The following is a 72,089-nucleotide window of genomic DNA, read 5'->3' as shown; positions in this document are numbered from 1 at the left end:
GTCTTTTCTTGGATTTTCTGTTTGCACTTAGTCACATATTCACTTTAAGATGTTTTTTTGTTCATGTTTTTGTTTTTTGTTTGTTGCGGTTGCACCCGATTCAAGAGCTGAATGGCTCACAGGGCTATACCTAATAAATGAACTTGAACTTGAACTTGAACTCTTAGGTTTCTTCGGTAAAGTCACGTAAGTGAAAAATTAAATAAATAGTAAATAATAGAAATAATAATAGAAATAAAATAATAAATCACGACGTTTCGGAGGCAACACAAGTCTCCGTCATCAGGCGGGACCATCACAGCTGAATTTACTGTATCAAGTGAGGAAAAATCCAAGATACGGGTCCTTAGTTCAATAAATAAAATATACTTTTGTATTCGAGGTTGAGGCTGGAGAGCGCTGAGTGACCACCCTGCATACCAGGTGCTACAGGCAGCTGTATGCTGAACTTCTTTCGCACCGCACGAAGCCAACCGCGCGAGATGCGAGCAGCAGAGGGCTACCACGTGGTGGGCAGCAGAGGGCTACCACGTGGTGGGCAGCAGAGGGCAGCAAACCCCATTGCGGGACTGTGCTTCTATGCCCCCCCCCCCACCTTCACCTGCGCGCGCTGCCCATCGTGGTGAAGTATGGTCAAACGATCGGCGAGTGGCGGTCCTCGTCCAGCAGTGGATGGGCAAGATAAGATAAATATGTACTGTACTTGCACAGGTCACCGCTTACCCTGCAATCGGATTCAATGGCACTCGGTTGATGATAATTATTATTATAATATGTATTAATTATAATAATAATTAATTATAATAATAATTTATAATTATCTGCCAGGGCCAATCCACTGCTGGGCGATTGCCACTTCAAATCCCTTCACCCATCATCCCCAGCAGAGTCGCCACTTTCTCCATCGTTCATCAGCCACGACCATGCCACGCTTGCTGATGTGTTTTTTTATTTGGACATCTGTGCAACAACAAACAACAAAAGCGCTTCCGAGCTAATCGGATTCCTCCGGTCTAAATATTTTGATTCTGATCGTGGGGCGCCCTCTGGCGGTCGCGTCTCTCCGGACCAACGCGACTCCGAGAGAATGACGACGAAAGCCTCGTCGGTTCTTTCGGTAACGTCACGTAGAAAGAACCAACGAGTTTGGATTGCAGCAGTCACGGAAGCTTCAAATCAAGGACGACGAATGCCGCTTACCAAGGCGAGTGCCCTCCTCCGCGCGGTGTCTTGGGTCGGCACGCCGGACTTGCAATGTCCGAGGGGGACGCGGCTCCGACTCTATCTCTCGGCGCGGCAGGTGAAACAGCGGGGCGAGTTCGTTTTGCAATCCCAAAGCCCGGTCCCAGACCACGCTCCTGTGCCAGCCCACCGGCTAAGCAGCGCAGCACGTTCGTCGGATCGGGAGGTCGCGTGCGGTGGGGTAAAGTGTGGGCAACGCCCACCACTTCCAACAAAGCTTGGTGAGCGTTGGAAGAGTAGACCAAATACAGTCTGCAGATGTGGGTTCGGTGGAGGTGGGGCCCCTTTTCAGCAGCGGTGGCTGCGCCTCTCCCCAGCCGCACAGGTTTCACGCGCGCCACGGTGACTCGAACGAGTTCGATTGATTTGAGTGTCGAGTGGCACCGGCGCCGCCGTCTATGGGGGCAGCCCGCGACTTACAACTCGACACGATGGTGAATGTGAATGAAACAACAGCCTTACAATTACATGTCCTTGATAGGCGACGTTTCAGGCAATAGCCCTTCTTCACAGCACATACATACCGATGGAGTGGATGATCAGAGTTGTCGGCCGCATGTGTTTACAGTGGCATCGGATGAGGACCTACTGGACATCTCTGAAAAATAGATTCTTAGATCATCGGATTCATCCCGTCTAAATAAAGATTCTGATTCTGAATGACATGTTAAACATTATTCCCGATTAACTGTGTGTACATTGGTAATGAAATACCCACCCACACAGAGACCCATAGATTCCCACAGAGACTCACACAGAAATACCCACACCCACACAGCGACCCATAGAATTACGCCGAGACCCACACTCACACAGAGACCCATAGATTTACAGAGACTCACACTCACACAGAAATACCCACACTCACACAGAGACCCACAGACTCACACAGATACCTGTAGGCTCTCATACAAAGCGAAATGTCAGACATCATGCCGAACAACACGCGCGGACGCAAATGCCATTCCACGAGCCAAACCAGTCACCCTCCTCGCCACGTGGCACCGTCGGTACAGAACGCGACTCGCCATGGCGACCGTCGTCGGCTCAGCCGTTCCCTTGCACGCGAGTCCAGGAGGACGCCCGCCGCGCGCTCACGCGGGGCATGTGAAGAGGTTCCTGCGGTGACCTCCATCTCCACCCCGGGGCTCTGCGACATCGCTCAACGCACTGCCCAAGTGACTGCCGCGTGTATGATTCGGTGAAAATGCGCAGCCCAGCAATAACCCGCTTACGGCACTGCTGGCAGAAGCGTCTCCACGAGAGGACGCTCTCAAGAGTCGCAGAGCTCGAGATGTCTCCCCCGGGGGGTCGAATGGAACACGCGGCGCCCTCTGAGATTGCACGCACTCGGTGTGCCGTAGACCAGGGCATGCAGCGTTGTCGGCAGCAGCAGCAACAGCTGTTCGTTGTAATCATCGCGTGAGTTCATTCAGAACGGGAGAGTTGTTTTATATCGTTTAATTCAAAGGGCACCGTTAAAATGCCAGGGGATGCTATAATTAAATGCAGGCAAGGTTACACATCTCGGTTATGTGAATTCTAATGGGGTTCCTTTTTAATGAAATCGTAGTTCATCTTCTTGGTTCTTTCGGTAACGTCACGTAGAAGGGAAATAATAAAATAATTAAAATAAAACATAATAAAATACAATTCGCACGACGTTTCGGCCACAACGCAAGCAGCCGTCCTCAGGCGAAGAACAGGTCTGTCGGAAAGACAGCGACTGCTGCTTGTGTTGTGGCCGAAACGTCGTGAGAATTGTATTTTATTGTTTTATTATTATTTTATTATTTCCCTTCGTACCAAGAAGATGAATCCCTGCAGTCACGAAAGCTTCAAATCGAAAAATGAAATCGTAGTTGTCGCTAATTGCGCGGATATGCCGTGCAATTATGTTTGGGTATTAAGCTGCGTTCCGCCATGAACAGGCAGTGGATTTGACTCTCATCACCGTCTCCTCGCGAAAGGTTCCCGGACGAACCTCAACTTACGGTTCTGGACCACGCACGTGGCCGCCCCCTGGTGGCAGACTCACGCGCGGCTCGCAGGGCAGGTGGGTGCCGAGGCGCCTCGTGGCGCACAGGGAGAGCTGCCGCTGGGGTGCCGCTTTGAAGCCGCGTTGACATGGGGCACGAGGTGCAAGTCGCTCGTCCGTGCCTCAACAGACTGTTGGGCGAGCGCCTATGAAGGCCGGCACGGCACACGAGGGGGTGGGTGGCCAGCACCACGCCCGACCGCCTTTGTCTCCCCAATGGCGATGTTTACACGGCACACCAGGTACGTATTTGATGCCGAGTCGACCTAGGGAGGGCCCAGGACCGGTTGAGATAACGGTCACTGGTGTTGGCCGTGAGCGGGAATCAAACTCGGGTCGCCGGCTAACCGCGACACCACCGCTCCCCATCAGCAACACAATCCATACACACTGCCAGTAATAAGCAGAGACAAGAAGACGAGAGAAAGAGACATCGTTCAATTCCCCCTTTCAATCGGTTGTCTGATACTAAATATTCTCTTAAATGGACAACTTTTCATATCTCTATGTAAATATATCTTTTAATTAAATTGGAAATTGATAATCCCTTGTGATGGAACATCTCGGTTTGCAGGGGTGTCCGAAAGCCAATTTCGGACTTCATCTGGAAAACATTTGTCGCGTTCCCTTTCTCTCCGTGCGCCACGGTGTACGAAGCGCACTCTCAACCCTCTCTGGTGCCTCTGCTGTGAAGAAGGCTCATTGCTTAAATCGTTGCCGATTATTGTTTTGCCTCTCTTATTAGGGTCCCGTCGCGCCGAATTTGACCTTTCGCGAAGATTCTGTTCCCCCTCCTTCCTCCCCTCCCCCCTCCCCGATCGGCGATTCGTCCCGGGCTCGCGTTTCGTCGCACAACAACAACTCGCGTGATAAAGGGCTCGTTTGAAGAAGTGAAGATAACAGCTGCCGCTGCTGCTGATAAAAAAATTCCATGCTCGCAGTTGATGCACTGCGAGTTTGCAGCTGATGCTGAACCGTCAATGCTTGCAGCTTATGCAGTGGTGAGTTTGCAGCATCGAACAGTCGATGCTGGCATCCGATGCGCTGCGGCGAGTTCGCAAGTCGAGTGGAGCGGTGGTGCAATGGCTCCCGCAGTGCGCTCCGAACCCCGCCGCCAGGGTTCAATTCCAGGCCGCGGCGAAACATCCGAGGCGCGCGACCCCTCCACCAAACCTCACCAGCCCGCACCGACCTCCGTGCTGAACCCGTGTCGAGCCACCCCCAAAAGAGCACGGAGGCTTTCATCCAGCAGTAGAATGTCAAGAGACTATTTAGATTATTCGATAAGCTTTTGTGGGTAAATAGCAGCTGGATCCAGTTGTGCAGCCTTCCTGCAAGGGTGCAGGCGGTGCAACTCCACCGGGGCACAAAGGCCACAGAGGGGGCCCAGGCGCAGGGTTACAAAGAGGGGGGGGGGGAAATCGGACAGTGGTGGTGGAGGAACATTTCATTCGGTGCACCGGCGGCGCCCGTGCCACCAGCACCACGCCACTGGCTGGGTCAATCATGGCCCCTAAGGACCAGCTCCCGAGTTGGGCATCGCGTCTCTCTCTTTCTCTCTCTCCCCGTGGTCGCGTGGATTCTTTTCCAGGTCTTCCAGTTTTTTCCCTCCACATTTAGACTCAACATCGCGCGTTTAAGAGTATTTGGCTGCTATAAATGTCCACGTGATAAGCCACTTCGCTATCACTTGTGGGCAGGTCGCTTCTGAAAAAGAGCGACATCGCTCCGTGGGCCTTACCTGCTAAAATATATTTAAAGTTTTTTTTGTTAATCTGGGCTGCACCACCTTGGCCCCAGCCGCGAAGACGTCCAAATATCCCTGGAATGTCTTCCCCGCACCTCCGATTAGTACGGTCGGAAACGTACGGCGCTAAAAAAGTTCAACACTCACGCACACACACACACCTCTCAAAACTCTCCACGTCAACGACAGCTCGCAGCAGTGGTGCCCTTTTATTTCACTTGGACAACGGGAGCGACGGTCACGACCCCGTGACAGTAATACGACAACCACAACAACTAAACCGTAGGACGCGCGCGCGGAGAGCAAGCCCAAAGGGTATTCATCACCGCTACACCAGGCCAAGCCGCGGAGACGCGGGTGGACAGCGTGCCCCCCCCCCCCCTATTACAGTACTGGGACAAGTGTGTGTGTGTGTGTTAAAAAATATATAATATATACATTCAGCCACATGCTTCAGTGCCAACACCAAAACATGCCAATACAGACCGTTTAATGTAAAGCATCATATCATGTTATTATTAGCATCAATTAACAGTTAGTGAACGAGTACATTCCACAGGGCAAACACTCTACAGGGTTACGCGCGCACACGCTGGACGACGGGCAGTGGCGTGGCTATCGAGTGCGCAGGCGGTGCAACTGCACAGCGGCCCAGGCTACGGAGGCGGAGGAAATTGGACCCGGAGGGGCGGGGGGGGGGAGGTCCCATTTAACTCCTTGCGCCAGCGCCCACGCTACAACCACCGCGACACGCCACTGCCCCCGCCGCGAGTGCCAAGTCAGTGTGCTACATCAGTAGTTGTTCGGCACCACGTGCCGCCTCAAGGGAGACGCAACCCAAAAGGACGTGACCAGCTCCCTCACCTCGTCGCTACACGACCTACGGTGGCTACGGTTGGTTTTTTTTGGCGGAGACAACGGCATCGTCTCGCTCCGCCCGAGGAGCCCGGTTCAATCAACGGCGGGCGGCTGAAACCGCGAGAGTCCCACTCAAGCCAGGAGCTCGGCCGTGCTTGGCTTCCAAGCCCACCAAGCCGGCCTCCTCGTGCGGTCTCAAATCCGTCGGCATTACTGCCGGCGACTTGAAAACGCTTCATGTTGTTGTTGTTGTTCTCATCAGCGGAGACTTCAGACTTGAGGTGCCGTGCGTGGCTACAAGGTAAAGGAGCCGTTGCGTTTTGAGCCGCGTTGTCCTCTCTCGAAAAATCTCCGACGTTTCCGGGCCACGAGGGGGCGGCGCTTTACATTCACGGACCGCCCGGCTCCAGATTCAGATTACGCCGCTTTTACTTAAGCGACAAACAAATAAACAAACCACACACACACAGACGACCGCCGCGAACGACGGACAGCATTGCTGCACTCCCAACAAACCGGCATCATCCCCGCGCCTCTGATGAGCATGGCTGGCTACGGGCGGTGCTACAAAAAGAAAGTTCAACACGCGCACCTACGTACGCACGCGCACTGCCACTTTGCTGCACCCTCGCACGGAGCATCACGCACACCGCCACAGCTCTTGTCGACCGTCTGCTGGACGAAGGCCTCCACACGATCACCGTGCGTGGTCGTGGGGGTCACGTGACCACCCTTCATGGGTTTGTGGAGGTTGTGGGGAGCGGTGGGGGGGGGGGGGTTGTTGACGTGAGAGCAGAGGAGCAGAGAGGAGTACCAACAACGGATGATGCTTCACCGCCCTCTGCTGCCCACAACGCAGCCCCCGCAAGCCCCCACAAGCCCCCCCCTGCCAACCTGCTACGTACCCATGGTGGCGGTCACCCATCCAGGTGTGGGGCGTTACTCCGGGTGACTCACCACGAAGCACTCACGCTGGATGACTGCACTTGGAATGGAGGCAAAGGGTTAGTCGTTTGGACAGAGTTAACTTTGGTTGTAGTTAATAGTTGCCAATGGCACTGCATAGCTGAAAGAGTGTATAAAGGTTTCACACAGTAGCCGCTAGCACAGACTCTGTCTAATTCAGTACAGAAGTGCAACAGTCAATTATTATTATTCTTCATCATCACCACATGCTAAAGACAGGCACAATGCATACAAGGTGTCCAGTCATGCTGGGGAGTGCTAAGCCACGCGGGTTGATTTAGAGTACACACGGCATCGTATAGAGAGCAGCGATTATAGCGGCAAGTTTCACATGGCCAGGGTCGGAAGTAATAAGGCTACAACCCGACTTGCCTAAAGCCCTGTTCACTACAACCCTGTTGAATACAGCCTCACCTCGCCTACAGCCTCACCTCGCCTACAGCCTCACTCACCCCAAGCCTCAATAACCTATAGCCTCACACGCCCACAGACAGAGTCACACTCCAACAGTCACACCACTAAACACCCGCAGCCTCATGAGTAGAACCCAGTGCGATTGCCAACGGGACTTCTATCTCCCCAATCCTCACCGCTGCCACCCCCTCGACCGCCGTCACCGCCGTCGTCGTCGTCGTCATCGTCGTCGGAGGAGTCCTGCGTTCCGTTGGAGGTCCTCGCGCCGTCACCGCGGCGACCTCGCGACACCGCCGGCCGGCCTTCCTCCGCGGCGCCAGACGATCCCCGGTTGCCGTTGGCGACGGTCACCTTGGCGACCCTGTCCACCAGGTCGTCGGCGGCGGAGGAGGAGCGCGGCCCGGCCGGCGCCGTCACGGCGGCGGCGGTGAGGGAGTCGAAGCAGCCGATGCAGACGCGCAGCGGGCGCGACGACTGGCTGGGCAGCAGGAAGCGCCGGTCGGAGCAGGCGCCGCACACCACGATGCCGCACTTGCGGCAGTGGTGCCGCCGGTTGAGGGCGTTGAAGCGCGAGCGCTGGCACCGCATGCACGCCGAAGCCGACGAGTCGGGCACCCACCACGCCGCCGGCTCCGAGCCGTCGGCGGGAGACGCCGCCGCGATCACCGCCGCCGTGGAGGAGGAGGCGCCGGCGCTGCCGGGGCCCGGCGAATTGCACGGCGCCGGCAGGGGAGGCAGGCCGCGCTTGGTGCGCAGCTCGCGCACGCACCGCTCGATGTGGCTGATCCACTCGGCGCGCTCTGACTCCGTCGCGGCAAACACTGCGGAACGATGGTGCGGTGAAGACCGGGACGGTGCGGGGACGGTGCGGGGACGGTGCGTGACGGTGCGTGACGGTGCGTGACGGTGCGTGACGACGCATGAGCGGTTCTCTCACCGTGCAGGCGGCGTGCGACGTGTGTGCAGGCGTTAGGACGTCGCGTGACACTGCGGGGTGGATCACACTGCCTCTCCCGCTAGTCTGTCTACTCCAGGCCTCTCATCGCTATCTCTCCGCCTTATTCACACTCACTCGCCCACACCTCACCCTCACCCACTCTCTCAGTCTCACCCTTACCCGCTCACTCACTTACGCTCAGGAGCTCACTCACAAACCCTCAACTTATGCCACCCTCAATACTAAACATCACTCTCCATGAATCTTACTCTCACTAGCACTCTCATCCTAACCCGCTCACCTACACTCACTCACCCACCCACTCACCGCCAATCTCACCATCACCCCCCTCAATCCCCACCTCACCGTGACACCCCCCCCGCCCCCTCCTCACCCGCCGCCGCTCACCTTTGAACGACTTGGCGGGCGTCTGCACGAGCCAGCCGTTGCTCAGCTCGCCCTCGTCCGGCAGGGTGCAGATGGCCACCGCCTCCAGCGCCAGCACGCGCTGGTTGGCGTAGCGCCGGCTCCCCAGCACGGCGGCGCCGTACACCACAATGTCGTCGAACAGGAAGAACTGCCGCGGCTTGGGGCCCTTGCGGCACAGCTTGGTGAGCGTCCCCTCGCCCACGAGCACCCGGCCCGGCGCCATCAGCGGGCGCCCCGCCGCGCCGAAGCAGCTCTCGATGCGCGCGATGCGCCGGCTGTTCTCCTCGCTGCTCGCCAGCGGCTCGGCCATGCCGGGTGGCGTGCCGGGTGGCGTGCCGAGTGGCGTGCCGGTGCCGTGCCGGGTGCCGTGCCTTCCGCGGCGGAGCCTTGCGGCGAGGGCGGCGAGAGGGGCGGGGTGGGGGCCGCGTTTGCGGTAAGCGCCAGGAAAATAACGGGAACTACCATTTAATGACATTTATACACACACATATATACACAAACACATATACACAAACACACATATACACAAATGTCCAGAGCGGTGAAAACGTGTTCAACTTTGTAAACTGAGATATGCAACAGCGGTGTCACGAGTAGGGCACTGGACTTGCGATCCAGAGGCTGCCGGTTCAAAACTGGACGAGTTTCTTGAACCCTCCTTCCTCCCTCACTCCAGCCCCCCGCCTCCGTCCACCCAGCGGTACAAACGCTTGCACCACGGTCGGTCAGTGGGTCGCGTGTGGTGGGATAAGCGGTGGGTAGGTCGACTTACTCAAAAATGCCTGGTCAGTGTGGAGGAATAGACCAAATACCCTTGACAGTACCCACCAGAGGAGGCTCTTCCGCCAGCGGTGGCGTGAGCGAGCAATTGCAGGGGATGCACCTTTACCTTTTGGCTGAGAAACGAGGGCGAGTTTGTACGCTTGCACGAGCCAATCGGTGCATTCGTTACAAAAAACTCCATCAGTTTATGAAATCGCTCACCGGCTTACGGGTTAACGCTTTACAACCCTAGTTTGTAGTGATTGCCACGGCTTCAGGTCCAGTCGCACCGCCTGCACACTCAATAGCTAGATCGCTGGTATGAGGGGTGGGGTCGTGCGAGCACGGGACGTGAGACGGTGGCGCTGTGTGTCTGGTGTATGGTCACAATAGCAGTGTCAAACAACAACCACTTGCTACTCATGACAGTGATGAAGTCACCGCAGAGTTATTCCGAACGCCCGGTCACGCGAACGCACAGAAGCAGGAACATAAAGAGCCCCGTGTAGCTGACACAGACTGTTGGGGCAAGTACCATAAACTTGGCGAGTGCACACAAACAACAAAAGACAAAGATCTCCTGTACAGCCTCAACAAACTGTTGGGGCGAGTGCTGCTAGCGAGAACCTATTAAGGACTGCGTGGCACACGAGGTGATGGTGTGGCGAGCACCACGTCCGGCAGCCTTCGTGTCCAGTAGCGCATCAGGTACTCGTTTACAGGCGAGCCAACCTGGGGAGGCCCAGGGGCAGATACATCGCCACTGGTGTTGGCTGCGAGTGGGAATCGACCTCTGGTCGCTCAGGTTTGTGGCGCAGCGTGGCGCTCGCCGCCGTCTTCAACGATGCGCGTCATCGTCCGCCCGGCACCACGGCTCGGGCCCGGGTTGTCACGCAAGCCAAGCCTGCGCAGGCTCGCCACACGCGGGTCTTGGCCGGTTCGCAACTCTGTTGACCGGGGCCCGGTCACGACGCCGAGCGATCAAGCAAAGCGGGCGGACCGTAGGACGCCCTACGAGCAATGGCTTCCTTGTTGAACGACGGGCGCCACCGTTACTTGGCGGAGCGCGTCGGTCGGCAGCGGGTGCCGCGATGGCGGGCAGCGTGCGGGCGGGAGACATCGACGTTCGGCTGAAGACTCGGGTTGGCGCCAATCGTCTCCGGTTGCGCGGCAGTGGCGGCCTCCCAGCGGGTGCGTTGAGGGGCGACGTTGGTCAGATGACGGCAAGTCGGCCGTAGGGCTCGCGAGGCGACGGTGTCCACCGGCGGACGTAGCCGCGTGTCCACGAGCTCAGGTGTAAGGCCCATTGAGCTTTTTAAAGCTGGTTTTTTTTCAGGAGCGACCTGGCCACAAATGATAGCTCAAAGAAGTGGCTTAACGTTTATTGCAGCCAAATACTTTAAATGCGTGATTCTAAATGTGGAGGGAAGAACTGGAGGACCTGGAGAAAATCTACGTGACCATGGGGAGAGAGAGAGAGAGAACATGCAAATTCCAAATATACAGCAGGCGTCAGGGTCGGGATCAAACCCACGACCTCCTGTACACCAGGTGAGGTAGTTAACATCTCGCCATGGCACCCAATAGCAAACACCTAATGGCAAATCTACACGCACATAAAATAAACCATGCGCTGCTAAAGTTCCTGCCACATGACTTCCTGTGCAGGAAATGGAGCGGCGCTGCTGCTGTTGCTGCTGCTGCCGGGAAATGCGGCATCCAGAACGAGATGGATTCCGGAAACCGGTCACGCCTCATCACACGGCGAACAAACCGGCGCCGGGACACAATATGGACGCATTGTGTGGACGTGGAGGATGTGGCAGTTCGGACGCAAGCCTCGGTCTATAAAAAAAAAGGAGGAATCCTATAGGCCAGAGAGAGAATTGAAATGACGCCAAGCGAGAAGTGTGAATGGGAGACACCTCACACACAGAGAGATATCAGTCACAAGCAGTCAAGAAGAGGGAGGGGTCTTGAGTCTGGACTTGAAGATGGGGAGGGTTGTGAAAGTGGACACAGCAAGAGAATGTGCCTTCTGGAAGCAGCAGAAGAGGAGGAGCGACCACCCGTGGAGCGAGTGTTGGCCGACAGACGGCATTGACGGAGGGCCTTGCTGGGTTGCTGGAGCTGTCGGTCATTGGCAGACGAGGAAAGGAATTCCTCGGGCCTGGACATTACAAAGAGAGGGCTGGGAATCGACGGCGCGGAAGGCCAAGGGAAGAGCGTTCCGGCCAATGGGGACCACAGAGGAGAATGAGCGACCTCCCACTGACTGGGGTTTTGACAGCAAGTCTTGGACGCTGGAGCGACGAGTCGGTGGAAGGGAGTTGAACCGGATGAGAAAGGAAGAGGTAGGCAGGGGAGAGTCCGCCAAGAATGTTGTCGACGGCGCATTGTACCATCCCCCATGGTTCGGTGGTGGGACCCGCCGTACACTCAACCACAAGAACAACAACAAGAACGTATGATGTTACCACACCCCGCAAAAGCCATTCATTAAATCACATCCCTCAAGGCATAATTCTGACTTATGGTAGCACCTCCAGTTTGCACGGCTGGCTACGTACAGTGCGAAAGAAGTTCAGCATACATACAAACATTACTGTTGTAATTGCCTCGCAACCATTACTCCTCCTTACTCGACAACTCCTAAATCATTATAACAAACTAGTAACTACTATTCTACTCACTATAAAAGATAAACACACCCCCTGTAGTTTTGTAGACTCATGGGGCGAGCGCCTACGAAGGCCGGCATGGCACCGACGGGGATGTTGTGTGGTCAGCACCATGTCCCGCCACCTTTGTCTCCCCAGTGCTGATGTTTAAACGCCACACCAAGTCATGATAAGTAGGGGACGCCCAGGACCATTTCAGATATACATATCACCAATGTTGGCCGTGAGAGTGAATCGAACCCAGGTGTCCTGGTTTGTAGTGCAGTGATCCTAACCACTACGGCCGCCACCACGCCCCCATTGTGCATTCACACTCCACACAAGAGACCACACACGCCTGCCCAGCCGGTCATGTCACAATCGGAGAGAAATGCATGCCAGGGGGCAATTTAATTATAACGCTCATGTACCTGCCCGAGTGCAGTGCAGTGCACATAAGCAATAATTTACACCGTGTTCAATTAAAGTAAAGATCCCCCACATAGCTGTCGCAGACCGCCGGGGCAAGTTCGAGCACGTATTAAATTTGCCACGGCACACGAGAGGGTGTGTGGACAGCACCAGGCTCGGCCACGTTTGTATCCCCGGTGCTGATTTTAAAACACCGCACCTGGCAATCACTCGAGGCCGGGTCGATCATCGGAACGAAGCGGTCACGGTTGCAGTGACGGATAACGGCCAAAATCGCTTGCAGGCCGATTCGAGAGCGATGCGCTTTACGTGGTGGCACGCCACATGAAATAAATCCACGAGCAGTAGATTCCCACACCTGGTTCAAACAAAATTCCGGTGTCGGTCGTCAATCACCCCAGATCACCCCTTGCAAGTGAGGCCCGTGTGTTGACATTCAGACACGCAAAGCTGTATTGGCAGATTGTAATCCCAGTGTGGTTCTCCAGGTCGGGCTGCGTTCTTGTGAACATTTCATCTCCCGAGTTTCGGCCACGGGCCACTGCCACCCGGCATCGCGCGGCAAAAGCTTAAGAGAAGAGATGCTAAGACGCGCTACTCAACCTGGAGAACTGCGCTTGGAGCGTGTTGATGTGGATCGTGTTGATGTGTTGATGTGGATCGTGTTCATGTGGATCATGTTTATGTGGATCGTGTTCATGTGTTGATGTGTTTTGTCTTCGTGGGCTGTTTGCGTTTCCTGGTGAAACCGAGATCAATTAGATTGGTTAGCATGGGCGATAGCCACCAACATAACAAGAGGAGAATTTTTTTGGAATTCAGTAAAAAATAAACAATATATGCACTGTGTGGTGAATACGAGACAGTGGCCCTTAATAAATGACGTCACGAAGCGGTCCTTGAAGAGACGCCGCAGGATGCCGAACCCTGGGTGAGCACCATTTGCTTTTCTGGCGATCCGTTCAGGAACTTGTCACGAGTTAAACGGCCTGAACCCATCGGCCGTTTCAGGTGAGGCTGCCCTGCCCTTCCCTACCCATGGCGCGCCTCGTAAACTGCACACACCCGGGCACAATGCTCCTCCCCTCCAGCAACACTTCACGTCCCAGCCCAAGTGCCGCCCGTTTTCAAATGCGCAATGGGGTCCGCGCTCATCTCTGTTAGCGCCTCGGAGCCAAGTGGTCATCTTCGTCATCGTCGGCCGAGCTCTATCCACTGCTGGACGAAGGCCTCGCCAGGTCGTCACCATCTCGTGGTCCCGCGTAGCTCCAAGGTGGTAACCGTTATCATGGTGGCCCGTGGTCAAGGCCCACGACGGAGTGGAAATCCAAAGAGAGAAACAACTGAGAGGACATCCGGCTGTGGAGGTGGACCAGGAGGTCGGGGCGTGTGCAGCTGCTGGGTTCGTACGTTGCGGGACCGTGACAGATGGCAACAACTTGGTGGGGCCTTCGTGCAACAGTGGATACATCGCATCTGATGACGATTCTTTTCAGGATCGTACAGGGTGCGTCAAAAAATGTTCTACCACTTCTGAGAATTTTCAACAACACCACGATAAATGTACTGCCCCCGGGCTCTGTAGACCACCTGGAGAAGATTCCAGGCACGCGTTGACAAAAAGTCAGAGTAGAAACTCTGACTTTTTGAAGCTATTAACATACATTTGTTATCATGTTAGTGTATCAGATCTTTTCCATTAAAAACGATAGTCCCATATAAGTGTTAAAACATTTTTTAAAGCACCCTGTATGTTAATATACTTACGAAAGACTTCAAATGTATCGGCACACTGTGTGCTGTTCATCTGCCCATGTGGAATACATAACTCTCTGCTGTGTTCGTGTTGTGCCGTCCTAATTTACGTTCCCGATGTCGCGTTATTTTCCTTCCCATCCGATTGTGGGCAAGAGTGGTGGTGGTGGTGCATATGACCCAATCGCCGACCGTGGGGGGAAACCACCAAGGCGCTGCGCAGTTGGCCATTACGTCAACCCGCAAACGCAGCCCATGTGCGTGCACGTTTGCGGCGAATTAAGCTGTGAAAATAACCAAAGGGAACAGTATGATCCACAAGCCACGGGCAGGGCTGGTGGAACTCATCCTGGGGGCCTGGGCAATGCTCCCACATGCCGCTGGCAACACCCTCACCTGCACCCGTAAACAAGAGCACGTGGCACCCACACGGCAAACCCTCCCCACCCCCCCACTGACTCCCACTGCAATCCGCACTCAGCGCCTTCAAGATCCTCCTTGGACGCAGCCCTGCCTACCCCTCTCACCTCACTCTACTCACCTCCACACACTCTCCTACCCCTCTCATCTCACTCTACTCACCTCCACACACTCTCCTACCCCTCTCATCTCACTCTACTCACCTCCACGCACTCTCCTACCTCTCCTCTCTCATCTCACTCCACTCCCCTCCACGCACTCTCCTACCCCTCTCATCTCACTCTACCCACCTCCACGCACTCTCCTACCCCTCTCATCTCACTCTACTCACCTCCACGCACTCTCCTACCTCCCCCCTCTCATCTCACTCTACTCACCTCCACGCACTCTCCTACCTCTCCCCTCTCATATCACTCTACTCCCCTCCACACACTCTCCTACCTCTCCCCTCTCATCTCACTCTACTCACCTCCACGCACTCTCCTACCTCCCCCCTCTCATCTCACTCTACTCACCTCCACGCACTCTCCTACCCCTCTCATCTCACTCTACTCACCTCCACACACTCTCCTACTCCTCTCATCTCACTCTACTCACCTCCACACACTCTCCTACTCCTCTCATCTCACTCTACTCACCTCCACACACTCTCCTACTCCTCTCATCTCACTCCACTCCCCTCCACGCACTCTCCTACCCCTCTCATCTCACTCTACTCGCCTCCACGCACTCTCCTACCTCCCCCCTCTCATCTCACTCTACTCACCTCCACGCACTCTCCTACCTCCCCCCTCTCATCTCACTCTACTCACCTCCACACACTCTCCTACTCCTCTCGTCTCACTACTCACCTCCACACTCCCTCTCGCTCATCCTTCCCAAGTCAACAGTCACCCAGGGGGAGATCACCAGTTCTCCGTGCTGCTGCCCGTACGGTCTGGCACTGCCATCACCCAGCCACCCGACCCCCTGCCGCTAGCGTGGGAGTCCAGACACCAGGCCCCGCCTCTGACAAGACGCCACCCTGCCATGGACAGCACCTCGAGGCGCGCTCACGTCCCCGAGGTCGCCGCTGCACGCACAGCCAAGGCGGCGTTGGCTTTGTCCAGCCAATTCGCCCGGGGGGCCTTGAGGGAATGACCGCGGCAGTGAATCTGCTGTGTAAAAGTGGGAGCTGTAGAGACTTGCCGTGCCCAGTTCTGCGGCGTTGTGATCTTTGCGATAAGTCTACGGACGTAACATTGCGAGCCTGCTGCGGTGGCGGTGGCGCACAATAATACTGCCCTCAAATGATAAACATGAACCTACACAGCATAAACACACACACCTACACACACAACACACACACCACACCTACACACACAACACACCTACACAACACACACACCCAACACCACACAACACACACACAACACCACACACACACACACCTACACACAACACACACACACACCACACAACACACACAAACCACACAACACACACAAACCACACACACAAACCACAACACACACCTACACACAACATGAACATACACGTAGATAACATCGCCGCCGTTTCGGGCAGAGGCTCTTTATATTACTGTATATAAAAAAAATTGTCAAACGTGTTATACACATCGAGTCAAATCAAAATACGACACTGACTGTTAACTTTAATTGTAATTATTTACTATATGAATTTAGGTAATATATACAACGCTTAAGTTTGAATCAGGGAGGGGTTTGGCCCTCAACTCACAACTTCAGCAGCCCGCGTTTGCCTGAAATACCCGCGGGGTTAGGGGCGCCGTTCCCGGGCCGAGGTGGTGGAGGGGTGGAGGTCGAGCCCGGGAAAACCGCCACGAGAGAGGCGAATCGCCCCGCGCCGCGCCCAAAGTGCCCCTGAGCAGGGAGGGGTCCAGGGGTTCAGGGGTCCAGGGGGTCCAGGGGGCTCTTACCGGAGCCGGAGCGGCCGGAGCAAGCGGGGAGACGACGGCGACTCGACTGGCGAGCAGGAAGCCGCAGCGCCGCCTGTTTACATCTCCCAGCGCTCATTCGCGGGCGGGAGCGGCGACGATTCGCACAGCGCCGGGTGGGTGTCAGCTCAGAGGGTTTACCGCCAGATCGAGTGGGGTTTGAAGTGGTGGGTGTCAGCTCAGAGGGTTTACCGCCAGATCGAGTGGGGTTTGAAGTGGTGGGTGTCAGCTCAGAGGGTTTACCGCCAGATCGAGCGGGGTTAGAAGCGGTGGGTGTCAGCTCAGAGGGTTTATCGCCAGATCGAGTGGAGTTAGAAGCGGTGGGTGTCAGCTCAGAGGGTTTACCGCCAGATCGAGCGGGGTTAGAAGCGGTGGGTGTCAGCTCAGAGGGTTTATCGCCAGATCGAGTGGAGTTAGAAACGGTGGGTGTCAGCTCAGAGGGTTTACCGCCAGACCGAGCGGGGTTAGAAGCGGTGGGTGTCAGCTCAGAGGGTTTATCGCCAGATCGAGTGGAAGTAGAAGCGGTGGGTGTCAGCTCAGAGGGTTTACCGCCAGACTGAGCAGGGTTAGAAGCGGTGGGTGTCAGCTCAGAGGGTTTACCGCCAGATCGAGTGGGGTTTGAAGTGGTGGGTGTCAGCTCAGAGGGTTTACCGCCAGACCGAGCGGGGTTAGAAGCGGTGGGTGTCAGCTCAGAGGATTTACCGCCAGATCGAGTGGAGTTAGAAGCGGTGGGTGTCAGCTCAGAGGGTTTACCGCCAGATCGAGCGGGGTTAGAAGGGGTGGTGTCAGGCGAGGGGAGGTTTACCTCCGTCTTGATTGATCTCCGTGTTGCAGGTGTCAGGTCCGAGGTTTTCAGAATCTGTTGTTTATTCCATAGCTGTCGACCCACACGGTTTACTCCGTATTCTTGTGCAGGGAAATTGAGTTTTCAGGTCCATACAGCGTACGGCCGTTTCAATAGAGGCAAAAAATAGACGTCTATTTGTTTGTGTTTCTCCGTTGTGATGGGACTTTGTTGGGTAAACGTTGAGATTTATCAGGGCAAGGGGATGACCAATCAGGTCTGAATTGCTCTGTAATAAGGTGATAAGGGGTTGACAGGAATGTTATTTAGACTTGAGGAATCCGATAAGCTATAAAGCTCTTCATCACAGCTGTCCAGTAGGGGCGGGTCAACGAACAACACAAAACACGCCAGGAGTGCAAAGTACAGAAAAGGGAAACAAATCACTTTAAAAAATATATACACGAATAAATATATACCAATAAAACATTAATACAAATAAAATATACACACAAATAAAATATATACACGCGACCCCTGATCGTGGTGGTGGTGGTTGGTGGTGGTGGTTGGTGGTGGTGGTGGTTGGTGGTGGTGGTGGTTGGTGGTGGTGGTGGTTGGTGGTGGTGGTGGTTGGTGGTGGTGGTTGGTGGTGGTGGTTGGTGGTGGCCACGCACGCGGCTGCTGTCACCCAGCGCTGTGGAGGCGGCAGCAGCAGCAGCAGCGAGGGTTGGTGGGTCACACACGGACGTGGTCAAACTCCCTTCGCCGTGTGCGCCGAGGAGGTGCTGTACCCTGGCTCGCCGCAAGAGGGCGGTACAGCCCAGTGCGGACTCATCTCCACCTGTCCAATGTGTGCGGAATAGCGTGTTGCGCCCTCGCACGAGTGCGTTTTCTCCAGGTGCTCCTGTTTTCCCTCCCGTACGTTTACATATAAATAAAATTTCATTGGTTGAAAACATCTTCATACACAGAGGACTGCAGAGCTTGGGACTGGCTTGCCTGCCTTCCGGCTTCCCTGTGGTTTCTTCTCTGCGTTGTAACATGCAATTCGCAAACAAAATAACGTTACATATTAATTCAGGCGCAGCGATAGCAGAGCCTTTCTGAACGGGAGAGCTATCACCAAGGGAGGCAATGTGCAGCGATGGATATCAACATCATCAGCAGCATCATTATTAACAGCGTAATTCTCAAAATCATAAATCAGTAATCATGAATTCATTATTATCATCAGCAGCACAATCTTCAAAATAATGAATCAGTAATCACCATGAATGCGTTATTATAATCAGCAGCATAATCCTCAATATAATCAATCAGTACTCATCATGAATGCATGATTGTCATCATCACGATCAGCAACATCATCAGCAGGAATCAGCATTATCTGGAGCGACATTCATCAACATTCATCATCATCGTACTCATCATCATCGTCAAGTTCGCCAACTTTACAATAATCACCAGTCACGACAAATTACCATCATCGATCACAATCATCAATCATCACCAAACATTATCACCAATCATCACCAATCATCACCAATCATCATCTATCACAATCATCAATCATCACCAAACATCATCACCAATCATGATCACCAATCATCATCTATCACAATCATCAATCATCACCAAACATCATCACCAATCATCACCAATCATCACCAATCATCATCTATCACAATCATCAATCATCACCAATCATCACCAATCATCACCAATCATCATCTATCACAATCATCAATCAATACCAAACATTATCACCAATCATCACCAATCATCATCTATCACAATCATCAATCATCACCAAACATTATCACCAATCATCACCAATCATCACCAATCATCATCTATCACAATCATCAATCATCACCAAACATCATCACCAATCATCACCAATCATCACCAATCATCATCTATCACAATCATCAATCATCACCAAACATCATCACCAATCATGCTCACCAATCAGCGCAGTGCACTGCGCTCTTCCATGCTCCGTTTAACAGAAATCCACATCCGGGTTTTTCTTTGCTCCACATTTTTATTTTTTATATAAAAACCGCATCACTCACAGCGGTATGGGTGGAGTAGTTGCGGATAGAGAGGGGGGGGGCTGAGCCACGGCCCGGCCGGCTCTCACAGCGAGCACGAGGGACACCCCACGGGGAACTGAGACATCCAGAGGCGCGCGTCAATCACCAGTCAATTAATCAATTAGCGACGACGAGACACACACGAGCACAGCGACGTAGGAGTGGGGGGGTGTGTAAGGGGGTCACGCGCACGTCGGGGGGGGGGGCGATTGGAGGTTGGGGGGAGAGAAGTCGTGGGCGGTGGGGGCGTCTCGACGAGGAGCCGCGCCCCCCCCCGCAATGTTCTCTGTCTCCGTGTCTGTGAACACGTGGTGTGTGTGTCTGTGAACACGTGGTGGGTGTGTGTGTGTGAACACGTGGTGTGTGTGTGTGTGTGTCTGTGAATACGTGGTGTGTGTCTGTGAACACGTGGTGTGTGTGAACACGTGGTGTCTGTGAACACGTGGTGTGTGTCTGTGAACACGTGGTGTGTGTCTGTGAACACGTGGTGTGTGTCTGTGTGTCTGTGAACACGTGGTGTGTGTCTGTGAACACGTGGTGTGTGTCTGTGAACACGTGGTGTGTGTCTGTGAACACGTGGTGTGTGTGTCTCCGTGTGTCTCTATGAACACGTGGTGTGTGTGTTTCTCCGTGTGTGTCTGTGAACACGTGGTGTGTGTGTGTCTCCGTGTGTCTCTCTCTCCGTGTCGCGTGATCTCTGGCAGTGTCTCTGCGAGTTTGTCTCCTGTGGTCTGTGACCTCTGCAGAGAGCCAGTTGTTTCACTGCTTGTTGACCTCATTCGTGTGTCCGTGTCTCCTGTCCGAAACCCCCTCGTCACAGGTCTGCACAGAGCCCCCCACTTAACGCTGAGACAGCTCTACCCATGGGAAGAGTCGGGGCGGGGGGTAGTTCCCGTGATAAATACATCAGTGGCATTGTTATGTTAATGGACACAGCCTATGACTTATACTCCCTACAACATCCAAAAAGTCTACGGGGGGGGGGGGGGCGGGGGGGATAACTGCTCCCCATCCCATATCCCAAATAATCCCCACGCTTGCACACACACACTAAACACACACACCACACACACTACACACACACATACTACACACAAACACTACACACACACACCACACACACATTACACACACACACACACCACACACACCACACACACTACCCACACCACACACACACATTCTACACACACACATTCTATACACACACTACACACATACTACACACACACACTACACACACACAACACACACACATTACACACACTACACACACATTCTACACACACACACTATACACACACACTACACACACACACTATACACACCACACACGACACACACTACACACACACACTACACACACACAAACACGTGTATACGCGCAGCAAAAACACGACCAGCGAATACATAGACCGGCCCTAATTAACAATAACACTCACACTTCACAATAATCATCTTTATGATAATCACCATCGTCATAATACAGTCATCATAATCATTATCCCCATTATCAGCGTCATAGAGGATTATTCATCATCAGGCTGCGATTGGGTGCGTTCAGCATCGATTAATCGATTCCGGTGTTCGTCGATACCCCCCCCCCCCCAGTAAACGATGTTCACAAGTTCGATTACAGCGGTATATTTCACCACACACACACACATATATCTATATATTTCTTGTAAGTATATTTATATATATATACACACGTGGGGCTTCATTCCACACCGAGTATTCTCCGGGTCGCTGCTACATCGATGTTGCAGTAGCCGCAGCCGTAGCGAGAGGGGGGTATTATGGACGTGGTGTGCCGGGCACGGAGATATTCTCAATTGTCGGCGACGCTGAGAGGCTCGGTGGGAATGAGTCCCCGGACCAAGCACACGCAATGCCCAGGGAGGGACTCCGTTTTGTCCCGACTTGTTCTATTGTTTTTTTCCCCCCTCCAAGTCGTTATTTTGTTGTTGTTAACTTATTGTTTAAAGCTAAAGGTCAAAAGGTCACCTGGTGGGATGTTGGAAATTCTGGAGAGAGAAAAAATAAAGACAACGGCTACGGCTGAGAGAAAATCGCGCCACCACTCGACCAGCGCGGCCCCAGCGGTGATCGTGCGACGTTGGATCAACGTTCGCCAGAGAACATTGGCGCAAAGTTCGACATTGACTGGGAAGCAGCTCTCTTCTTGCAGCTACAGATACGTCTGCTGCCCCATCAGTTCATGAGGCTGCCCCATCAGTTCATGAGGCTGCCCCATCAGTTCATGAGGCTGCCCCATCAGTTCATGAGGCTGCTCCCTCTCGCTCGACACACACACTCGTTACTATTCGAGCTCCCATTCGCCGTGCCATTATTGCACTCCCGAGGAACTCACGTGAACCACGTGGGGGGTTTGCAAAGCCTCACGCGCCAGTCACGTGATGCGCGGTGACCGCGTGGCCGCCACAGCGGGCAGCCCGCGTTCACCACGTGATCAAACAAAGAGGAGAAATCCGAGTCGGGCCATTGTGGCGAGGCCCGCTCGAAGCCCTGAAGTCACAGCTGGAAATAATAGCACTTGTAGAGGAAACATTCGTCCGCACGCAACGATGTACATTCGTGGTCCGCCTTTACCATCATCAGGAGCGGCATCGTCAGCATCATCGCCAGCAGCAGCAGCAGCAAAGTCAAGTAATCATCATGAACCATCGTGTTACTCAGCAATGTCAACATTATCCTCATCCTCTGACATCATCACAGTTGTCCGCCTACTCAACAACAACAACCACAATGAACGCACTGCCCGCGACAGTCGCTCGTCGTGGTGCTCTTTGTTGCTGGCCGCTTGACCGTTATGGGCCTTTGGGCCATGTGCTCAGCAACCACCGCGTGGAAAACAAACATCTCACACACACACACTGTGACACGCACACTTACACACACTACTCACACACACACTGACACACTACACACACACTGTGACCCACATCTACTCACACACCGACACAGTGACCCACATACACGACTGGCACAACACACGCACGCACGCTAATACACATGCAAAGACAAAGATCCCCCGTGAAGCCTTAACAGACTGTAGGGGCAAGTGCGGTTAGCGAGCACCTATGAACGCCAGCACGGCACACGAGGGGGTGGGTGGCCAGCACCACGCCCGGCCGCCTTTGTCTCCCCAGTGTCGATGTTTTTACGCACCGCACCAGGTACTCATTTGCGGCTGAGTCGACCTAGGGGAGTCCCAGGACCGGTTCAGATAATCGTCACTGATGTTGGCCGTGAGCAGGAATCGAACCTTGGTTGCCAGGTTCGTAGCGTAGCGTGCTAACCGCTACACCACCGCTCTCTGTCTCACACTGACACACACACACTGACACACACACACTGGTACACACACACCGACACACACACACTGGTACACACACCGACACACACACACTGACACACACACACTAACATACACACTGACACACACACTGACACACACACATACACACACATACACGCACACTGACACACACACACATACACGCACTGGTACACAAACATAACGACCCTTGGACGCATCAACACCACCGTCATCGTCGTAACTGTTGACACCATCAACACAACCACAACCACCATCACCACCAACACAACCACAACCACCATCACCACCAACACAACCACAACCACCATCAACACAACCACAACCACCATCACCATCAACACAACCACAACCACCATCACCACCAACACAACCACAACCACCATCACCATCAACACAACCACAACCACCATCACCACCAACACAACCACAACCACCATCACCACCGTTAGCATCATCATACCCTTGGCTGGTACTCAACAGTGACGAACATTCCACATTCCCACGACCGGTACCAATCCATTAAAAACACATGCAGTTCGTTAGCGCCGCCCGTTTCGGGCAAAGGAGCCTTCTTCACGTATCTCTGCTGCGAAGAAGGCCCATTGCCCGAAACGTCGCCTGCTATGCATTCTGTTCCATTTTGTGTGTGTTTGTTATGGCTCCAGTGTTATCGACGAGTGCGCTGAGATCCCCGTTGACGGGTTATCGTGTTGCGTAGAAGAGATGCGGATTTGAGCTGCGTCTCTGAGCGAGGTGGAGGGGGGGCTGCTGTGCCAGTGCGCGTGCGTGCGCGTGCGCGACGAAGCAGTGACGCGTGGGGTCTTGCATATTGAATGGTTTTGATCGCAGTGGTTCTTCACCTGGGGCGCGTCTCACACCATCCCTTGGGGGTGGTGCGAGACACGGAGATATTTTTTTTGTTCGAAGGTCAATAATCGAAAATACAAATTAAGTACGGCGCACGTAAATACAACTACTTTGTTCCATCAAACTCCGATGTGTTTATGAACATTTAAAAAAAATTTATTACGATTGAAAACCAAAGTGTCTGCAGGCTACGGTAAAGACGACGAAGCGCGGCTTCGTGGTCACGTGGTATCCCTGCCACGACAGGGCAGCAGGCTGGAGGGGCGTGCTGGGGGCTTCTGCAGCCAGACCCAGGCGCGTCGCTATCCGAGTGTGCAGGCGGTGCAACTGCGCCGGGCCACCTTAGAGGCTGGAGCAGCACAGGCGCAGGGCTCATATACAGACCCATAGACTGACATAGTGACCCATGAACTCACACATAGACCCATAGACTTACATCGCAACCCATGAACTCACACATAGACCCATAGACTGGCATAGTGACCCGTGAACTTACATTACCTTTCTGAACTGGTCAAGGAGCTGTATACACAAGCATCATCATCAGCATCATCATCATCAGCGACATCATCACGTGAACTGCGGTCATCCTCGCAGCGGCTTCGAACAAAGGCGGTGGCCACTGCATCGCGCGGCGCTCTCATGCGTGCTGCTTCTGCGGCCGTCTGGAACGCATCTTCCTTCCCACATGCGGAAGCCGCTGGAGCCGTGAGACACTTTTAAACCATTTATATGTAAAAGGCATTCCATGAGGACTGCGCTTTGTGCTTAGTTGGTTGTCATTCCCACGCACCTCCGATTGGCACGGTTGGCCACGTACGGTGCGAACGAAGTTCAACACACACACACATACAGCTGTATGCGGTAGCCTGTAGCATGTAGCTGTCACGTACAACTGTTGTCCCATACAGCACAGCTGTAACCCTATAGCTAAAGCCTGCAGCGACAGCTATAATCCATAGCGGTCACTTGCAGTAACTCGTACCCATAGCCTATACGGTAGCTGTAGCCTATAGCTGTGATTGTAGGATCTCAGATGTGCGGTATGGGATGACACCCGTGTCATATGGGGTTACGTCTGTGCCCTATAGGATTACATCTCTGCCATATGGATTTGCCGTATTCTCCGCACCACGAGACGGTGCAGAGAGTAAGACGCGCCTCGGACGTGTGCGTTGCCCGGTGGTGTTAATACGTCTCTACAGATTTGGTTTCACACACACGCACACACACGCACACACACACACGCACACACACATGCACGCACACACACACACAGGCACGCACACACGCGCACACACGCGCACACACACGCACACACACGCACACACACACGCACACACACAGACACACATACGCACACACGCACACACAGACACACACACGCGCGCAAACACACGCACGCACACAGACACACACACGCACACGCACACACACGGCAGCTACTGGATTATAAGACGTACCTCCAACCTTGGCTGCAAGGCACAGGGAGTAAAATTGCGCCGTGTGATCTCGAGAATAACCTGTGCGCCTGCTCTACCGTGTTAGATACTGGCCATGTGGGGTTACAGCTGTACCCTATAGGATTGCATCTCGGTCCTGTAGAATTTGCAGGTGCGTTCCCTTATGAGGTGGTTGCATTGATGTCGGAAGCCTCTTTTGACAAGAGGGCCCTTTAACACACAGAGAACATACAAACTACACACAACATACAAACTACACACAACATAGAAACTCGACAGAGAAAGGCGCCCGGATCGTGAGTCGAACCCAGGGGAGGATTTTGTCCGCACTGTGACGTCACACGCCTCGGCTGGTGACGCTTCATCGACGTCAACCGATGATCGCATTTGCGAATCGGCCGCTCTTTGAATCCTACCGATGAGATTGATGCAAATCAGACATTAGCGGTATTATTGTTTCGACATTAAAACAAAATAACGGTTGCTGGGCCCACGCCTCGACACCCATGAACGTCAGACGGCCATCAACAAACGACACTGTTCAAGTTGTCGCAGATGACGAGTGTGTCGCCTTTCCTGAAGTCAGCGAGCGAGCGCTGAGGCACGAGCAGGAGACGCAGTAGACGAGAAGCAATGGGACAGGTAGACGAGAGGACACGAGCTCAGGGTTAGTGGGGGGGGGGGGTAGAAATTACTCGAGATGCGACCTCGATTCATCGGCCCACAGGGATCGAATCTCCCCGGAGTCGAATCGTTACCAGCCTCGGGCTCCCCCCATCCATCAGAGGTGCCTCGTCCCATCGGGGCTCGTCACGGAACCCCCCACAGCAGCAACATCCCCTCGGACCCCCTAAGAGACCCCGAGAGTGCCTTCAGCCAGGGGGGGGGGGCGGGGGAATTCCCGATAAACCCAGAGGGGCAATGAGGACATCCCACAACAATGGGGGCCTCAGTGAAGAAGAGGAGGGAGGGGAGGGGAGGGAGGAGGCATCGCGTGGTACGTTTCCACGACCACGAGGAACCGAGCCGTGCCAGAGCGGCCCGGGCACCACGAGGCGCGCCTTGCTGCACGGGACACGGAACACAAACCCCGACCGGCAGAACGCGAATTCTGCGGCCTGTCCCATTCACCACGCACGGGCCACATTGGGAGACCTTTCCACGCAAATCAGCGACGGTGGGTGGCGGAGGGGGGGGGGACAAAATAAATAAAATCTTCCACCACTGTGACAATTCGTGGCTTTTGTGTCGAGTTGGGAAGCTGTCCCCTTCGCTCGCACTGCCCCTGCTGCCTCAACCACCTGGCGGCGGTCCACCCAGCCACGCTCACCAACATCCCCGTTTAAACACGAATTGAGTCGTAACACACCGCACGCGCCTGATGATGATGATGATTGCTCAACAGTTCCCACGTGACGGATCGCAGTCGGAGTCGACGTGGGTGTGTTGGAGCTGGTACGCACCGATCGGCGACACAGGACGTGGTGACCACAGACGCCGCGCAACCGGCCGGAGAAATGTTGAATGTTCCACCTGTGCGTCAGGTCACCGCATCAGCTGCTGCTGCTGCTGCTGCTGCAGTCGTGGTTCGGGCAGCGGATGCGGCTCAGGGGCTGTGGCTCCAGGAGCTTCGTGGGAGAGCGAAGCCAGGGATTTGTGGGATCTTCCGCGTCGATGGCTCCTTCACGAGGAGGCGTTCGTGACTCCTCGTCAACCCCAGTCGGCTTTCCACGCCTCCCTCCCCTCCCAAAAGAACAAATATGCCACAGGCGACGTTTCAAGCGATGGTCCTTCCCCATAGCACGCGGATTCAATCAAAACACGAACACAACGGACCTACGACGCCATTAGAATCGACCGCTCTCCGTCGTCACGTCGGGCGAGTTGAGCAATCATCGGGCAAGTGCAGCGCGTCGCGGCTTACCTTGGCGGTCGAGACTTGGCGCGCGTGCGGGTCGCGGTGCGACACGAGGAGCGGAGGAGATTCTGGAAACTTCGCCGCGCAATTTCAAACCTCGGCAAGCGAAGCCGCGTGGGAAGTCCGTTGAATGCAACTCGAAGACTTAAAATGACTTCGCGATCTTAATGAAGACCTTCCAACCCCAGCCCCCACCTCCCGCCACGCACTTGGTATGTGTCCGACATCACCGACTACAACAGCGGCGTTCCCACGTGACGCTGTTGCGCTCCAGTGACGTCACGACGAAGGTTCACTCTCTCGAGTCGGGCATCCCCTTCGGCCACGGCCTTGCCGAGATGTCACGAGGTGCCGCAAACCCCGATGCGCGGTTTCATTTCTCGCTGAATATTCTGCGAGTCTCTGGAGAGACTCGAGTGGGTGGTGTTGCGCCCGGTGTAGCCACAGCCATTAGCGAGAGAGGGAGAGGGAACGTCGACTGGATGTGGACGCCATTTACTGTTCAACCACCCGAATGGAAATTGATCCCTGGCTACAAGAGAAGATCCCTGCTCGGGGTTTTTTTGTTTGTGGTCGTCTCTTTATCCAACATCTGAGTCGCATTCACGGCAAAGCGCGTGCCCCAGTAGCGGCACACGCACCAGTCACCGGGACGGGGCGCGCGAAGGGTGGCGAGCACGAAACGTCGAACCCCTCGGCCCATGCAGGAAGACACGCGGACGGCAACAGCCCCGACTCGAGCCCCAACACAGCAGCCAGCAGCCGCGTCCGTCTCGTACCGCCTCGTGTGTAGTGTCCGTCTCGTTTGTATTGCCACGATGCAATGCCCGCAGCGTGAACATCACGATCGATAATAATCGAGACGATCAATGCTCCACTCACAACAGGCCTACCAGCAGCCACCAGCAGCCGCGGGTCGGACGACCCCAACCCACCACCACCCCCTCCCTCCCTCCCTGCCTGGACACAGCAGCAGCGCCTGGGTTGGACTCCCGGTCCACGCAGGGCGACGCTTTAGACGCCCCGCCGGTGATGATGGAACGCGAGGGGTGGGGAGTCAGAAACTGCCACCTCACCCACGCCGCCATCGATTGATTCTTTCAAGATCAGCGTTGGGTGCCCCCCCTCCCTCCCTCCCCCCGTGGTGATGTTCGAGGTGGCGCTCTCGGTGCGCCTTCGACTCGTTCCCCGCGCGTTGTTCGGCACGAAGGCCGACGTTTCGATCCGCGTGCTGGGGGCTACTTCGCGAAATCTATTGTTTAAGCTCCGGTCACCAAGAAGCCACCGCGTCCCACCACCACCATCACCACCAGCACCATCAGCACCACCACCATCACCATCAGCACCACCACCATCAGCAGCACCACCACCAGCACCACCATCACCACCATCAGCACCATCACCATCAGCACCATCACCACCACCATCAGCACCACCACCAGCACCACCATCACCACCATGAGCACCACCAGTACCATCAGCAGCATCAGCAGCACCACCACCACCATCAGCACCACCACCAGCACCACCACCACCAGCACCACCATCACCACCATCAGTACCACCACCACCATCAGCAGCTTCTCTGAGGCTCCCATTGGGCCTCCCGCGCCCGCTGTGCTTGGGCTGTGACGCCTGGACACGGACGACTTTCGCGTGGCTCGGCTGACAGAAGCCAGGCGCACGAAGAGGAAGCAGCAGCAGCGGCAGCAGCAGCAGACGACGAAGACCGCGAGACGACGCGGCCCAGAGAGGCCCCTCGCTTCTCTCGAGAGCCGCGGAGTCCAACGCGTGCGTCCATTCTGACCGCGGCGGACCCGGGGCGTGGGGGGGGGGAGAGTCCTGGGTGGCGGCTACACGAAGCGGACCCAGCCGTTGTCCGTCTCGCGAGTCGGGGACACCTTGGCTCGCTGGCAGCGCACGCGGTAGTTCCTCCCGCCGTTGTTGTCCCAGAACTCGGAGCCGTTCACTCGGTAGCAGACCGCCAGCTCCAGGGAGGCGCCGGGCTCCAGGCGGGAGCCGCGCGGCGGCTCCAGGCGGAAGCTGAAGCGGTCCGTGTAGCCCCCGTCCGGCGGCGGAGCAGCAGCCCTCCCGCCGGGAGCCCGACCCGCGCTCTGCTGGCCCTGACCCGGACTCGGGTTGGCCGCGGACGGAGCGTAGCGCGCGTCGGCGTCCGCGCTCGTGGCCCAGTCGTCGAACGAGTGGCGCACGACGACGCGCTTCTCGAAGGCCAAGTTGAGCACCCGCACGCAGCCGCGGGCGCCGCCGCCGCACGTGGCCCGCACGCGCTCCAAACACACGCTCTGGGCACGCACGCGCTCGAGGAAGTCCGGACGCGCGCCCGGAGTTAAGAGCGGCGGCGGCGGCGGTGGAGGAGGTGGTGGTGGGGGCGCGACCCGGGGCGACCCAGCGTCACCGCCGCCGCCGCCGGTCACCAGCAGCGAGTTGCCGCTTCCTCGCTCGTCGGCATCCGTGCCGCCACCGTCGCATCTCCTCCTCCTCGTCTCTTCGTCGTCTTCCGCTAGCTGAACAGCAGCGGCGGCAGCGGTGGCGGCGGCATCTTCACCGTCGCCGTCATCATCTTCATCGTAATACTCGTAATCGTCATCATCGTTAAGATCGTCGTCGTCGTCGTCCGTGTCGAATCTGGGGAAGGCGGCGAGGCAGAGTTGGGCGAAGAGGCGCGCGCGGACGCTGCGATCGCCCGGCCCGCACGAGCCGCCGCCGCAGCCTCCTCCACCGCCTCCTCCTCCTCCGTAATCGAAGTCGTCGTCGTCGTCGTCTCCGTGGTCGTGGAAGAGGCGCACGCTCACCAACTCCAGGCCCCGCACGTCCGCGAAGTGGACGCGCCGGCTGCCGCGCGCGACTCCTGCCGCAGTGGGGGGCAAGCCGGTTGGGGGGCAGCTTGGGAGGCGCTCCCCAAGGCACCCCTGCTGCTCCTGCTGCTTCTGCTGCTGATGGTGCTGCTGCTCCTGCTGCTGATAGTGCTGATGCTGCTCCTGCTGCTGATGGTGCTGATGGTGCTCCTGCTGCTCATGTTCCTCCTGCTGCTCTTGCTGCTCCTGCTGCTGATGGTGCTGCTGCTCCTGCTGCTCATGCTCCTCCTCCTGCTGCTGCTGCTGATGGTGCTGCTCCTGCTGCTGATGGTGCTGTTGTTCCTGCTGCTGCTGATGGTGCTGCTCCTGCTGCTGATGGTGCTGCTGCTCCTGCTCCTGCTGATGGTGCTGCTCCCGTTGCTGCTGCTCCTGCTGCTGCTCCTCCTCCTGCTGCTCCTGCTGATGGTGCTCCTGCTGATGGTGCTGATGCTGCTCGTCTTCCTGCTGCTGATGCTGCTGCTCCTCCTCCTGCTGTTCCTCCTGCTGCTGCTGATGGTGCTGCTGCTGCTGCTGCTGTTGATCCTGATGCTCCTGCTCATGGTGCTGCTGTTGCTGATCTTCGTGTTGTTGTTGAAGTCGATCTTGATGCCGCTCCGCCTCCTGCTGCTGCCGCTCACGCTGCCGCTGCAGCAACTGATTATTGGGATGCTGATAATTATTCAACTGTTGCTGCTGCTGATGATCCTGCTGGTACTGTTGGTTCGTCTGCTGCTGCAGCTGCCAATAGTTATTCTGCAGCGGCTGATGAAGCTGTGGATGTGACTCCTGCTTAGGATGTTGCTGCTGGTACTGCTGATCATTGTGTTGTTGATGATTATCATGGTAGCGTTCTTCCTCGTGACACTGCAGTTTGAAATTATTCTGAAGCTCCTGCTGCTGATGATGATGATTGTGCACCTGATGTTCTTGCTCATGCTGCAGATACTGTTGGTGATTATTCTGATCCTGCTGTTCCTGCTGCTGCAGTTGAAGGTCGTTGTGAAGCACCTGGAGCTGTCCCTGCTGCTGCTGATGATGATCATAATTATAATCGTGATCCTGCTGCAGTTGAATATCGTTATGAAGCACCTGCTGCTGCTGCTGCTGCTGCAGTTGAAGGTCAATGACAAGCAGCTGCTGCTGCTGCTGCTCACAATGTCGATACCGCTGCTGTTGGTGATGATTCTGATTCTGCTGCTGATGATGATGCTGCTGCTGATATTGCCGCTGCTGATGTGGCGTCACCTCTGGGCACCCTCGGGGCAGCCCCTCGCTCGGGCTCTCCGCGCTCGCCGCGTCCCCCGGGGCCGCGGGACGCTCCGCCGCTCCGCCCCCCGCGGGGACCCCCGTGGAGAGGGAGACGCCGCCGGGCAGCGGCGAGACGCGAGCGCGGCGCGCGGGGACGGCGGGGGGAGGAGGAAGACGAAGCGGGACAGGTGGAGGTGGTGGTGGTGGTGGTGGTGGTGGAGATGGTGGAGATGGCGGGGAAGGTGTGGAAGGGGTAGAAGCGGTGGATGGCGGCGCCTCTCCAAGGGCGGGCCGCACAGATGGGATGTCGAGAACGCAGTCCCGCGCGGGGTTACCGGTCCGGGCGGGGGCCGATGCGAACCCGTGCGCGGGAGCCCCCGCGGCGCGCGTGGCGGACCCCGCGAAGGGGGCCGCGTCCGGGGTGCAGGGCACCAACACGTAGTCGGGCGGGGAGCGGGAGGACGACGAGGAGAGAGAGGAGCGCAGCTCCTGGGTCGGGGTCAGAGGAGGCGACTCCGGAGGAGAGGGCGCCGCGGCGAGAAGCGGAGACGCGGGGGTCGCGGGGAGGTCGTGCGGCGGCGGCGGCGGCGGCGGCGGCGTTACCGCCTCGGCACGAGCGGCCACCATCACCCCTGGCACCTGTAGGCGGACCTTGTCCAGCAGCCCCGCGACGAGCCCCAGGTTGTGCGGGAGGCGGCCCAGCTTGATGGGCGAGTCTGCCAGCACCTTGCACGCGACCTGCTGCTGCTGCTGCTGCACGTGGAAGCGGTGCTGCTGGTAGTGCTGCTGCTGGTAGTGGTAGTGCTGCTGCTGGTAGTGCTGGTGCTGGAAGTGTCTTGACGAGAGGATGGGCGCGGGTCCCGCGGCCGTCGCAGTCGTCGCCGTGGCCGAAGCCGCCAACGCCGCCTCGTCCATCCTCTTGTAGCCGGCGAGCATCGAGCGGAAGAAGGCGAGGATGGCGCTCAGCAGAGTCCGAAAGCAGCCGAGTCCCGCCATGGCGCGGCCCGGATGCGCGCCGCCGTGCCCCGCGGAGACCCCGTCGGGCGCGGGGCCCAGGTCCGTGACCTCCCCGAGACTCATCGGGGATCGCGGGGCAAGACGGAGAGCGAGAAGGGAAATGGAGGAGGAGGGGGAGAGAGACAAGGAGAGCGGCGATGAACAGCCGAGGCAGTGACGGAGGAGGAGGATGAAGAGGAGCGTGGAGAGGATGGTGGTATCGATGAGAGAGAGGGAGGGATGAATGGCGAGAGCGCCGGGCAGTGACGTAGGAAGCGTACAGAAAGAGATGGAGAGAGCAGGTGGGGGAGAGCGAGGAGGAGAGAGAAGCGGAGAGCGCGCAGGAGAGAGGCCGAATGTGTGGGGAGGGGGGTGGGGGGAGGGGAGAATAAAGAGAGACGTGGGGAGATAGCGGGCAGAGATGGAGAGTGTGCAAGGGAGAGACGGGGAGAGCGAGGGAAGAGAGAGAGAGACGGGGAGGAGGGGAGAGCGTGCAAGGGGAGTGCAAAGCGGTTCGTGCTGGATGCGGCAAAACGTGAGCGCGTGCGCCTTCCTCCCCGGCGTCGTCACGTGACGCGGGGTTTTTGAGGACGCGCTGCGCGCACCCTGGCCGCGTGCAGCACAAAGACAAAGATCCCCCGTGTAGCCTGAACAGAACGTCGAGGCAAAGTGCTGTTAGCGAGCACCGACGAATGCCGGCACGGCACACGAGGGGGGGGGGTGGTCAGCACCACGCCCGACCGCCTTTGTCTCCCCAGTGGCGTTGTTAACACACCGAACCAGGTACTCATTTGAGGCTGAGTCGACCTTGAGGTGGCCCATGACCGGTTCAAATGATCGTCACTGGTGTTGGCCGTGAGCAGCAATCGAATTGGGGTCGCCGGGTTCGTAGCGCAATGGGCTAACCACTGCGCCACCGCTCCAGAGTGCGCGCACATCGCTCAGCCACAGCACCGCGGCCACCACCGCATACAGCGACAGTGCGCACACACCTCGAGTGTGTACACCATCACTGTGACACACACACGGGGTCTGTGTGTATACCATCACTGTGACACACACACGGGGTCTGTGTATACACCACTACTGTGACACACGGGGTCTGTGTGTACACCATCACTGTGACACACACGTGGTCTGTGTGTACACCATCACTACTGTGACACACGTGGTCTGTGTGTACACCATCACTACTGTGACACACGTGGTCTGTGTGTACACTATCACTGTGACACACACACGGGGTCTGTGTGTACACTATCACTGTGACACACACGGGGTCTGTGTGTACACCATCACTGTGACACACACGGGGTCTGTGTGTACACTATCACTGTGACACACACACGGGGTCTGTGTGTACACTATCACTGTGACACACACACGGGGTCTGTGTGTACACTATCACTGTGACACACACGGGGTCTGTGTGTACACCATCACTGGTACACACACGGGGTATGTGTGTACACCATCACTGGTACACACACGGGGTCTGTGTGTACACCATCACTGTGACACACACGGGATCTGTGTGTACACTATCACTGTGACACACACACGGGGTCTGTGTGTACATCACTACTGTGGCACACACGGGGTCTGTGTGTACACCATCACTGGTACACACACGTGGGGTGTGTGTACACCATCACTGTGACACACACGGGGTCTGTGTATACACCATCGCTGGTCTCTGCGCGTCGCTTTCCGTCTTCACGCCGCTCTCTGATGCGGGGTGGGTGGGAGGAGTCTCGAGTCCTCTGCTTCTCTCTTCTCGACATCCCAACACAGAACAGTCGTCAGGATCTTGCTGCGTGGATGGGTGGCCAGCCGTGTCGTGCGATGGTGCTGGAGGCTGCCGCGAGAGAGAATGCGCGGCGGGCATCGTCAGAGGGCACAACTCATAGCTGTACTGCACTTCTATGCTCCCGCATTTCTGCTCTCTCCGCCTCCAACAATAATTACCCGCACAGCCCAGCGTGGGTGAAGTATGGCGCGTACCCATCCAGCAGTGGATTGCAGTCGCAATACCACAGCCCGTAATACCACAGCCCGTAATACCAGCGGGGATTGCGGCCCCTTGGCAGACACGAGGCGGAACTGAGCTGGCTCTGAAAATATCTGCAACGCATCCGATCGATAGCCCCTAACCTTGTCCCATAACCCCGAACCCCCCTATCCGCCTTTGTTCCACAGACGCCGTTCAAACCCAGCCTGTCGTTCGCATGCCACGACGGGCACCCCAGCGACTTGCGATTGGTGACCGGAATCGTGTTTTGTTTGTTCACCGCAGCGTCCATCCATGCGGACGATCCTTGGGAACCCGGGCGAGGGGGGGGGGGGGGTGAGCGATGCGAGTGGAGGACGTCACGAGGCGAGTGCCCGCTCACCTTGCTTGGCGTGAATTATTGGACGAAGCAGAAAGGCGGTGGCGAGCGGGGGGGATGGAGACGCCGCCGCGAGGGGATAACGCGGATTCAGCACAAGCCCCATTGCACGGAGACTGCTGGTACAGTAAAAGGTCGTGACCCCCACAGCCTGCGGAGGCTGTTGGCACAAGCGCTGTGAGCGAGTACCTCTCTTATGATGGCCAAGTACGTTGCACGGGGAAGGTTGTTGCGGGTAGCACCACGCCGGCCGCCTTTGTCTTCCCTACGTCGTGCGGGGCAGGAGACGCGCGCGTACGCAACACCGGCACACCTAAAACACCCCTGCCGTCAAATGAAGCCAATTGTTGCGTGTGGCCCAAAACGAATGCGGCTTGCGATAATCCGCTGCCCGACGGACATCCAAAGGTGGACTGCGTCGAGATGCAAAGGGAATCTCGACACTGCGGACGTGGTAGTGGAGAAATGCAAAGACGTCGTCTCCCTCTCACCTGCTTACACAAATCGCGTGCACACCCCTCGCGTGTTTATTGAGAAAAACGAGCAACCAAACCTCGACAGTCCCACCAATAACCGGTGCAAGATGAGGATGCGCACGACCTGTAGCGACGTTTATTGTTGGAATGTACGGTGCGTCGAAAATGTGAACAAAGAAATTCGTAACAAGTAAATCACGCGCCATGACCGGCAGCAGATCAATAGCGCAACATTCACGGGTTGTTTCAGTGGCGTGGCTTCATGGGCGCTGGGGCAAGGGAATAAATGCCCTCCCTTGCCCCAACTGGCTTCAGGACGCCGGTCAGTGCGGGTTGGTGAAGGTGGGACGCATCACAGACATGCGACGATCGTAAAGCAGAATGAGGGGTTTAATGCTATCCACCACTTAAACCTCCTCCTCCTCTACAGCACACGTCGCCTGTTATATTCGTTTCCTTTAAGGCCACCGTGTTACTGACGAACGCGTTGAGTTGTGTCTTTGTTATTGGTGATTGTGCACCACTTGCCAACGCAGCAGCATCACTACCAAAACATTTGTCACCCATCCAAGCACTAACCAGGTTCAAGACTATATTATTGGTTCTTTCGGTAGTCACGTAGAAGGGAAATAATAAAAATATAAAATTCTTACCTCGTTTCGATTGCTACACAAGCAATCTTCATCAGGTGTGAAAACCACAGCAAAAAAATGTTTGAAAAAAGTGGCGTTTTTTTCTTAATATTAGCACCACGGACAGCGACTAGCGGTTGTTCAGATGGACGAGTCCATCTGTGCTCGGAACGGAGGAGGAGGGAGTGAAGGAGACTGGAATGCGGTCTGAGAGTCACCGTCAACGTGAACACAATCAATCAAGACCCGAAATGGTTTATCACATCCTTCCAATGATTGCGAAGCCAGAATCCATCTTCTCGGTTGAAATTGTCTCCGTGTTTGTATATGTGGATAGCTTCATGAACGAATCTCTCATGGTAGCCGGATGGCTTGCAGAGAACCTCCGTCTTGGAGAAGTCAATGTCATGTGAGCCCACTGAATTGTAACACGGTAGGACCAACACCTCATCCCCGGCAGACCATTGTGATAATTCAGTGGGCTCACATGACATTGACTTCTCCAAGACGGAGGTTCTCTGCAAGCCATCCGGCTATCATGAGAGATTTGTTCATGAGGTTATCCACATATACAAACACAGAGACAGTTTAAACCGAGAAGATGGATTCTGGCTAAGCAATCATTGGAAGGATGTGATAAACCATTTCTGGTCTTGATTGTGTTCACGTTTACGGTGACTTTCAGAGCGCATTCCATTCTCCTCTCCCCCTCCTCCGTTCCGAGCACAGATGGACTCGTCCGTCTGAACAACCGTGAGTCGCTGTCCGTGGTGCTAACGTTGAGGAAAAAAACGCCACTTATTTCCCCTGCAGTCACGAAAGCTTAGGTTCAAGACTGCTTAGCTATCGGACGAACCTCGAGCACCATTTCGAGCGACGCTGATTTGGCCAGAGGCATTTCAACCCGCACTGATCGGCGTGGTGCGGGAGGGTCAAACAACCTCCACGAACGAAACGACCGCGAGGATGAGGCATTCAACCAGCAGTAGATAGGCCAAGCGCTGTGAATACTCAACGGTATTCACTTGAACGAAAGTTTAAAAAAACACTCAATGCGCCTGCTCATCACCGCGTAGATCCATTGCAGCGGCTCATCCCCCTGACAACCTCACGGACCCCCTCCCTCCGTCACTGGAAGATGCATAAACATAATAAGAAAGAGCTATTACAGTAAGCCATGTGACGCACACTCCAATCGATGAAGAGCGATCCCCCAGCCACCCAACCACCCACCCCGCGCTCTCTCGCCCCACTTCATCCGTGACGCGCGGCGCGTGGGAAGCAGATCACATTACGCGTCACGTGACTGTGAGGCGCGCGTCATGGGGAGACGCAGAAGGGGGGGCAGGGAGACGTGGGGGAGGGGGTGGGAGCTATTGACCCGCGAAGGGTGAAGCGATGAGCTCGGAAAGAGCGGTGGGGAGGTGGGTGCTGGGGAACATGGCACCGCTCGCTCTGAATGAGAATGCCGTGCCACATCGCGAAATGTGCAACGTCCAAATGGAACAATTTTAAACGCAATGACGGTACTGCCGGACGAGGGCCTCCCCACGCAGGACGTGGTGGCGATTGCTTGACCACTGTCGGACCACGCTCCATTCAGCACGCTGGACAGTGCCCGTTCATATATTGTTAAATGGCAACAATATATTTCGCGGCACTGCCCTCTGCTGCCCACTACGTAGCACAGCCTCGCAGCAGCCGTCCATGACAACCTTGGCTTACATACAAAGTGATAGCTCATCCCAACACTATCCAGGCTCAGGCTTGCTTCGCTAATAAGATCTAGCGAGATAGCGCACATTCAGGGTGATTGGGTCATATAGGCAAAACCTAAATTTTAGAATGTATATCCACGGAAGCATCTTGACTTGAAGCTTTCGTGACTGCAATACAAGCAATCATTTTCAGGTGAAAAATGACAGCAGGCGAACTGCTGAGGCAGGAAGAAATGTAGCGAGAGCTACTGCAGCAAGAGGTTATATAGGTTTGAGATGGGTACAACCCAAGGATAAATGGGCGGGGCTAGAGATGGAATTTACAAGTAATAAACCTCGGCCATTGTATTGGTAGAGATTAGCATATCAATCTGTTAATGTAACCCCACGACTACGATGCTGAAGAAGCCATTGTATCGCTCGAGATTAGAGATGAGCGTGTCAATGTGAGATGGCTCCCGCAGCAGCGGCTGTGTTAATGAGACACATTCAGCCTATTAAACGAGAGCCACCGCCACATCGAGGAAAAGGGAAGCAGCGGCTATGAGACATTTAGCCAGTTAATGTAAAGACATTTAACAAGGTAATGTAACTCAGTCGAAAATAACTACTAACATCGGCAGGTAGGATGGAAGCATCACAGCCAGTCATGACTGCCTGGTTAATAACGTCCTTCCAATGATTGCTCAGTTTGTACCCATCTTCTCGGTTAAAATTGTGTCTGTGTTGATATCTCAGATATATAAACACAGCAATCATTGGAAGGACGTTATTAACCAGGCAATGCAATGGCCGAGGTTTATTACTTGTAAATTCCATCTCTAGCCCCGCCCACTTACCCTTGGGTTGTACCCATCTCAAACATATATAACCTCTTGCTGCAGTAGTTCTCTCGCTATATTTCTCCTGCCTCAGCAGTTCACCTGCTGTATTTTTTTCACCTGAACACGATTGCTTGTGTTGCGATCGAAAGGCCGCGATTACATTTTTTATTTGCGTGACTTTACCGAAAGACCCAAAGAGCAAGGAAGCATCATTTGCTTCGTGTATCAACAACCGAGGATAGCTTTACAAATCCTCCACGACTGTACCTCGCCTTTGCAATGTGCCAGTGAACACCATGCTATAAATTACATTTCCATTGTTAACATCGCTTGAGACTTCATCGAATCTCTACGCTGGCCCAGCGACCAGCATCCGAACATTCGGGCGTGCACCTCCACGAATTTCTTTCGACGTTCCCACCAGTCCCTTCCACACTCCCGAGGGCTGCCACTCACTCTTCGTGCCTCTGTCGCTCACGCCCTCGTCACCACGGCCCCGTGACCGAGGTCACAGACACGTGATACTCGGGGCAGCGTTAAACGGTCTCCGGTTACTGGAGTAGAGCTGCCACGTCACCCGGGACACAACGACGATGAGCAAAGCCTCCACCACCCTTCGCCAGACCGGTCCACTCTTTTAAAGTCACATGCGCTCGAGCACCACTGACATCGCTCTGTGGCGTCGCTCTTTCCGACGTTGGTTCCGCATACCCCCCCCCCCTTCGCCAACCGTACCCGTGATTCGGGTAGCCGAGCCTTGCCCGTTTCTCGTACCACGAGTCGTACAGGAAGGCAAACCGGGTAGAACCGGGATAAAATCCACAGGTTCGCAAATCCAAACAAGTCATTTGGTGCTACCACGTTGGCAGCGGTGCACAAAGCACACAGACACCTCGACAATACACATTCGCCGATAACACTTTTGTATGTTGAACTTATTCCACACTGTGCATAGCCAACCACGCTAATGGGAGAAGCGGGGGAAGGGCACCAAACTAAATACAACAAAATGCAGTTCCAAGAAATTACTTTTCAATATAGATTTTAAAATGCATAGCTTATGTCTTCCTTACACTGAAAGAGCATTCCAGACGGCCGTAGCACATCTGAAAGTGCACGATGCAGTGACTGTCTTTGTTGACGAATGTGTTTTGATTTTTAATATTTTTACAAAAAATTGCGACCACCGGACAGGGCGATTTGAAACCACCGGGACCAGGCCATTTGGTAGCGTTCCTAGACCAGGAAGGAATAACGCCTTACCAGGACTACCATCGTGGGGACTCCCTTTCGTTAAAAAGAAAATGGAACAAAAGTGGACAAGAGCGCATTCTATTGTATTCTTGCGTAAGATGGCAACATTGACAGCAGCTAAATGCCAATGTTGAGGTATGCCAACATCACAAGCGGGCATGATCAGGAGAGTTGTGTAGTTGTTCTGTTCCTCCTTTGAAAGAATGCGGTCCAGTGGTTTACTTGGTGGCCCATAGTTTGGGTGGCATGGCCATAATCCCATTCCTGTGGCTTGTCTTTAATTTTGCATTAATGGAGATGTGTGCATCGGCCTGGAGATGTTCTGATGAGGTCGTTGGTGCAGCAGTGTTTGAGGTATTGTCAGAGCCAGCAAGTGCCATGTTTGACTCTCAAATGAGGAGTTTACCCTGGACGACTGCGTTGCTCCACTCCGTTCGCCAACGTTCTTCCGGATCTGGGTGAAACTCTAGGACGGTGACAGCACGATCCGAGTAGGGGGATTCGGATTTGAGTCAGCAGCTAGGCACACCGAGATCATGGCTGACGGGTAGGTGGTTGTCATTGACAAGAAGACACGTAAACTGTCTTGCAGTCTGTAATGTCACTCAACCACGTGCGGTTGGCTGAGCGTGTCGTTTTTGGTGGATGGAGAGAACTCTAGGCCTGCTCTTGGTGTTGTTGATGATGCGCGTTATACAATACACAAAACAAATTAGACAATACTGACTACAATGCAGTATAATTTCACATACAGCTATACATTAACAAATGCAACAGAATAAAATACAAAATGAAACAAAATCTACATTTTCATAAAATTAGTTCTCTCACGCCAAAGATGTGGACGAGTGAGGGTGTAGATTGGTGTCCTGGTGGCTATGGCTCTGGTTTAGCTAGCTAGTTTGGTTGGTCCGAACGTTACAATTTATTACAGGTGGGGCAAGAAATACGTTGCACATCATCAAATAATAGACTTACTTGGACTCCCATAGTTATATTCGACGTTGGGTCACAATGGTTCTTTGTCTCACATTCTGACTGCTAACACTGCATGGCATGCAGAACAGCGTCCCAACAAGTCAGGAGGCCAATGACGCTGCACTGGTGTGAGGCCACACTTACAGACATAAAGAGGCCCGTGAAAGATCTGCAGGAGAATATTACGCTTAGTTTGGAGGTCATAGAAACTGGGGACCACAAAACGGTAACACATGGAGGGCCAAATAAAATAATGTACGAATAATACAGTAGGTTGAAACTTTTTAAATGTAAAAATACTACATATTTACATGGTTCAAACATGCAACGTGAAATCCGAGTATTAAATAAACGAAAACTGCGTCCTCAAACATGTAGAGGCACTTCAACGAACAAGGCGGCAACGTGGCTGTCGTCGTTTTGACTTATTACAACGGCAAAATCATCGGAGACTCAACAGCAAAAACAAAGAAGGCATCGCGGGGTGCAAAACCCAAATGGCAGGCCAAGACGATCCACTAACAACCTACGAACTTGCTTTCAGTGGCAGCAATGCCAGATGAATCAAAAGCTTTCCTTCACATTCCAACAGACACTTGTGTCCAGTTGAATGCCTGTGTGCAGTTGATCGCCCGTGTGCTAGCCCCACGGTGGGTGCTTCCAGGTGGGGGGGGGGGGGTGTGGTAGTTTCGCCTCTCCATCCGGCGCCGAGAAAGGCAGCGCCCTCTCTACAATCAGTCGAACGCACACTACGAAAAAATTGCTGCCTTTTCTTTATACATTTTTTTCATTCGCTTGCTTTAGTTTGTAAAGAATTCAGTAACGAAAACAAACCGAGAGTACGACTGTCGAAAGTTCAGAAGTAACGCAGTGCAGGGATGGATACGGGGGGGGGGGGGGGTTCCTGGTCCACTCATGCCGAGTTCAGCCACACCAACCCGCTTGTGCGGCAGACCTCCTGCTGCACTCCTTCATTTTGAGCGGCGACGGGCAGCCAAAACGGCAAAGACACAGAAATTGCGCCGGTCACAAATCTTCCATCTTGCGCTTCTGTATGTACTTGAGAAGAGAGTCCATCCCCTCCACCGAGCTCCAGATCCTCTGCAGCGCCGCACACTCGCGCTGGTTGGCCGCCTCTAGCTCGGCCGTCAGTCCGCACCGGAGCAGCTTCTTCGTCTCCTCCAACACCTAGTGGACAAGAGACGCGCACGTTCGGCACAAGGCCCCCCCCCCCCATTACCAGGTGGGCACGTGGCTTCCAATCGAAAAAACCAGGCACGCCCCTTTCCCACAACAAGTAGGAGATTTTACTGCAGTCGTACAAATAAACGTTATTTCCCATTCTCTCTCATTTCTCAGAGTTTCTAAACGCGCATTCATTCGAAAAAATTCAAGGTGTTGAAACATTTGTGTTGGTTTCGAGTAGGAGGATACTTTTCTCAAGGCGGAATATGTTTTTTACCCATCTAGCCAACTTCTATACGAGAATAGGGTTTCCCCTTTTTTCTGGAAAACAGCTGTGTTAAGGTGTTAGAACACCAAACTGAAACCTTTTACAAAGAATCATGTCTGCATTAACCACAATACCTGTGGTCAGAATGCAAACAAAAAACATACATGCATATATCATCAGAGTATGTTGTTTTGTTTGAGATGCAATGTTTCCATTTTCGAGGAAACATTGCATCTGAAAACGAATTTCTTTAGAACTGCTTTTTGTGTTTAGTTGGTTGACCTTCCCACGCACCCCCGACTAGCATGGTTGGCTACGTACGATCCAACAGAAGTTCAACATACATAAACATACATACACATACATCTGGTGGAAATAATAATTTACGAGGCGTGGTGACACTCAAGGCACTGGTCGTGACGATCTGCTTTGATCTCGAACGATGAGATGCAAGCACTACGCCGCACTCACTGTCAATTGGCAAGAGGCGAGCTCCTTGACCCGCTCCAGGACTTGCTGGGAGAAGGTGCTGGACCACAACACCTGCGACACCAGACCCATCTCGCACGCTTGTAACGCCGTCAGCTTTCTGCCGCAGAAGAGCACCTCATTGGCCTGTGGGAGTGTTTGTTCACAAGGTGTCGAGAAGAGTTAGCATGCAGAGGGCGGCACAAAAAAACTAACCGTGTTCTAAAGATATAATTAAACTCTACAGTTTGATAATCACAAGTCATGTGAGAAACAAATAAGTCCAATCTTGCAGACACATCTAGACTGTCACAGATTAGCACGGTTGGCTACATACTGTGTGAAAGGAAGTTCAACATAGAAACATACACATGTTTTAAGCATCATTCTGGAGGCAACATATAAAACAAATCTTATTCACTGCGACAAGCATGTATTTTTCGTATTTGTTTTGCTATAAAGAACATTCAAATTCATGTCCACATCCCAGAACACACAACCTCGGTAGGTGCATCTACGAGAGCCACATTATTATATTAATGGTTATGCACCTTGCCATAAAATGCATTCACCCAAAATGGATTTATTATAAGACGACCACTTGAAAAGATTAGACGTCACATTGTTATGGATGGTCAGTGTTTATTAAATCAACTGAATAAAGTTATGTAATGGTTTCATGTAAGGTGTATTTGTTTTTTCGGGGGTTTTTCCTCCCAAGCCATTGGCCTCATGACATGCGACAAAAACATTTCCATTTGGTACTCTCTCGTAAAGAGCGATGTGCTTCCCTGCATCACAAAATGGCCCCAAACGATATCATAGTACTTGTTAAGTAATATCAAAAGGTTTAGTCACACACAGGACACACTTTTTACGTAGCCTGGAAAGAGTGATCATCACAGATCATCACAGATCAATTAAAGTGATTTTTTTTTATTTCAGAATTACAATATGGCAGAGTGATGAAAAGCACATATCATGTGATGACATTTTTGTGCAGTATTTTGAGACAGAGAACATTAATTCAATTGCAACTGCAGCACCCAGGTTAATACTGGGTGGATGAAATCCAGAGTCGAATCTGCAATTGTTGGCTCAATGCATTGATATGGTGTTAGCCCCCCTGATCCACTTCAGGTTTTGCAAGAGGCTTTGCGTGCAAATCAGGGGTGGGTAACCTATGGCCCGTGACTTCACTTTGTACGGATCACAGCCAAACAAAGGCATACCAGTCGGTTCGAAACAACCCCCAAGAAGAAATGTATCCATCATTGCAAACATCTCAGCCGCAATGCTCGAGTACCAGAGGAGGATTATTTTTGGACTTGCAACAACATTGCATTTCTGATGTTAGCATGCTGAAGCACTTCTGTAACAGCAAGGGCCTCCTTATGCTCTGGCAACATGCACGTTATATTTCGTGTTATAATCGGATGACACGTAGGAGATGTGTGTTATTTGGAAACCTGCCAAAGTTCCAGGAAATTACAATGCAAAGTGATACCCCCCTCACACGCGTAGGTTTACTCCAAGGTAATCGACACTCTTACCACAATCATAACACTAATTAATGGAGTAATGCGATGCATTCAACTGCATGGGATTCATCCGGGTTTCCTCCCACATGTCAAACAGTCAACAACGTTGTGCCCGGTTTTCTTACATTGACATGCTAATCTTCTCAATAACACAGCCACCGCTGCGGTGGCCTTCTTACAATGACATGCTAATCTCTCACAATACAATGAACACCACCACAGCTCCGGTGGCGCACGGTTTTCTTACATTGACATGCTAAACTCGCATAAACAGATTGACATGCTAATCTCTCGCAATACAATGGCCGCCTCCGCAGCTACGTATTCGAGGGGTATATCTGGCTCTCAGATCTTACATTTACATGCAAATTCCATCTCTAGCCCCACCCACTTACCCTTGGGTTGCACCCATCTCAAACCTATATAAGTGCTTGCTTCAGCAGCTCTCCTGCTATATTTTTTCCTGCCTCAGCAGTTCTCCTGCTGTATTTTTCACCTGATGACGATTGCTTGTGATGCGATCCAAACGTCGTGATGTTTTATTTTTATATTTACGTGGCTTTACCGAAAGACCCAAAGAGAACAAAACTAATAGTCATTGCAATTTGTAACAAGCGCAGTATTCGCACAATTTCGAAGAGAGAGGGCGACTCAGTGGTACGGGGAACCACAGACAAGTGGGAAAGGCAGCCAGGCGCTGAGTCAGCGCCAAATTTCCTCCCCAAGCTCTGCAGTCCTCTATATATTAAGGTGTTATTGGTCACGAGGGGGCAAAAGACAATCCCATACAAATGGAACAAGTGAAGTACACATGTCCTGTACTATCTTCTGGCCAGCCAGGGTAAGGGACCTCCTCGTGTAGGGAGTTTCACAACATTTGTGCAGTGATCCACACAACCCTCGCCTCCAAAATGCTGGATTACAGGCATGCACCATCACTGCCCGGCCAACTGACCAAACTTCCCAATAAAGCAGGACCCCCATTTGGTCCTCAGATATAGTTTTCCCCGGTGTAAGTGGCGGTACTTACGGCTAGCGTGCCCATGGCTCGAGGGAAAGTGAAGGACGAGCAGCCGTCGGGGGTCTGTCCGGTCTCCGCGTACGGCGTCTGGAACCAGGCCTTGTCGCTGGCCCAAACCAGATCACACAGCGCCAACAAGGCGGCGCCTAGCCCCACCGCGGGGCCGCCGATTGCCGCCACGATCGGCTTCTTGAAATGAATGAACACATTCACAAACTCCCTACCCGCATGCGGGAGGGAGATGGCGTGTGTGAGGGGGTGGCCCTGTCTGGACACGGTGCAAACATTTTTATGACGTAACATCACCTATTTAACAACTTTATGGTACATTTGTAAGGAGGTGGGCTACAGCTAGGGTTGTTATACGATTATAACTTTTTCGATAATCGCTTGCAAAATCGATTAGCAACTCACAAAGAAATAGAATCAACAATCAAAACAGTTACTTACATTTTTGTAACAATCAAAACTACATTTGTTTGCATGGATAACACTGAAAAAAAACCAGACATCGCTCCAAAACTGTTTAACAATAAAACACCAAATATGCACCTTATCTTGCCAGACCTCTAAAGGTAAGCAAGATTGAGCATGGTTATTGCTTAGATGTGACCACCAGGGCTTGCAAGGTGTTGTAGGCCTGAGGCTGAGGTGTCCAGGACATGGCAATGCAAAGTGTTACCGCCTCATATGCGTGGGTTTTCTTCGGGTAATCAACTCTTCCCACATGCCTAACACTAATAGAACAATATGATGGATTCAAATATGTGGGATTTATTTGAGATTCCTCCCACATGCCAAAGATTTAAAGCAATTAACCAAACTTTCCCATAGCAGGACTCTGGGTAAAAGGCATTGCAAGGGTATATAGAGCTTGTTCATTATTATCAGCTCATGAGCAGGGCAGGGTAAAAAAATAAACTATACAAAAACTATCAACTATTTTTATTTTACCAGGTAAGGCCCACTAAGATATATAGCTCTTTTTCATAAGTGACCTGGCCACAAACGAAGTAGTTGATCGTGAAGAAATCTATAGCAGCCAAATATTCTAAACGCATGTTTATAAATGAGGGAAAAATTGGAAGACCTGGAGAAAAATCCACACGACCGTGGGGAGAGAGACACGCAAACTCCAAATATACAACAGGTGTCAGGGTCGGGATCGAACCCACGTGATCCTGTATTCCAGGCGAGGGAGTTCACATCTCGCCACCCTGGCGCCCCCCTGAGATCACTGACCTAATGGCATCCACCATGCGAGAGCTCCCCTCCTCAGGGTTGTCAGCGAGTCCATTGACAAAAGGCAGAAAGTCCAGTCCGCTACAGAACACGTTTCCCACGGCGCCCAGCAGCAGCAGGCGGTTCTCGTCGCACGCGGCGTTACCCATCGCCTTCTGGATCTCCTTCATCACCTGTAGAGGAGAGTTTCGCATTTTGTTCGTGACGGGATATCTCTGCGATTGCAACACTCTGGCGCCCATTCTCAATTATACTTACTTGGTGGAATGTACGCAAAATATGGATGAATTCTCTCTCATCAAACCAGTGCTTTTGTTCATGGTTATTTTAGATCTAAGCAAAATGCCCGAAGTAAAAAATGAAAAAAGGTCTTTTGTACCTTGTCATTTTTTTAAATTGACAGACTTTTGTCATCCACAGTTGGACTAAGGACTCCACAAGAATATCCGTCATGGGGATTGTTTGATCAAACTTAACTGGTTCAGTGAGCGCTGTGGTAGATATCACTCACACGGTTTGTTAGCCAAGGCCAGGAATCAAACTCAGGTTACTGTTTGACGATGCATTATCCCACAGAGTGACGGACGTGATGCAGAGAAGGCTTTTGTGGGCAGGCAAGAGTGCCTCTTACTATCCCTGACTCGCCCCGCACACTACCCATCGTCCCTCAATACTTTCTAACAGAGCCGGAATGAAACCGTTCTCTCTGAAGATCGAAAGAACGGGGCGGAGAGAGGAGGGGGATGACACAAGACGACTGACACACCTAGCATTGGTTTGGCGCAGATCCCTCAAGCTTGCTTACCTTAACGCTGCACGGAGCGTTAAGGTAAGCAAATCGAACCAACGCACACGTTTCACCGAGAGCTACAGTGCACGGCTCACCCCCGGAGAAACGTCCTCACGGTGACCCGAGTTAAGCAGTGGGGTTCTTACCATTGCAGGACTGCCACACGAGACAATCTATAATTAGCCAATTACTTGTATATGCAAGTAATTCCGTCACAGTCTTTTCCATCGTACAGGTCCCATTTTGACCACAACGAACCAGGAACATGACTTATGATACAGGTGACAAAAAAAATGAGACTGAAAATGTTCACCATGTTAATCTGAATAAATGGTGCACTACCTGGCAGGCAAAACACGCTACCGCACCTGCTGAGTAATTCACCAAACCACCCTTATCTGGACCACAGGCATGCACCACCGCATTCGGTACAAATCGCCATTTTTTGAGCCAGCGGGGTAGCCGAGTCTCACCTCCACACTGAGGCTGTTGCCGGCATTCTTGGTCGAGAGCTGAATTTGCGTGTACCCGTCCAGCTTGCGCACCACGATGTTGCGGTAGCGGCACGTCGACTCACTCTGCCGCACGCTGCAGCGCTGCCGCTTGTCGAGCGGTAATCCCTGGGGCTCATCCCCCACAGTCCGCTTTCCATTCCCGGCGCTTCCTCCGACGCCGCTGCCCACGGTGGGGGCGCCGCCGACGGCCGTGGAGCCGACGTGGGCGCCGCTCCCGTATGGCGGCGGGATCCCTTCGGAGGAGACGGCAAGTGCCGGTCACTCGGACCGGTCCGTACACCAGTGGCTTAAGTAACATTGTCTTGCGTCGATGGCGAGCTCTATTTGTTGAATGTTCACGTGTACATTTACAGCCATTTGTCAGTCAGTGGCTGAATGAGGGCCTCCCCAAGCTACGTGGGTCATGGCGGGGGTTATTATCACACTTCACCATGCTGCTCATTGCAGGTTGATGGTTGAGAAAGCATATACGTCACAGAATAATACAGCACAACATTGGATTTTGCTGTACTGCACTGTGCCGACAACGTAACGCCACAGCTGCTTATAACGCCTAAATATAATATCGTCTAAAAATTGCTTACCGTGACAAATTACTTTGCGACAAAGTTCTGCAGATAGACACATTCAACTGGAATTTTCATCTGTACCTACTTTTTATTTTATATAGTCTCTGTTATATGGAAATTAAGTCCGGCAAATATGTAAGGTTTGTTTGTAAATATGCAATTATGTTCATTATGAATCGCAATCCAAACAATACGGTGCATGACTTATTAGGTTACTATTAATGGCTTACTTCGTTTATTGCAGCCATGCGATTACATTAGCCTTATTGTACAAACAAGTACAAATGAAACAATCATATATATGCTAAACCTTAACAATAGCATTCAAACACTTGAGAATGTTGCTCAATTCATACAAACGCTACACAAGGCAAATAATCTAAAAATGTAGCACATTTTCTCTTCATATTATCAAAAATATTTTCTGCTCAAACAGTACAGGGAAATGCCCATATCCTGTTTCCGAGCCTTGTGGATGTTCCACACTCCAGGCGGGGTGAATTAATCTATAGGACAACTCACGGTTGTCTTTTCCACAAAGTGGTTCTCATTTTAACTACGCCAGAGGCAAGAAGGGCCGAGCTTAGCCCTAACCGGCATATTAACTTCCAAATTGTGAGCTGCATGTTCTCAATAATTGCTCAACTGTCTGGATAATTCTGTTCTACAATGCAATGTGGGTATAGTGCCTTATCAGTCACACAATCACAAGTACTTTAGACTAAGCATGCTTTGTCCTCATTACAATGGGTTTAAGTGAAGAAAACGTTGATGTATTTACCCTGAGGTACGGCATTGGAGAGGGATGGGCTGGGTTGGCCAGGAGCCGGGAACACCAGAGGTAGACTGACTTGTGGCTTCAATATGCACGCCTGTGATTCGCTGTCCTGGCCCAAGTGCTCGTCTGATGTCACAAGCACACGTGTCATACAGCAACGCCCATACAACTGCACCACGATGACTACATACTCAACGCATAGATATATTTTTACAGTAAAAAAAGCGAGTCAATGTCAGTATATTGTGTTGATATCAGATAAAGGTGCTGCCCTGAATTGCTTGCTCACACCACCCCTCCACAATGTGACCTGCCGAATGACTGTTGATATGGGGTCACCATTATTATCTTCTACTGGTATTAGTCATTTACTACAACATGAAAGTTAGTGTTTTAAAAACAAACCAACGTCTATTGAACTTGAAGCCAAGTGACATGAATCCAGCGCCTTGCAAACTAACCTTTACTGTCCCCCACCAGCGCAGAAGCTTTGTCGAAGCGGCAAATCTGTTTCGCCATAAGCTGAACTGTGATCCGCCCCGGTGGCCTCATGGCCCTTGAGCCCATCCTGGCCCTCTCTGTAGGACTGCCTCCATTGGGAGTCAGAATGATCTTCTCTCCACGCAGCCGCTCTTCTCCCGGGGCCTGAGCTGCGTTGCCCAATTCGTCCTTGAATATGACGTCGCTGGTGGCATTAATGGTGCCATGCAAACTCGTGATCAAGTTACCGCCTCTCGACTCCAACTTTGGTACAAGAACTTTGATTCCCGTCTGGGAAAGGTCCATTGGACTTCTCCCAATGAAGGAAAACGACGATTTCCGCACTTGCGAGGAAGCCAGACTCTCCTTTTCTGTGATGATGTCTGGAAGGCTTGTACGTTGCAACTGCGGTTGAAGTGGCGACCGCAAAATTAGCTCATTCGCCGCTTCTTGGGCTTTGTTAAAGCTGAACCTCCGACACTCGTCAAACTCTTTGATGTATTCCGTGCAGGTTGTAAGGTGGTGCTCGGGCTCCCAAGTGTCCCCATCGCTGTTAAATCCTCTCCACCGGACCAGATATTCTATACGACCCTTGCGTGTCTTCCGCTTGTCTATTATCTTCTCCACCTAGTAAGGAACGGTAGGCATCATCAATGGGAAGCAAATACATGTATACCCAGGGATAAGTGCGCCATCCGCAATGGCATATAGAAGAGTCATATTTTATAACACATGATGCATGATAATGTGTTAATTATTTTTCATAATAATACAACAGTTTGTCCAAAGTATTACATTGTAAATAAATGTATTGTTGTTTTTAGTAACAGAGGTATGTCAAAGAAGCAGCAGCCATGTACTGAATAATTGGACCATTCATGTTTATTCTTGAAGTTTACATCTGTATATAAAAGAAAATAAATTAAAAAAATTACTTTTCAACAGATTAAGGTATGTAACCGTTTAGTCCCTTATGTTGAAATAGTTTCCAAATTATATTTAGAGAGAGCGGGGATCAGTTTAGATACTACTCGCCACTCATATGAGTTGCGGCTGAGAATCGAACTCCGGTTGCTGGGTTCATAATGCAGTATACTAACCACTGCACCACTCCCTCAAAAACACGTAATCACCATCTACATTACAACTTTTAGCTCATGATACAGGCATAAACAATTTTGTATACGAATCAATGTGGTCAAACACAGACCATGACATATCTATTGGTCTTATGAATTCTACAGCCGTGCTTCTCAACATTTTTCATTACCACGGCCTCCTCCCGGCCGTGATGGCGGGGAGGAGGCCGTGATACACTCACTCATCTTACACTGACTCACTCACTCATCTTACACTGACTCACTCACACATCATACACTGACTCACTCACACATCATACACTGACTCACTCACACAACCACTGACCCATTCACTCATCATACACTGATTCACTCATCATACACTCACTCATCATACACTGATTCACTCATCATACACTCACTCATCATACGCTGACTCACTCACACATCATACACTCACTCACACTACCACTGACTCACACATCATACACTGGGAGTGTCATGCTGCCAGCTATGGCTGCAAGTTTGGTCGTACATGTTATCGTTTATTGTTAAATTTGAATCACAGTTCCTATGATTACTGTTGTTACATTGTTTTTATAGCTTTATTTTGGTGATTTCGAAAACATATGGTTAAGCCATGTTTCTTGCGGAAGTGCGGAGTTGGCCTGATAACTTTAATCTAAATTGTCTTATGGCCTGAAATCAAATATATAGCTATAGATGACCAATGCGAGAAATTATCATGTATTTTGATTATAGTGTGCTGCTACTACTATTGTTACTCCTGCTGTCATGGATTGACTCATGCAGCTAGCGAAGGATGCTAGGTTTAGTAATATGTTATGTATGTCGCTATTGTAAACTTTCAATCACATTTCTTATGATCACTGTTACATTGTTTTTATAGCATTATTTTAGTAATTTCTAGAAAGGTTTAGTTTAGCCCGATTTTTTATGTAGTATAGAGTTATACTTAAAATTTTAATCTATATTGTATTATGATTGTTATTATGATCTAACATCAAAATGGGATTTTTTTGCACATTTTTGTACGCAGCATAAACAAATGGTGCTTTTTCTGGAAGATGTTATTGTTTTTGTCGGGGAAGTTTCAATTTGTGTACAGTAAATTTCAAATGCATCTTGTAATTTTATTGTTTGTGGCGGTTGCACCCGAATCAAGAGCTGCATGGCTCACAGGGCTATACCTAATAAATTAAACTTGAAAACTTGAAACCACGGCACACTTTCGAGCTTGCTCGATGTTCGTGACACAAAATGCAAAATCCCATCGACGCATACAAGACAGAGGTAAATTAAAAGAGCCAATGGTGGGGGCTGATGCCTATTTGCCGTACTGCTATGCAACCAATGGAGAGGGGAGGGCGGAAGGTGGGAAGTGCAGGGGCTGGATCGGCCACTGAACAGCAGAGAGTTCTCGTCTGTCCTAGCTTGTGGACAGCGAGGTTTTCTCTTCTACAATTGCGAAAAGACTGCGGCACACCTGCGACCAGTGTGCCGCGACACACCGGTTGTGAAACATTGTCCTACTGGAGGACCTCTTCTGTTAGACCAGGCTATATCGTAATCATAGGCACCGTAATGGAAATACCTGCGATTTTGGTGGTAGCACGCGAGAAGAAAAATGTTTTTCAATATAAGGACATTACCACCAATATTCATATCATAAACAAAACATGACCCCTATCATCCATATTACCACCATGATAGTAATCTAATGTACATCTCAACATGAGCCTATTATATTACCATCGTAACAATACACAAGATTACATAATATATTTCACTATGGTAAACATCACAACCACATATACTGAACACATGCCTTCAATACGAAAAACCACTATCTACCAAGAAGTTTGTGTTCCGCAAACCATATGACCATCACCCATACCACACAACTACAATATTGTAGCCACCGTCCTAGCAGACCAAAGTGATCATGGACCTCCGAAATCTGCTCTTACAGCATCCCACCATCTGGGTTTTGGTCTTCCTACTAGTCGCCAACCTCTGGGTGCCAATTCAATACCTGTCTCAGTAAGCCACCCATCTCCCTGTTCTGCAATAAAACATACCTTTACAATTCTTTTTTATGATGTTCTAATCATAACTTACAAAAAAAAAAAATCTATTTTTTATTTCAACTTCTAGCTTCCTCCAAATGCCGCTGTATATGGAGGCCTGATGCTTACTTTCTAGTTGTTTTGTTCAAATTCAGCTCTCTGACATGTACAGTAAGAGTAATCACACCTGCCTCAAACACACATACTGACCACTTCACTTGACCTTTCTACTCTTCCAAACTACTGTATGTAGCCCATAAAATAAACCTTGCTTTGCAATAACACGTTTTATGACGTCACAACCACGTTTTAAACGCATTATTACCGTCTACAAGTCATCTACCTCCACAGTATTACTTGCTACTCATCTTCTTCTTCTTCTCTTCTTGTTCGTCCATCAAAGTTGATGATGACCATGGCACGTTTGTCATTTTGTTGGGTTTTGATGAGTGCGCAGATGGCTGAAGAGGCCAATCCGAGCCCGGAATTCCCTGTGGCACACTGGACAGGTCAGGGAGGATGTAGAGCTCTGAGGTGCAGCCACACGTCCTTCCTTGGTAGATTTGCGCTGCTGCCTCTTCAAGATAGCACAGGAGCGTCTCCTACTCTCATAGAGGACTGCACCATCCTGTACTTTTCTTCTCCAGGCAGGTCGGTCCTGTGCTAGGGATTCCCAGCTTTTCAGATCGAATCCAAAGCTCTTCAAGGAAGCTTTAAGGGTGTCTTTGTAGCGCTTTTTGGGGCCACCTTGTGCTCGCTTGCCATTCCTCAGCTCGCCAAAGAAGACTTGTTTTGGAAGTCTCGCGTAGGGCATTCTGGTCACGTGGCCAGTCCATCTAAGCTGTTCCTTCGCAAGCAAGGTGTAGATGCTGGGGATATTTGCCTTGCTGAGGACTTCCATGTCAGGGATTCTGTCTTGCCACTTGATCCTCAGCAGTTTCCTCAGACAGCTCAAGTGGAAATGATTCAATTTCTTGGCATGGCGCTGGTAAACTGTCCAGGCTTCGCACCCATACAGAAGAGTTGGTAAGACAACAGCCCGGTAGACCTTCAGTTTTGTCTCCTGCTTGATGCCAGTCCTTTCCCATACCGAGTCACGTAGACGTCCAAAGGCTGCACTGGCCTTGACAATCCTGATGTTAACTTCATCATCTATGTGCACAGCGCGAGACCAAGGTAAGTAAACTTGTCAACGGCTGAAAGCTTTTGCCCAATCACAAAGATGGTTGGCTCAGTGTAGGGTTTACCAGGAGCAGGTTGGTATAGGACTTCAGTCTTCTTTGTGCTGATTGTTAGGCCGAAGTTGTTGCAGGCTGAGGAGAGGTGGTCCATACTGTCCTGTAGATCTTTATTTGAGTCAGCAGCCAGAGCACAGTCATCAGCAAACAAAAGTTCTCGAACAGTGATTTCCTCCACTCTAGTTTTGGCTTGCATCCTCCGCAGATTGAATAGCCCACCGTCAAAACGGTAGATGAAGTTAATCCCAGTGTTGTGGTTCTGGAATGAGTCTTGCAGCATGGTAGAAAACACCATGCTGAAGAGCGTTGGCGCTAAAACGCAGCCTTGCTTCACCCCGTTTGTGATTGGGAACGGATCAGAGAGTTCTTGCTGGTCTCTGACGCTGGCCATCATGCCATCATGGAGTTTGCGCACGATGATTTTCCATAGGCCCTCCCGGCTGACTGTGTCGAATGCTTTTGTTAGATCCACGAAAGCCATATATAGATCAACATTTTGTTCTTGGCATTTCTCCTGTAACTGCCGGGCAGTAAATACCATGTCAGTGGTTCCGCGGTCTTTTCTGAAACCACACTGACTCTCAGGTAGCAGACCCTGGTCTAGGTGGACAATTAGGCGGTTCAGAAGGATTCTTGCCAAGATTTTGCCAGCGACTGATAGTATGGAGATGCCTCTATGGTTGTCGCAGTCCTGCTGATTGCCTTTCCTTTTATATAGATTGATTATAGTAGTATCCTTGAACTCCTTGGGAACGGCTTCTAATTTCCAGAGACTGGAAGAGGTCGGTCAGTTTCTCGACTAAGCGAGGCCCTCCAGCCTTATAGATTTCTGCTGGAATGGCATCGGACCCTGGAGCTCTGCCTGATGAGAGGAGTGTTATGGCTTTGCTGGTTTCCTCAATAGATGGTAGAACAGCCAGGGACTGATAAAGGCGCATGGGGATCCTCCATAATCATTGCCTTTAACTTTTTTTCTGGCAAGCTCATATTGAGACCCCATTGACCCATCTCATTACCTAGAACTGTCTAAAAGCTACTACAATGCACCTCCGATTAGCACGGTTGGCTACATACGGTGCGAAAAAAGTTCAACATGCGTACATATAAACTGTCTCTCCTTATAGACACACACAAGTGTGCGTTTCAGTATGCTTGTTTTACCTGGGAAAGCTTCACCAATTCTCATTCCCCTTTTTATCGGCAAAGTTTATTGGCAGTAGGTTGGCAGTAGAGGGCGATGATTGCTATGTATAATCTCAATTGAGTAACCTTGGGGTGATTGATCCAATATGGCATATTTAGACCATGATGCTTTTTCTTGCGAGCGAGGTCATGGGATCTTTAAAATCCACTATGATGCAGACGGCGCATATTTATTTTACAATTAATACATCTGCAGTAATAACCAGGGAGGCCACTCTATTCAAACCGTGAACCTCTGCAACACACAGCAAAAGAGCTACCATTAGACTATGTCACCGCTGGGCAATGTCCACGATTGTAAGCCGTCTACTTACCTTTGCTGAAAGATATAGCATCTATAGATTTTACATAGCAGATGAAATTGAGCTAACCTATGTGTTCAAAACAGGCCACAAAAGCCTCAATGCTGCCACTGAAGCTCCAGCAAACTCCAAAGGAAGGGCCAGGCAATGATGGTCAGGTGAGGCTTGGGGAGGGGGGGGTTTAGCAGCAGCTAGTAACTACAGTAGTAACTACTGACTCTATAGTAGTTTCTACTGACTCTATAGTAGCATATACTGACTCTATATTCGTGTAATAAAAGACTCCGTCAGGTACTGCTGGTCTCCGTTGGTCTTTTATTTAGGTTCTTTCTCTGCACCCCGCTGGTCTCCTCCGCAGACCAGTGTCGTCTCACGCGTGCCCCGCACGCGCTCCCTCGTCAGCTCCTCCACTCTTCCTCACACCCCGCTGGTCCTGATTAGGAATCAGCGTCTCCTCTCGCGTGCCGCGCACGCTCCTCCGTTAGCTCCTCCACTCCCGCACTCCGCACACGGCTGGCCGACGGCGTGCGGAGGTCCTTCGGCCACGTGGCCGATGGCGCGGATCTCCTCTCGCTACCCAACGTGGCTCAGCCTCTTAACTTCCCCAACTGACCCCGATCTCTTCTGGGCTCCCACTTATATCCTCTCCCCCCACGTGACCCTGACTCCTCCCCTTCCGGATGGTCAGATCCGGCCTTCCCATACTGCCCTGCTGGCTCCGCCCCCATTCACCTCGCCTCCCATTGGAGCCGAGGTGAACGGTGGCCCCTCCCACACGCCCCGCAGACCAGGCTCCGCCCCCCAAAACCCCGGGCCGTGTGATTGGGCCAGAGCCCAGCAACAACCCCATTTACGCTCGCATTACATTCGTATCTACCAACTCCACAGCAGTATATTCTGCTGTAGTAGTATCTGACTATATAGTAATATCTTCTGACTATAGTAGCTTCTTCTAACTCTATAGTAGTATCAACCAACTCTATAGTAGTGAATACCGACTCTACAGCAGTATCTAAGCACTATAGTAGTATATCCTGAATCTATAGTCGTATATATTGACTCCAAAGAAGTATCAACTGACTATAGCTGTATTTGCTGACTCTATAGCAGTATCTACTGATTTTATAGTCGTATCTACCGACTCTACAGCAGCATCTATAGACTCTATAGTAATATCCACTAACTATAGTAGTAACTAACGCTGTGGGCTCACACGAAATTGATTTTTCCAAGACGGAAGTACTCTGCAAATCTACCGGCTACCTTCAGAGATGTGTTCATGAAGCCATCCAGATATATAAACACAGACACAACTTCAACCGAGAAGATGTATACAAACTGAGCAATCATTGGATGGACGTTATTAACCAGGTAAAGTCTTAACTGACTGTGATGTTTCCATCCTACCTGCCTATGTCAGCTGTTATTTCCGACCGTCTCTCTCTCTTTATGCCTCTCTCTTAGATCTCTCACATGTCCTTTGGATTACTCTCATGCTCACATGTCCTTTGCATTACACTGTCATGCTTACATGTCCTTTGGATTGCACTCTTATGTTCACGTACTTTGGATTGCACTCTCATCTCAATCTCTCATTAACACTGCTGCTGTGCGCATATGCAGGCATGATACTCTTATGCGGTGACGGAAGCTCATTCATGCTAATCTCCCTTCCTAATCCCTCTCTCCCCAATCTCTCCCATTAACACAACTGACGTACTTGGGTCCATGGATTGAATTCCTTTCCAGCTCAGACCCCGCTTGCTTGCCCATCGCCACATATATAACCTTGTTGTAACTGCTCTCTCGCTGGTTCAGCAGTTGCACTGCTGGATTATATTTTCTCCATCTGAGGACGAAACGTCGTGATTTATTTTATTTCATACCTACGTGACTACCAAAAGAACCAAAGAGTACGGATTCCTGCAGTCACAAAAGCTTCAAATCAAGATTGAACTCTATAGCAGTATCTGCTGATTATAGCAGCATCTACTGACTCTACAGTAGTATCAACTGAATCTATAGTCGTATCTGTAGTGACATACAATGTCACTGTGTCGGGACTGTACGAGCGTAGGGACATGTGACGACTACTGTGTTGGCTCGGTATGGGTGCTGTAGGCGGGTGTCACGGGGGCCTTATCAGGCTGTGACACTCTGCGTGAACCCAATAGAACACGTGACCGAATAAAGGAGGGCTAGGGGCCCCAGGGGGGAGCTTGAGGGTCACGTGGTTGGGGACCGTACCTTCCCAAAGGATCGAGAAGGGGGGGCGTGGCCTGGGGCGGAGCCGGCCACGCCAGGGGAGTTATAAGCGGGGTGTGAACAGAGAGCTGGGCTGTTCAACCCCGGGATGAAGACGCCATCAATGATCCTCGAGTCTCCGATCGCCGTTCGTGACCAGGCAGCCCGTCACCTGCCTTGGTCAAGCTGTGTAGTATTCCCCGAGTGTTAGTGAGATTAGGAACGGTGGTCACCACCTTGTGTATATTGTTCACGTTGGTTGTTATGTGTTAATAAATAGTGTTGCCTGCAAGTTGAGTGTGCGCCTCAATTGAACCCACTACATATCTATTGTCGTATCAACCGACTCTATAATGGTATATATCGACTCTATAAGAGGACTAACTTCACAGAGTGTAGTGGTGAGGCCTAGTCCTGTGCAGAGCCTCTGGCCTCGACTAGATTGCCCAGCCGGCCGAAGTGGCACCTTTGCGGGCTGGGCTGCTACCCTCCACACCATCCCCCCCGCCCGCTCTATAGTAATAGTATCTAAGGGCTATAATAATAGTAGTATCTACCAACCCTATCGTAGTCAGTGCACACATTGGGGTGGGGGGGAGAAGAGGACATCACACTTTGAATAATTTACCTCAGCGTCGTGTGTATATTTTTTTGCATTTTTTATGCGAATGAGAATTCCCCCCTCCCCCACCGGCGCGTTGCTAGGGGCAACCACTGGTCAGCGTTTCGCGCATGTGCAGATGCGTGCTCTGGTGCCGCCCTCTGCTTATAAAAGGAATACACTGTTAATTAAACTACTTTCAAGTTGACGGATGTGAAATACGAAGAGTGCTGGTTCATCCCTGGGCTTATCGCGTGGTACTTGGGTACTTTTATAACGTAAACCAAACAGTTTGTGAGTAAAATCCGTCGCAAGTTGCGTCCACACAGACAGACAGACCCACAGACAGATAAACAAAAAAATACTTTTATAGGTAAAGATACATAAGACAGGCGACCACAGATAATGCTCCAACAACCGTACTATAGCTCTCATATCCCATATCAGCAAAGTTTTGCTGAAGATTATTCAACATAGAATGGAAAGCTACGTAGAAAGAACTACTGGATGTTCAAGCAGGCTTCAGGAAAAGAAAAGGAGCAAGGGACAAAATTGCAAACATCAAGACGGATAATGGAAAGATCAAACGAATACCGGCAACAGCTGTACCCTTGCTTCATTGACTACAGCAAAGCTTTTGATTGTGTGGACCATGAACTATGGTGATTACAATGAAGGAAAAGGTAATCCCAATTCATCTTATGTGCCTGTTACGTAATCTATGCCAACCAAAAAGCAACGGTGAGAACAGAGTATCAGGAGACACAAGAATTTGACATTGGGAAAGGAGTAAGAGAGGGCTGTGCGCTTTCTCCTTACATATTAGATTTGTACAGTGAGCGCATTATGCGAGAGGGAGTCCTGGATTTCATCGAAGCAGGCATGAAGATTGAAGGCAGAAGAATAAACAACTTAAGATATGCTGATGATACTATTCTACTTGCAAATAGCCAAGATGAAATGATGACCCTCTTGGTAAGTGTTAAAAAAATATAGTGAGGAGGCTGGAATCTGCCTCAATCTCCAAAAGATTAAGGTGATGGCGACAGAACTAAACTAATTTAGTCTGGAAAATGAACCAATTGAAGTTGAAGAACTTTGTATTCCTGGGCTCCTTGATTGCTGAAGATGGTGAGTGTAGCCACGAGATCAGAAGTCATTTAGTTCTTGGTAGAACAGCCATGTCACAGTTCAATAAAATATGGAGAGAGAAGGGCATTACCATATACACCTAGAAGAGGCTTGTCAAAAAGTTCTGGTATTCTGTTGCCCGATATGGATGCAAGTCATGGACGCCTACATTGAGTGAGTGAAAGAGGATCAGCGCGTTTTAGATGTGGTGCTGGAAAAGAATGCTACGTATACCATGGATAGCCAAGATATCAAGCACGCCCGTGCTGAGAAGGATCAGTCCCACTCTTCCACTCAAGGCCTTATTCGTGAAGCAGAAATGTAGATACTTTGGACACGTTATGAGGACCTCTGTACTAGAGGAATCAGTGTTGCTTGGGAATGGAGACGGTAGCAGGGGCAGAGGTCGACCTCAAGAGGTGGATGGATGACATCAAGAACATCGATAGGCCTCGCACTAATCCAACTACGAGAGACAGCAAGAAACAGGTGTGGATGGCGGAATCTCGTCGTAGATGTCACCAGAGGTCGTACTCGACCTGACGGCACAAGGTGGCAAGATGAGTAAACCCTAGCAATCTTCAGAACATTCTGGAGTAATTATAGCATCCACCGCCCATTAGATGGACAAATGATGGTAGACCTGAATCCCAGATTTACTGCAGGTGTCACGTACAAAAATCCAACTCATTGGAGCACAGCTGCACTTGGTGTACACAAACAGGTACTCACAACTGTGTAAATATAAATTTATATAGAAATTATGTAACAGGACAGCTGGGCAGGGGTCAAGAGAATATGGTAAGTCCACTATTTACATTGGCGACGCACCCCTGGAAAAACGCAACGTAAGACGAAACAAAGTAAATGGAAACCATTGACTTAATGATATAAATTTAGTATAAGTTCCTGGGGGTATTTTTTTGATAAAAATGTGTAATTTTTGTATAAGTACTAAAAAGGTAGCAAAAGATACCATAAAAATGTTATATAACAACTTTAAATATATAAAATAAGTTAATAGAGTCTTCAACAGAGATCGAGGAGAATCCACTTAGAGGCCTGATGTGCGGACTACTTTATCTTAAACAGGTGACGAAATTGGACCTTCGTTATACAGTAGAACCTCAGAGATCAAACGCACCAGAACTCGAACAAATCGGTGTTCGAACGATATTTCTGAACATTTTTTGCCCCAGAAACCGAACGAAATTCGGAGGTCGAACGGGCAATCGCGACTTGAAAGAACCTGTACGGCTGAGACGCGTATGGCCAGCATGCATGACGCTTGCCCAGACAAAGGTTTTACCGTATGGGACTCCTCTTCAAAACAATAACACCACCACCTCTTCCTCACCACCTTCCACTCAAGCCATCAACTCTCCTTACTACAGGTAAAGTGAAGTTCAATGTTCATTTATTTCATTTATTCCATATATTTATTCAATTTATTTATTGTGTTTCTTGTTTTTTTGTATGATTGTATGCATGTAATGACTGTAAACTTCGTGTAAAAATGCTTTATAATGAGAAATGTCTTGTGTCTGGAACCAATTAATGTCATTTACATTAATTCTTATGGGGAAAATTCATTCGGTGTTCGAACAAATCGGTGTTCGGATGGCCTTCTGGAACGAATTAAGTTCGATCTCCGGGGTACCACTGTATTTCCAAGAAACATTCTTTGCAGTCTTGAGAAATGTCCAATATCTTACCCAATTAGATCTTATCAAGAATGACTGGCACATTCCCAGAGCTGTCCAGGACAAACCAAACACTGTATCTGTTACCCAAAAGGGCTATACCGATTTAAGGTAATAACAATTTGGAGTTGTTCATGCACTAGCCGACTTTAGTCTGATGAGAAGACTCCTGAACGGGACACTCAATATTGCCAATTACATTGATAACATGACGTTGTACATACTTGGGAAAAGCAACGAGTATTGTTAGCATATCTACTGAACCATGAGACAACAGAACATCACAGAAAGATTAAATATGTACCAGGTTGAGCACAGGAAAACTGGATTCCTATTGCAGAATCAGGAAGAGGGACGAATCCAACAAATAAAAATGGTTACAACAATCCTGACTGAAGGTTAAAAGGCTATTCATAGGCTTGACAGCGTATAATAGAAAGTTATTCATTTCACAACACTGTATTCTACACCCACTCTCTGGCGTACTGAACAATATTAGTGATACGACTAAAAGCTATAGCTTTGCTTCATAGTCAATAAGATTCCTCCAGTCTACATAAAGGTTCTGAGCTATCACATGGCTCACAAACTTACACCTGTACATATAGTTTACACATACTTGCCAAACGCTAGAATAGCAAGTAGTAACCCAACCATGCACTCAGGGCAATCCCCCCAGTCTTTTGACTACCCTCCGGAGGGCCCTCCTGAGATGTAATTTTGTTGTAAGTGAACAGAACAGGCTCCCTTTTCTGAGAAATGCCAAGAGAGCTGCCATAACACTGACGGACACTCTTGGGGCCATCAACCGCCCAGAGAACACAAAATGCTTTTACCACCTCAAACCGGATACATCTCTAGTGGCAATAGCACTGGGAGGTGTGGATCCGCATCCTTCAGATTTACCAAAGTGAGCTATATGCCTGGGCCGATTGCCTTCTGAATGGAGGCGAGAGTTTCTATGTTGCATATCTGAAGCTTCATGAACACATTCAGACCCTTTGATTTTCGATAATAATGACATACCTGTCTGGGAACAGACTATTGCCTGAAGCTCCAAAAGACTCTCAACTTTCGCCTGCCCAACTGTGTAACCACCACTTCCAACGGAAAAGGACTCACGTGAAACTCCAAACTATAACCCCTCCACAACTCACGTAGTACCCATTTGTCTGAGGTTGACCTTATCCAGATCTTGATTTAAAGCTTTCGTGATTGCAGGGATTCATATTCTTTGGGTCTTTTGGTAAAGTCACATAGATTGGTTCAAAGAAAATAACAAAATACTACGACGTTTGAAATGGGCGTAGCCCAAATGTCAGCAGCCAATGTTAATGCGAGTGATGGACAGCCAACCCGACGGTGGTTGGTTTTCCACCAATCACAGGGCTGCCAGGTGAAAATTAGCATGTTAATCGAGAGATTAGCTCATGATTGTGGAAATCTTTTTAGTGACCCTTGCTATGTATGGCAAGGTGATGGTTTTAATTGGGTCCTTAGATGGTTATTTCCCAACGGTTGGGGTGATAATTTAATCTATCAAAATCATGAGCAAACACAAGATCCAGGTTAGATTTAACACAGTTCGTGAACATAAGGCAGATCTGAAACACGGTAGGATCAATACCTCGGCCAAGGCTAATCATTGTTTTAATGCGATGGGTTCACACGAAATAGATTTCTCTAAGACGAAGGTACTTTGTAAGCCCACTGGCTATCAACAAAGATTCGTTCATGAAGTCATCCATATATATAGACACAGACACAATTTCAACCGAGAAGATGGGTACAAACTGAGCAATCATTGGAAGGATGTTATCAACCAGTTTAAGTCATAACTGGCTTTGATGTTCCCATCCTACCACCTTCCCATGTTAGTTGTGCTTTACGCCCATTTCAAACTTGCGCGTTCACAGGATTCACACCAACACAGCCACTTCGCGCGCCGACTACCCCTTGGACGCGTGCTTTACGATTTGCCATTAACATGCTAATCTCTCATTAACATGCTAATTTTCACCTGGTAGCCCTTTGATTGGTGGAAACCAACCACTGTCGGGTTGGCTGCCCACCACGTGCATTAACATTGGCTGCTGCCATTTGGGCTACGCCCATTTTAAACCCTAATAAATAGTTTGCCTTTGGAAGCTAACCCCCTTTTTCCTGAAGACGACCGCTTGTGTTGCGATCGAAACGTCGTAGTTTTTGTTTTTTGTTATTTTCTTTGAACCTATCTAAGTGACTTTACCGAAAGACCCAAAGAATATATTTTCCAGATCTACCTGAAATAGGACAGCCTTCTATCCAGTAGAATGATTGTTTTCTGCTTATTGGGAGGCTTTTCATCCACCCAGTGAGGTGATCTTGTCGTAGGAGCCAGGTTGTCCCAGGATACCCGTGGCTGGTACCTTTGCTGTGATCGAGAACAATAAGCTCCAAGCTGATACAAGACGTGCTGCAAGCCATTCAATTCATGGCTCCTATTTCTGTGATGACTGAGGGTATTGCGGCAAAACGTTGCTCCTGCGGAGTGATTCAGTTCATCATAAATATGATTTGTGAACAGGGACATTCCCTCAAATGGTTTAAGAGTCAAAGACGTCTTCGAATAAGAAGGCAGGGTCACACTTAACTGCCAAATGGACTGCCTAGCGACCACTGTGCTTGTGGTAGTCTTAGCTGCTAATGACAGTACAACTGTAGAGTAGTGAAATACACGGTGCGCACAGTTAACCGAGGGCAACTAAGGGCAAACAGGCACACGTGAGGTTTGCACGGAAAAAACACCAGTTGTAAGGGGCGAAGCAGGTGCAAACGGGGTCGACCTGTTGTGCACGTTGTGACCAGAGGTGTTGCCAGGGAGAGGGAAGATAAGGGTTGATTGATGTTCCAACAGGATCCAGCCTGGCGAGAGCCTAAAGAGACGCACGAGAGGTCTCAGATAATTAGCAGAGGAATATAAAAGGGCGTATGCATGAGCGGAGCGGGGAGTTGTTGCCGGGGACCAAGAGTGACGACATCTCGTCGCTGCCGCTCCAGTCGTCAACGGGAACTCAACCCTCATGCCGTCGCCGAGCAGGTGTTGCCTGATCCCTACACCCGGGACAGACGGGTGAGTGGGTCTGAGGGAGCGTAGGCGAGGGCAGCGGTGGAGATGTAGAGTTGCTGTGTGCAGAGAAGCTGTGTGCGGAGATGCTGTGTGCGAAGTTGCTGAGAGCAAAGCTGCTGAGCGCAGGATAAGGGAGGCAAAAGGTAGATAAGAGTAGGCAGAAGTTAACCATAAGTGACCGTACAGATAGTTATACGAGTGCCTACAACTGGTGCAAGAATAGGTGAATAAAGTGTAAGCAGGTGACTTGTTACAATGTGTCGGTGTGAGTAATTTTTGAAGACACTACACAACCATGCAGGACAAACCGGCAGCATGGGAGAGGTCCTTAAAGAGTTATTTCTATAGCTCGTTTTCCTTGCTCCCTGTTTTAAATTGTGTAAGATAAACTGAAAGAACATGCCCATTAAGGAAACATAATTTGCTGTCACAGTTACACTTATGGCCAATGTGGGTGCTACTTAACTCCTTCCGCACATACCTAGAGAACTATTCTTTCAGAGAAGGAAACAAGTCCAGAGGTTGTACCATTGTCACATTAACCAACATGCAGAAATCTTGGCCAATGTGACATCCCCGGTCGGAACTATGGTGAATCTCTGAACATGAGCCTCCTGGATGAGGTTTACCTCTCCTCCACTGATGCTTGAAGCCTTCTGCCTGGCTTAGTCCACTCATCCGTTATCATTTTTTCTGAAAGTATATAAGCAGACCCACCTGTCTCCAGTTTGTCTGGCATAGCAACTACTACTAGCACAATATTTCTCGAGATGACTGGCTTAGCACTATGGTCAGTCCAGAGGTTAACTACTACAAGGACACTTTATATTCTCATTGCTGCAACATGTTAAGACTGGTTCCTCGTTGAGAAAACTAAAAAACTCAGGTCATCACTGTCGTGAGATTTACTTGGTCACACACCCCGAAAGAAGCTACATAACTACCACCCGCCACACGACTGCATTGCCACCATATTACTATCGCCACCAACACTACAACTATATTACACCACCCATTCTACCACATTACCACACCCATACCCACATTACTACCTGGACATCTGTGAAACTACTGGCCATCTGTGGAAAAGAGCTGTATAGCTCATCGAATTCCTCCAATATAAATACATATTTTATTCTGACTATCGCCATCTATATCACACCTATTATAGTCCCATTACAATGATTACAACCATCAATATCTTCATTTTTCCCTCACGTCAGCTCAAGAAAAATAATGGGGCCACTACCATCACCACCATATCACAACTACAGTATTTCCTACACAACTATTAGCACCATTAATACCACCCTGTATCACCACATCGATTACAATCACCATCACCTTCATCACCACAATTCGCCACCACAGCCTTAACCATCACCACAACCTCATCACTAATCCACCAGCTCCTCCATCACCGCAGAAATGACCACCACCACAGCCCCATCAATGTAACAATCCTCACCAGAATATTCTGTCACTCACCATCCCCACCACCACTATGAACACCACCATCACCTCTATTTCTCAAAGCTGTCCACACCACCCCCTCCAAACCAATTAGCATAACCATTTCCATCAGAATCGCAACACAATCCCCACGTCCATCACCACAAAGCCATCACTATCACTCCCACCCCCACCACTCAACCATCAGTAACCACAATGCACCACCATTTCCATTACAATTGTCACAACTCCACTACAATTTTCACCAGAAACTGTATCATCACCACAGCCAACAATTTCACTACCACCACCGTCTCCTCGACCAACACCAACAAAGACTATCACCGCCTTTCATCACCGCAGTCCCCGACTCCACCGTGCATCTCAACCACCACCAAACCCACCGCAGTCGTGTGAAGGCATCGGTGGTAACACCAAGCCGAGGCGGACTACGCCTCTCGCGGGAGACAAAGACGCGTGGGAGGACCCTTGCGACTGAGGCGGGGAGAACGATGAGGCAGGCGGAGGAGGAGAGGGAGACGCGGCCACGGTGCCGCCTATCCGGGGCCGCGGCCCTGCCGCGCGGGCGCGAGTGGCCGTTTGTTGCGACGGCCACACGCACACGCGGCGTTGAGCATTCACACACGAGATGCATTGCATAATACAACTACCCAGGATGTATTAATCCTAGACGGATAACGCGAACGGCGCTTACGACTTTATCGATTAAAGTGTAAAGTGGTTAAACAATACAACAGAACTGTTTTTTTTACCTCATAGACTTCCGACGCCATGGTGCTAGCGGAGCGACGATTCACCGCCTACAGCACGCGACCCAAGTTTCCCGCGCCCCCACACCCCCGCCCCTCCCCCTATCCCCCGCCCCTCCCCCTATTCCCCGCCCCTCCCCCTATCCACGGCCCCTCCCCCTATCCACGGCCCTCAGCTCCGCTCTCCCGCGGTCTCGTGCCCCGCAGCCCCGCCCCTCCGCGCACGGATGATGACGTCACGATCCCCCCCCCCCGCTCTCACTCGATGAAGTGTCGATTCGATTACCGTTACACTCGAATCGATTTCTTTCGTCTCGTTTGTACTGCCCACATCGTCCTGTGTGGCCACGTGTGTGTGTGCTGGCTCGCCTGGCACTCTCTGTGCTGCTCAACTTGTACTGCCTTATGTAGTTTCCTGAGGTAGTATGTATGAACTGTGCTGTTTGGTTTGTACTGCCTGTTCCTTGGCTTGGTTGTACTGTCTGCACCATGTCCTGCACCGTCCTTTCATGCGGTCACGTCTGTTTTGCCATTATCCTTGTTTCATTTGCAATTTTTCGTTTTGTATCATCTAGTATTATCGATTGATTTTGATAATGTTGAAGTTCTGTGCACAGTTTGTTACAACTGTCCAAGACGAATGAGATAATCTTATAAAAATGTAGAGAAATCTAAATAATTTAACCTTTCAGATAGCTCCGGATTTCGTGCTTGAAAGCGAATCATCAAGTAATACAATAAAATGCGTGTCTGTACAGCTCACCGTACTTCAATAGGGATTACCGTTGAACGATAATGGGTACGGCTATTTTAGTGCACACAATCGACAGAAGTACACAAACAATGGGCTTGCATAATGTCCGTTTATTACCATACAAATATCCCAACTGGCAATGGATACACAAGAGTCATGAATTCATTAATCCTCCCTGCCACTTCGGGCAAGAAGTTGCTCACAATTGTCATCACATCTACCCCGCCAAGGAACGAAACGATAGGAGGGTTTCTCCACAAATCTGGTCGTCACACGATGCGGCTACTTGTAATTGCTGGCGAAACGTACTCAAGACCGTAAGTGTTGTGGTTTTTCTCTCCAACACACCGGTGTGCTGCACCAGTAACGAATTGGCACGTTCTGTTTACGTGACAAACCTTACGAGTTGGCTGTGTAGGGTGGTGGCGGGTTTAACAACGCATTTAAAAAAATGTTTTCTTCATGTTTTTGTTTGTTGCAGTTGCACCCGATTCAAGAGCCGAATGGCTCACAGGGCTATACCTAATAAATGAAATCAATGAAACTGAAAATGAAATAAAACTGAAATTTACGCGATCTAACCCAAAAAAACCTGTACTTTGGACCTTCTGTATCGTCTCCTTTACTGTAGATTCACTACGCTCCCAATACAAAATAATCGATTCTCACGCGATGCTAGACGTGTATCTTAAGAAATCAAATTGTACAGTACAGTGTACTGTCGCTGCCACATGCCCCCCCCAGCCCCGCCCTTCACTGCCGCGTGCCGCCATGTCACGTGTCACAACAAAATGGTGGCAAACATGAGGCCTACTCGGGCTTCAGTGATGGCCGCAGGGATTTTGTTGAGGGAAACGAATTTTGCATTGAAATGACTTGAGAAATAATCACAACAATAAGAAATTTAGTACAACATGGCGTAAACGGGTCAATGGTCTAGAAATAATAATTCTTAAACTGTACGCCTAGGATTGCCACCTGTTTCGGCTCTGGCATTCAAATCTTGACGCACCTGCTCTCGATCATTTTCCAACCAAACTTTCTTGAAAACTCTGCTGTGTCCATTTGTCACCTGCCTCTTGAACATATCCCTTTGGTATGGCTAAGTTCCCTCTCTTTTCAAACACGCAGTTGCACTCCACTCAAAAAAACAGATCTTGATTACTACCAAACAACTATCGAAGCCATACAAATATACAAACACAGACATAATTTCAACCGTGATGATGGTTACAAACTGAGTAATCATTGGAAAGATGTGATTAACCATGCAAAAAGATTTAACTACACTTCTTTGGACCATCTTATTTGATAGAAAACTATTGCAGGTTACTGATGGACAGCCAGTTGTTTCACCAGGTTTAGCTTTCTACCAGGTTTAGCTTTCTTTTTTCACACTTTTATTATGTAGGCTAGGCGTAGTCACAAACCGAACCTCTCCATAATAAAGGCTCAGTCTTTTGTTATGCAGTCTTCATAGTCTCAAACCGCACCTTACCATTATAATAAAAAGTGGGCCATTCCTAGCCTTTCCCCCCCCCCCTGCTCAACCATTATATACAGTATACAGAGTGGTATCTCCTGTAATCTCTCATTTACTTGATACAGCTGTCGGGCTGTGACGGTTCCACCTGAAGACGGAAGCTTGTGCTGCCTCAGAAACGTCGTGATTTTTATTTTATTTTACTTTTATTAATTTAGACTTTTTTACCTACGTGACTTTACCAAAAACCTAAGAATATGAAAAACCTAAGAATATAACTATCGCCCTATCTGCCCCTTATTTCCAAGGCTCTCGAACGTGTAGTTGTCTCTCGGACCAGCACCATCTACTTTCTAATGACTCCTTGACCCTTGCCAATCTGGTTTTTGGCCTGGCCACAGCACTGAGATGGGCCTTGGTGAGGTTGGTAAATTATTTATTGACTGCTGATGACACCGGCTCACCCAGTATTCTAGATCTACTCGACCTGAGTGCCGCTTTTCATACCGTCGACCATGGTGTCCTGCTTGAATGATTGGAAAATGCTAATGGTACCGCACTATGCTGGATTATCGCCTCTTTGTTGAATCACAACCAATGTCTTAGCCTGTGTGGCTAAGACAACCAGCAGTTTCATTTGGCATCCTCCGGTGCTCTGGAGGAGCAGCGGCTCGACTCCAAGGCTCTCCCAAATTACCAAGCTCCTCACCCGATCACGTAGAATGAGGCCGGCAACCCTGCGGAGAAACCTCATTTCGGCCCCTTGTACCTGCGATCTCATCTTTTTAGTTATTACCTTAAGCTCATAACCATATGTGGGAATGTAAATCAACCTGTAAACTGAAAGCTTTGTTCGAGAACTCAGCTCCCGCTTCCTGACCACTGCAGACGCCGCACAAATCCGCCTGCCAATCTCCCGCTCCCACTTATCATCACTCGCCAAAGAGACCCCAAAGTACTTAAACTCCTCCACTAAGGGCAGCTGTCCCCCCTCACCTGGAGAGAACAATACATTTTATCCCGGGAGTGAACCATGACCTCAGATTTGGAGGTGCTGATCCTCGTCCCAGCCGCTTCACACTCGGCATCAAACCGTTCAAGTGCCCGCTGGAGATCACAGACTGACGAGGCAAAGAGGACATCATCTGCAAAAAGCAGCGACACCACCTCCATACTATCCATACCTCGGCTGCGCCTTGATACCCTGTCCATGAACATCACAAATAGGAGTGGAGACAAGACGCACCCTTGGCAGAGTCCAACACCAAAGGTAAGGATCCACTTCTTTAGGTCTTTCGGTAAAGTCACATAGATAGGTACAAATTAATAAAAAATAATGAATTCAAAATAAACAAAAATATACGACGTTTTCATCACAACACAAGCGATCGTCATCAGGAGGAAAGGGGGAAAGCTGCTGAATGCAGACTGTTTTATACAGGTAGGAACAACAGTTCCACACTGCCCACCAGGGATTATTTGTATGTCTGTCATGCATAGCCACGCCCTCAATTTGTATTTCATAGAGCGCTTCGGGCGGGCTCAGCACCACGTGACGCGCCGCCCCACGCAGCTCGCACGAATGCGCTGTCCAACCAAGTTCCTACCTGCCCACTCCAAAGGAACGTGCTTGGGTTTAGTCCTCGGGTCATAAACGAAGTGGGCGGGGCTAGTGATGTTAATGTGAGAAATTAGCATGTTAATGTAGGATCGAGAGCGGCCTCCACCACAAGTGTGCGGGTGGCTATGTTAATGTGAGGGATTAGTATGTTAATGTGAGAGATTAGCATGTTAATTTGAGAGATTAGCATGTTAATCTGAGAGATTAGCATGTTAATGTGAGATCGCAGAGCTACCGTGACGTAGAGGTCGTCGTCCGGAGGTGGCCACGTTGGCGTGAGAAATTCAACCTGTTAATGTGAAATCGGAGAGCTAAAGCCACGGGGAGAAAATAAAAAAATGAACATCGGAAGGTGGTAGGATGGGAACCTCACAGTCAGTTATGACTTAAACTGGTTGGTGACGTCTTTCCAATGATTGCCGAGTTTGTACCGATCCTCTCGGTTGAAATTGTGTACTGTGTATTAATGGTTGGCTTCATGAACGAATCTTTGTCGATAGCTAGTGGGCTTACAAAATACCTTCGTCTTAGAGAAATCAATTTCGTGTGAGCCAACCGCATTTAAACAATGATCAGCCACGGCCAAAGTGTTGGTCCTACCGTGTTTCAAATCTGCCTTATGCTCTCGAACACGGTCCGAGACATGTCGCTTAGTTTTCTCAATGTAACTACTGCCATAGACACAGCTTGGTTTGTAGACGCCAGGGTATTGCATATCAGGGGTCCTATCATTCACAAATGGGATCAGAAAACGAATTTTATGTACTGTGTTAAATTGAACCTGAACCATTTGTATTTGAACAATTAAGGCCCAGAGCTATATAGCTCTTTTTCAGAACAGACCTGGCCACAAATGATAGCTCAACGAAGTGGCTTACCATGTGGAAATGTATAGTAGCACAAAACTCTAAAACACATTTTGATTCTAAATGTGGAGGGAAAAATCGGAGGACATGGGGAAAAATCCACGTGGCCATGGGGAGAGACAAGCAAACTCCAAATATACAGGGGTCGGGATCGAACCCACCACCTCCTATATACCAGGCAAGGTAATTAATATCTCGCCAACGTGGCGCCCCTTAGATATACTCTGCATCCCCAGAACGAAACTCGAGTCCATGGGTGACTGGGCCTTCGCTTCTGTGGCAACCGGATTGTGGAACTCTCTTCCAAAGGCTGTCAGGTCGTCCAGTCAGGTTGGGATCTTCAAGTCCTGTCTAAAAAACATGTATATTTCCGAAGGTATTTCCAAAGGTATTTCCTGTTTTACCTTAGCCACATCTTACCAGCTTCTGCATCAGTGCTCAGGGGTCTGAGGCTGTAATCTGCGTGGTTGGGTGACTTGTTTTTATTTTAAGTGTTTTTTTTTTTATGGGCACATGTCGGTGGTTCCTCAATTTCGGTCGTGCTATGCTGAGAAGTGGCCGCCCACTACGAGCTCGGTTGAGCTGGGCGGCATCACGAGTGGTTTGGAGAGATGTCCCGACGGATCCCGACCCAAAACCTTAAACTCTGATTTCAGTCAGCATCTGCACTCTCAATAGTTTTGTCGGTGGCTTCAACATTGTCACAGTTTCAGGAAGGTCTGCTTGGTTCAACAGGCAGCTCTCGGATGATTCTGGGACACCGTTATTCCAAGTGAACCTGGGGAGCGACCCATCCCAACCTCGTTCAAGATGCTCACTTCACACTTTGCTCATAGATGGGTGCCTCTTCCTTCCAGTCGCCCCTGCCCCACCACCTCGGAGGGGTTAAACGCCAGGGCTTGCTGAGTTAACAAATACCCACAGCGATCCGGAAGATTCCTATGGTCTATCACGAGGGCTGGGTTTGTGGAACACGTTCGGCTTGTTTTTCTCCTTTTTAGAGGTTACGCAGTGGTACCCACCCCCCTGGGCATGTGTACAGACAAATAAACGTGGGACACAAAGCACTTCGCCTTTGTGTATTGTACAAAAAGCACGAA

At 50.9% G+C, this 72,089-nt stretch overlaps 3 protein-coding genes across 5 annotated transcripts; all 3 read right to left on the bottom strand.

Moving 5' to 3' along the window:
• Positions 1–5,515: 5,515 nt before the first annotated feature.
• PLEKHF2 (pleckstrin homology and FYVE domain containing 2) lies at positions 5,516–16,745 on the bottom strand. Of its 2 annotated transcripts, none has more exons than XM_078863966.1 (3): positions 16,600–16,745; positions 8,611–9,017; positions 5,516–8,086 (listed from the first exon to the last, which is right to left on the bottom strand). In XM_078863966.1, the coding sequence occupies exons 2-3, from the start codon at positions 8,939–8,941 to the stop codon at positions 7,386–7,388; spliced, it is 1,032 nt and encodes a 343-aa protein (XP_078720092.1). In that variant the 5' UTR covers positions 8,942–9,017; positions 16,600–16,745; the 3' UTR covers positions 5,516–7,385. The 2 variants fall into 2 exon arrangements, with proteins under 2 accessions (XP_078720092.1, XP_078720093.1); XM_078863967.1 differs by having other exon boundaries at positions 8,611–9,002.
• An 11,490-nt stretch (positions 16,746–28,235) lies between these two features.
• Positions 28,236–32,563, bottom strand: LOC144936716 (uncharacterized). Its single transcript, XM_078863851.1, has one exon. It carries the CDS (start codon positions 32,296–32,298, stop codon positions 28,969–28,971), a length of 3,330 nt encoding a protein of 1,109 aa, XP_078719977.1. The 5' UTR covers positions 32,299–32,563; the 3' UTR covers positions 28,236–28,968.
• A 7,609-nt stretch (positions 32,564–40,172) lies between these two features.
• LOC144936805 (chromodomain Y-like protein) lies at positions 40,173–66,360 on the bottom strand. Of its 2 annotated transcripts, XM_078863964.1 has the most exons (9): positions 66,269–66,341; positions 63,760–63,849; positions 49,325–49,970; positions 48,867–48,989; positions 47,475–47,749; positions 46,212–46,384; positions 44,979–45,189; positions 42,411–42,554; positions 40,173–41,674 (listed from the first exon to the last, which is right to left on the bottom strand). In XM_078863964.1, exons 1-9 carry the CDS (start codon positions 66,287–66,289, stop codon positions 41,513–41,515), a joined length of 1,845 nt encoding a protein of 614 aa, XP_078720090.1. In that variant the 5' UTR covers positions 66,290–66,341; the 3' UTR covers positions 40,173–41,512. The 2 variants fall into 2 exon arrangements, with proteins under 2 accessions (XP_078720090.1, XP_078720091.1); XM_078863965.1 differs by lacking the exon at positions 63,760–63,849 and having other exon boundaries at positions 40,174–41,674; positions 66,269–66,360.
• Between the last annotated feature and the right edge of the window lie 5,729 nt (positions 66,361–72,089).

The sequence above is a fragment of the Lampetra fluviatilis genome, chromosome 17 (assembly GCF_964198595.1).
Source record: "Lampetra fluviatilis chromosome 17, kcLamFluv1.1, whole genome shotgun sequence".
In the NCBI taxonomy this organism is placed as follows: Eukaryota; Metazoa; Chordata; class Hyperoartia; order Petromyzontiformes; family Petromyzontidae; genus Lampetra; species Lampetra fluviatilis.
Note: the sequence above shows the minus strand (reverse complement) of the source record. Positions and strands in the feature narration are given on the sequence as shown.

What these genes read in the sequence shown, in the direction of transcription:
- PLEKHF2 (XM_078863966.1), bottom strand. Translation starts at nt 8,941, where the DNA reads ATGGCCGAGCCGCTGGCGAGCAGCGAGGAGAACAGCCGGCGCATCGCG. An exon ending in GCCCGCCAAGTCGTTCAAAG is followed by an intron (nt 8,087 to 8,610) that starts GTGAGCGGCGGC and finishes ATCGTTCCGCAG; the next exon opens with TGTTTGCCGCGACGGAGTCA.
- LOC144936716 (XM_078863851.1), bottom strand. Translation starts at nt 32,298, where the DNA reads ATGAGTCTCGGGGAGGTCACGGACCTGGGCCCCGCGCCCGACGGGGTC.
- LOC144936805 (XM_078863964.1), bottom strand. Translation starts at nt 66,289, where the DNA reads ATGGCGTCGGAAGTCTATGAG. An exon ending in GCTGGTGGGGGACAGTAAAG is followed by an intron (nt 48,990 to 49,324) that starts GTTAGTTTGCAA and finishes TTGTGACATCAG; the next exon opens with ACGAGCACTTGGGCCAGGAC. An exon ending in TCGCCTCTTGCCAATTGACA is followed by an intron (nt 41,675 to 42,410) that starts GTGAGTGCGGCG and finishes CTTGTCCACTAG; the next exon opens with GTGTTGGAGGAGACGAAGAA.